Source organism: Hypomesus transpacificus, chromosome 2 (genome assembly GCF_021917145.1).
Source record: "Hypomesus transpacificus isolate Combined female chromosome 2, fHypTra1, whole genome shotgun sequence".
NCBI classification, from domain to species: domain Eukaryota; kingdom Metazoa; phylum Chordata; class Actinopteri; order Osmeriformes; family Osmeridae; genus Hypomesus; species Hypomesus transpacificus.
The window spans coordinates 852311-922482 of record NC_061061.1 but is presented as its reverse complement, the minus strand read 5'-3'; the positions used below and the strand labels follow the sequence as shown (position 1 = coordinate 922482).

Genomic DNA, 70172 nt, shown 5'->3' with positions numbered 1-70172 from the left:
CAGCTTGATGTGTCTGTCCTGATGAGGGGCCAGCTTGATGTGTCTGTCCCTGATGAGGGGCCAGCTTGATGTCTCTGTCCCTGATGAGGGGCCAGCTTGATGTCTCTGTCCTGATGAGGGGCCAGCTTGATGTGTCTGTCCCTGATGAGGGGCCAGCTTGATGTCTCTGTCCCTGATGAGGGGCCAGCTTGATGTCTCTGTCCCTGATGAGGGGCCAGCTTGATGTGTCTGTCCCTGATGAGGGGCCAGCTTGATGTGTCTGTCCTGATGAGGGGCCAGCTTGATGTGTCTGTCCTGATGAGGGGCCAGCTTGATGTCTCTGTCCTGATGAGGGGCCAGCTTGATGTCTCTGTCCCTGATGAGGGGCCAGCTTGATGTCTCTGTCCCTGATGAGGGGCCAGCTTGATGTCTCTGTCCTGATGAGGGGCCAGCTTGATGTCTCTGTCCCTGATGAGGGGCCAGCTTGATGTCTCTGTCCCTGATGAGGGGCCAGCTTGATGTCTCTGTCCTGATGAGGGGCCAGCTTGATGTCTCTGTCCTGATGAGGGGCCAGCTTGATGTGTCTGTCCTGATGAGGGGCCAGCTTGATGTGTCTGTCCTGATGAGGGGCCAGCTTGATGTCTCTGTCCTGATGAGGGGCCAGCTTGATGTCTCTGTCCTGATGAGGGGCCAGCTTGATGTGTCTGTCCTGATGAGGGGCCAGCTTGATGTCTCTGTCCTGATGAGGGGCCAGCTTGATGTCTCTGTCCTGATGAGGGGCCAGCTTGATGTCTCTGTCCCTGATGAGGGGCCAGCTTGATGTCTCTGTCCCTGATGAGGGGCCAGCTTGATGTGTCTGTCCCTGATGAGGGGCCAGCTTGATGTCTCTGTCCTGATGAGGGGCCAGCTTGATGTCTCTGTCCCTGATGAGGGGCCAGCTTGATGTGTCTGTCCCTGATGAGGGGCCAGCTTGATGTCTCTGTCCCTGATGAGGGGCCAGCTTGATGTCTCTGTCCTGATGAGGGGCCAGCTTGATGTCTCTGTCCCTGATGAGGGGCCAGCTTGATGTCTCTGTCCTGATGAGGGGCCAGCTTGATGTCTCTGTCCCTGATGAGGGGCCAGCTTGATGTCTCTGTCCCTGATGAGGGGCCAGCTTGATGTCTCTGTCCCTGATGAGGGGCCAGCTTGATGTGTCTGTCCCTGATGAGGGGCCAGCTTGATGTCTCTGTCCTGATGAGGGGCCAGCTTGATGTCTCTGTCCCTGATGAGGGGCCAGCTTGATGTCTCTGTCCCTGATGAGGGGCCAGCTTGATGTCTCTGTCCCTGATGAGGGGCCAGCTTGTCTCACCAGAGATGACATCCTGGCCCTGGATATGTTCTCTGAGCTAATCACCTCAGAGTATTACGCAGTTGTTTTTCAGCTGCAGAACCAGGATATCTGTGTCCATCTGGAGTCAAATGACATGGAGGACTGCCTCCCAGATGTGTCTGTGTGTGTGTGTGTGTGTGTGTCTGTGTGTGTGTGTGTGTGTGTGAGTGTGAGGGAGGGATAAGCTGCCGATGTGCATGTGTGTTTTCCTGTCAATCTGCTCTTGGTACAGTGTGTGAACTACTGTGGGTGCAGTGTGTCTGTAAAGCTGACTGTGTGACCGGGTAGGAATGTCCTGGAATGGATGTTGTAGCAGAGTACCATTTCTGATAGGCCTGTGTGAGTCAGCATTTGTTACACAGTGTGATTGTATCCCTTGGATCTTGTGTAAATGGTTAATGGACTGCATTTAAATAGCGCTTTTCTACCTTACTGGCACTCAAAGTGCTTTCAAATTCGTTGCCTCTCATTCACCCACTCCCACTCAGACAGCGACGGTGGTAGAGCTGCCATGCCAGGCTCTAAGGTCTGGAGGACGCTTTCTCAAGGACACCAGGACACCTGGAGACCAGGACACCAGGACACCTGGAGACCAGGACACCAGGACAAGAGGAGACAGGGATGGAATCGCCAAGCTTGCGATTAACAGACCTCTTTACCCCCTGAGCCCAAGCCGCTGTGTGTGTTTGTGTGTGTTTGTGTGTGTGTGTGTGAGAGAGAGATGCTTCCTCTAGGAATCAACCAGAGGCAGGTCTCAATATCCTCCTGTCACCATTACATCCTAAAGATACACACACTCATGCTGAGTCCAGGGTGTGTGTGTCACATGCTTTGGGAGCCGCCTTCTGAAGATTGTCCCTGTTTGCCCTCTCAGTAGCCCCCTGAACGTCCAGACCCCCTCCCCACCCAGGGGGGACGCCCCTCCCCTTCTCCCCTCCTCCCCATCTCTCCTCCCCTCCTCCCCTCCTCCCCTCCACCCCTCATCCCCATCTCTCCTCCCCTCCTCCCCTCCTCCCCTCCTCCCCTCCCCTCCTCCCCTCCTGCCCTCCTCCCCTCCTCCACTCCACCCCTCATCCCCATCTCCCCTCCCCTCCTCCCCTCCTCCCCTCCCCTCCTCCCCTCCACCCCTCCACCCCTCATCCCCATCTCCCCTCCCCTCCTCCCCTCCTCCCCTCCTCCCCTCATCCCCATCTCCCCTCCCCTCCTCCCCCCCTCCCCTCCTCCCCTCCTCCCCTCCTCCCCCCCTCCCCTCCTCCCCTCCTCCCCATCTCCCCTCCCCTCCTCCCCTCCTCCCCTCCCCTCCTCCCCTCCTCCCATCCACCCCTCCATCCCTCATCCCCATCTCCCCTCCCCTCCTCCCCTCCTCCCCTCCTCCACTCCACCCCTCATCCCCATCTCCCCTCCCCTCCTCCCCTCCTCCCCTCCCCTCCTCCCCTCCTCCCCTCCACCCCTCCACCCCTCATCCCCATCTCTCCTCCCCTCCTCCCCTCCCCTCCTCCCCTCCTCCTCCCCTCCCCTCCTCCCCTCCCTCCTCCCCTCCTCCCCTCCTCCCCTCCTTCCCTCATCCCCATCTCTCCTCCCCTCCTCCCCCCCTCCCCCCCTCCCCTCCTCCCCCCCCCCCCCCCCCCCCCCCTCCCCTCCTCCCCTCCCCTCATCCCCATCTCCCCTCCCCTCCTCCCCTCCTCCCCCCCTCCCCTCCTCCCCTCCTCCCCTCCTCCCCCCCTCCCCTCCTCCCCTCCTCCCCATCTCCCCTCCCCTCCTCCCCTCCTCCCCTCCACCCCTCCATCCCTCATCCCCATCTCCCCTCCCCTCCTCCCCTCCTCCCCTCCTCCCCTCCTCCACTCCACCCCTCATCCCCATCTCTCCTCCCCTCCTCCCCTCCCCTCCTCCCCTCCTCCCCTCCTCCCCTCCTCCCCTCCACCCCTCCACCCCTCATCCCCATCTCTCCTCCCCTCCCCTCCTCCCCTCCTCCTCCCCTCCCCTCCTCCCCTCCTCCTCCCCTCCCTCCTCCCCTCCTCCCCTCCTCCCCTCCTCCCCTCATCCCCATCTCTCCTCCCCTCCTCCCCCCCTCCCCCCCTCCCCCCCTCCCCTCATCCCCTCCCCTCCTCCCCTGGAGCTCTGGCCTGTATCTTATAAAAGGGGACACATAAAAGGAAAGATCCAAGTGAAGGATTTAATCCAGTAAAGACCTTGTTTACCACCAGACTAGATTCCTCAGAACGACTGAGTCACCCTGTCTCCGTCTATCTCTGCTCCCCTCCGGCGAGGAGAGCCGGAATCGGCCTCTGACCACCACATCTGGAGCATCCTGGTGGGGCGGACCGAGTCTGGGGAAGACACTGGTGGGGTGGGTGTTGTGTGGATGGGGGGTGGGTGGATGGGGGGTGGGGGGGTGTAGTTCAGAGCATCTGACTGCAGATCAAGAGTGTCACGGCCACAGCCGTGCCCCCCTATTGTTTTTGGTTTTGCCCTGCCCTAGTGTTTCCCTGTCATTGTCTTCACCTGTCTCGTTCAGTTGTCGTTAGTTTCATTGTGTTAACCTGTGTCTTGTTTGTTTCTGTGTATTTAGGTTCCTGCTTTGTGTCCAGTCTTTGTCTTAGCATTACCCTTTGTCCCTGCGTGTACCCTGTCGGTTTCCCGTTTTTTGAGAATTAAACCTGTGTTCCTCGCTATGCCTCGGTACTCTCCTGCGTTTGGGTCCAACCCCACCTCACGACGTTGTGACAGAATGCTAAGACCAAGATGGGACCCAGCAGAGAGTTCACCCAACCCTTTCCTAGGGACCCGCCTGGCCTTTGGTGGAGCCCGAAGCCTGCAGCTCAAGGCCCACCCCAAGTCCTGGTTCCAGCCCCAGCCGGAACCCCGACTCCAGCCTCGGTCCTGCCCTGGGCCCCTGCCTCGATCCTGCCCTGTGCCCCTGCCTCATCCTGAGGTTGTGCAGCCCTGCGCCCGGACGAAGAAGGTTGCGCCGCCCAGCACCCAGACCACCAAGGCTGTTCCTGCCAGGGAGAGTCGGCCGCCTGCCGCCAGAACCCAGCCCTGTTCCTGCCCAGTACCCCAGCCTCGTTCCTGCCCGGTGCCCCAGCCTCGTTCCTGCCCTGTACCCCCAGCCTCGTTCCTGCCCAGTGCCCCAGCCTCGTTCCTGCCCGGTGCCCCAGCCTCGTTCCTGTCCTATACCCCAGCCTCGTTCCTGCCCTGTGCCCCAGCCTCGTTCCTGCCCTGTACCCCAGCCTCGTTCCTGCCCGGTGCCCCAGCCTCGTTCCTGCCCTGTACCCCGGCCTCGTTCCTGCCCTGTGCCCCAGCCTCGTTCCTGCCCTGTGCCCCAGCCTCGTTCCTGCCCTGTGCCCCAGCCTCGTTCCTGCCCTGAGCCCCTGCCTCGCCCCGAGGTTGTGCCGCCCAGTGCCAGGCCATCCGAGGACTCCTGGCCGCCTCCTCCTCCGCCCGAGGACTCCTGGCCGCCTCCTCCTCCGCCCGAGGACTCCTGGCCGCCTCCTCCTCCGCCCGAGGACTCCTGGCCGCCTCCTCCTCCGCCCGAGGACTCCTGGTCGCCGCCTTCTCCGCCCGAGGACTTCTGGCCTCCTCCTCCGCCCGAGGACTTCTGGCTGCTGCCTGCCCCGGTGCCCGCGCTCCCATGCGCCCCGGTGCCCGCGCTCCCATGCGCCCCGGTGCCCGCGCTACCATGCGCCCCGGTGCCCGCGCTCCCATGCGCTTCCTCGTCCGCGCTCCCAGGCGCCCCCTCGTCCGCGCCCCCTCGTCCGCGCCCCCCTCGTCCGCGCTCCCAGGCGCCTCCTCGTCCGCGCTCCCAGGTGCCCCCGTGCCCGCGCTCCCAGGTGCCCCCGTGCTCCGGCGTCCGGGCCGCCCCCCGGACCTGCCTCTACCCTCTGCCCTGCCTCCGGGTCGCCCCCCGGACCTGCCCCGACCCTCTGCCCTGCCTCCGGGCCGCCCCCCGGACCTGCCCCGACCCCCTGCCCTGCCTTGTGGGTCGTCGGGTGACGTCCCTTGAGAGGGGGGTACTGTCACGGCCACAGCCGTGCCCCCCTATTGTTTTTGGTTTTGCCCTGCCCTAGTGTTTCCCTGTCATTGTCGTCTCGTTCAGTTGTCGTTAGTTTCATTGTGTTCACCTGTGTCTTGTTTGTTTCTGTGTATTTAGGTTCCTGCTTTGTGTCCAGTCTTTGTCTTAGCATTACCCTTTGTCACTGCGTGTACCCTTTCTGTTTCCCGTTTTGAGAATTAAACCTGTGTTCCTCGCTATGCCTCGGTACTCTCCTGCGTTTGGGTCCAACCCCACCTCACAACGTGACAAAGAGGGGACTCCTACAAACGCCCCCCCCCCCCTCCTCCCCCTGTGCGACACTTTGGGTGACAGCTTGATGAACACTATCATGATCAGCCTGGGAGGGGGATCTGATCCCATTGAGGAAAGAGGGCCGCTCTGTGATTCATCCTGAACTTCCTACAAGGATAGAAGTTTGCATATGATCAGTATGCTTTCGGCGGTCCATTTGTGGTTCTGGAGCAAGACGAGCCTTTGGTTCCCTGCTTAGTGGAGGACAGGGTTTGGGAGTTCAGTCGTCCGTCTCCTTCAGAGAAGTGATTCTCGTGAGACAAGTGGTTCGTACAACAGCACTGTTCACTGGTCTTATACTGGGAGTATTTGCTATATTCTAACCTAAGTTCTTGTTTTATCCAAAGCAACATGTCATTAGGGGGAAGATTTGAACCTACAACCTCATGATCTGCAGTCAAAATGCTCTGACCCCCCCTACAAAATCCCTTACTGTATAGACAGCATGATTCTCTTAAACATTCCTGTGATGAGGCTAGGCTGTTGGCCTATGTCCTGTAAGAAGGCTGCAACATCCTCATCAGTCAAGGACTGTTCCCATGACCCAAGATTACTAACAGCTGTTCCATCTCTCCATCTCACTCTCTCTCCAGACCCTCTTTCTCTTAATCCCTCTCTTTCTCTCTCTTCTTCATCTCTCCCCCTCCTCCTATGGCCTCGTCTGTGGCCCTCAACCCCTCTGTAATACCTCCCCCTCTCCTCCTCCTTCTCTCCCTCTCTCCCTCTCTCCCCCCCCCCCCCCCCCCTCTCTCCCCCTCCCTCTTTCTCTCCCCCTCTCCCTCTCTCTCCCTCATTCCAGCACATGCTCTACATGTCTGACATACTCCAGGACCGTCAGGACTGCCTTGACGTGTCTCTCCCATGCCTGGTATCTCCTCCGTTGGGAGTCAGAGCTGGGTTCTGAGTAACTCTCTGGTCTGGGGAGGGTTATTGCCCTGGTGGAGCTAATACGGTACCCAGAACAGAGTGAAGCTAGTACAGTACCCATAACAGAGGGAAGCTAGTACAGTACTCATAACAGAGTGAAGCTGGTACAGTAGACATGTGTGGTTATCAGTGAAGCTAGGACAGTAAACAGGTGAGGTTATATATAACAGAGTGAAACTAGTACAGTAGACAAGAAATCTCACAGGTTAGAGTTGAGCACTGTTCAGTTTCTCTGTCTGTCTGTTTGTCTGTCTGTCTGTCTGTCTTCTCTTACAGTGAACCAGGGTGTTCAGGATCTCTGGAATAGCACTGGAGTGGTTCTGTCATTCTCCATCCTCAATTCCAAACATCTGGAGGGGTGTGTGAAGGGGGTGGAGGTCAATAGGACCCCTTGTTTGGACTGTCAACGCCGGGGGCACCAGCACACCACAAGGTGAATAAGGAGGTGTGTGTGTGAGTGTGACATGTTTGCTGCAGCCTCTACTGGCTCGTTCGACCACAGGAATGTCCAACGCTGCCCCGTGCAGACGGACAGGGCCACGGCCAGAGGCTCCGGAACACTCCGTGAGGGCCAGAGGCTCCGGAACACTCCGTGAGGGCCAGAGGCTCCGGAACACTCCGTGAGGGCCAGGGGCTCTGGAACACTCCGTGAGGGCCAGAGGTTCTGGAACACTCTGTGAGGGCCAGGGGCTCTGGAACACTCCGTGATGGCCAGAGGTTCTGGAACACTCCGTGAGGGCCAGACGCTCTGGAACACTCCGTGAGGGCCAGGTGCTCTGGAACACTCCGTGAGGGCCAGAGGTTCTGGAACACTCCGTGAGGGCCAGAGGCTCTGGAACATTTCCTCATGGTAGAACCTCAGATGGCCAATCACAACCCCCGCTGGGTGAAGTCAAACTGAGGAGAGTGAAGTAATGGACTTCAAACAGCCTTCCAGGGAAATGACTTGTATTTGATGGATTTTCTTTTGCACTACATTTAAACGAGACACCCAAGCATTAAAAGAAAAACAGAATTCACAGAACTAAACGTGGAATGAGGAGATGTGGAGGCGGTGGGCTGTTAGAGTTATCCAAACACTGTAGCTGCTCAAATATGATTTATCAGATCTCAGCTTTCCTTCAGTGTGAAAAGGAAAACATTTTTGAGTCATTTAGACTGAAATCGTTCTTACTCAACATTCTTTAGCTGGCTCTCAGGATGGCAGCTCCGAGTGCTTTTGGCTCTCACAGACATACACACACACATGCTCTCACGAACACACACACGCTCTCACGGACACACACAGTCGCACACACACTAAAGCATACACATAAACTCTTGTATGCACGCATACACAAACAGTAACTGTGTCACAACTCTGGTACATAGAGATTTGTCATGAACATCTTTTTAATCATTGACATGGAAGAAATGTAACACAGCCATACAATAAATCAAAACAATGTAACATAGCTTCGCAGGAAGAAGACCCCTGCCTCGCCAGCAGTGCGCACGGGCCAAGCATGCGCCCTTAAAATAGCATCTGAATAACATGCCATTGACTTTAGACAACGTCTTCCTGGTTTGTGGCGGAATTGTTTTTCTGAAACAGCAAAATAGCACCAGGGAACATTTGCGCCGGAACACGCCTCCTTTTTTCGCTGAACCGCCCACGGGAGCGCAAAGTCATTCCCTCATTTACCGACGTGCGTCTGTGGAGGGAAAAGTCCGCTTGCGTCGAGTGCAAACTGGGAATGATACTTGCGCTGGGTGCAAGATAGGGCCCACTGTGCCTGAGACAGGACTCACTGCTAAGCCTCACTTACTAGCATTTCTTTACAGAAAACGAAAATACAGTTTGTCTGCGGAATAGATTTCAAGTTTTCAAAGCCCCGCACCCACAGTGTAACTGTGGAACCCAGCATGGCTGTACGAAACAACAGAGAATGGATGAGATTTACTGGACTGCTGCGTCTCAGTCCCAGGGCTTGGATCACTATCAGGCTGAGTCACACTCATGAAAGCTGAGTTACGTAAAAGCGGAGTAGCTGCCCTGGCGGATGTGGACGAAGGAGAAACTCCACCCAGGAGAGCTCGGGCTTCACCGGGAATATCCTCGCCCTATTATCCATCCTCCTCTCTTTTCATCCTCCTCCATCCCTCCTCCCCCCCTCTTTATCTAGTGATGGGAAACAGGCCCTGGATTTCCTGTCTCTCTCCTCCCTTCAGAAGCAGTCTTTGGTGTGGGCGAGAGGGCACCAGGCAGAAGCAGCTGACTTTGCTCTTCAGCCAGCTAATAAGCTGTAATCAAACACACTTCACAGACTGATCTCCAGAGCTAGTCTCTACAGCTTTCATCTAAGATCAGGATGGGCTTGACGAGATGGCAGGCTGTGTTTGTGTGTGTGTCTGTGTGTGTGGCCAGCAGAGAAACTTTAAGTGCGTGTGTGCGTTCTGTGTGTACGTTCAAATGGTGCTTTGAGTACTTCACATACTTCTGCTGTTAAATTTATTGTATAAGACATACAATATACACTGTGGACACACCCTCCCAAGCCAGCAGTCCTGTTCCTGGCCTGGTCCACTATTTCTGGACCGGGGAACTGAGAGGAGGAGAACTGACTAGAGAGGAGGAAACAGCAGTCGCCCACTTCACTTAGTGGCAGGAGATACTATTTTTATTCTCTCGCTGGTTTCTTTACTGCAGCTCTGCCTGGTGGTTTTCAGGGTTAGGGTGATGAACCACCACTGTTCTGGTGGGTTTCTACTGGGTAGAGTACTGTAACTTCCTGCCAGACCCAACACTGTCCAGCCAAACCCAACACTGTCCTGCCAGACCCAACACTGTCCAGCCAGACCCAACACTGTCCTGCTAGACCCAACACTGTCCTGCCAGCCCCAACACTGTCCTGCCAGCCAGACCCAACACTGTCCTGCTAGACCCAACACTGTCCTGCTAGCCAGACCCAACACTGTCATGCCAGACCCAACACTGTCCTGCCAGACCCAACACTATCCTGCCAGACCCAACACTGTCCTGCCACACCCAACACTGTCCTGTCAGACCCAACACTGTCCTGCTACACCCAACACTGTCCTGTCAGACCCAACACTGTCCTGCTAGACCCAACACTGTCCTGCTAGACCCAACACTGTCCTGCCAGACCCAACACTGTCCTGTCAGACCCAACACTATCCTGCCAGACCCAACACTGTCCTGCCAGACCCAACACTGTCCTGTCAGACCCAACACTATCCTGCCAGACCCAACACTGTCCTGACAGACCCAACACTGTCCTGTCAGACCCAACACTATCCTGCCAGACCCAACACTGTCCTGCTAGACCCAACACTGTCCTGTCAGTCTCTACCTCTCCCTCTCTCTTTCTTACTCTTTCTACCTCCCTCTCTCTCCTCCCTCTCTCTCTCTCTCTCTCTCTCTCTCTCTCTCTCTCTCTCTCTCTCTCTCTCACTCACTCCCTCTCCCTGCCACACAAAACAAGACAGTTTGATCTGTGGTGGGTGGCGAGGTCACACCCATATTTGGACGCCCATCTGAGGGGTCACCTGTGGTTCAGCTCTCTCAGCTCATGTCTGCAGTTGCTTTTGGCCATTTTGATGACTTGGTTGTGTTGGAAGAGCACTGTCTGGTCTTCATCATAACAGAAGTTTAAGGATGGGTCACATGATTCACATCCATACAAGCGAGTTCTGCCGTCCGCTCTGGAGTCATGGAAACAAACAAGTTTAAATACCTAAACTTATGGTCAAACTGAAAAGAAACACATGTATTTATATATATACTTTTTTGCCAGCAGTTTATCACACAACCCAGGCAGTGTCCCAATGGTCTTGGTCACATTGTGAAAAGAAAGACCTTGGATTTTGACAGAAACAGATTTAGACAAAGAGACTAAGTAGTTGTGATGTTTTTGAGAGAAGCAGCTTTGCTTACTGCAAAGCTTTCTTAAGGAGGTGGTGGTTGAACTTCCGTCAAGTCTATCCTTTTCCTAAGATAATGTACGTATTTGAAAAATATGGTGGAGGTCTGTTTTCTCTGGAAGTGACGCAGACTTCTCCGAGTCAAGAACACTGAAATAACAAGGACAAAGGCACCGTTTCAGAAGCCCAGAATATGACCTCGATACCATCTCTTCCTGTGTTAATTGAATTCAGCTCCCCAAGAGTTGTTTGAGCTTTGGGTACATTTGAAACCCCACAATGACCCTTCTCCCCCTGTGTTTGATTTGGACACGACTTAACTTAATTTGAACTATAATCAGATGTATGGCGAGGCAAGGAACGGAACACAGCCAGCCATGAAATGGAGGCAAACAATTTGTCAACACGTTCCAACGAAAGAAATCAGAGAGCTACAGCACCCTGTACCTGAGGAAAGAATGGGCATTTGAGACACGTTACCTTGCACAGTAATAAAAGCAAGCTGGCTCCCAGCATTGGCTAGGACTGGAGAACTCCGTTCTTTCATGTGTGGAAATGCTTTTGGAGACCTGGAGCCAGCTACAGGATTGTGTTTTTGCTGTGGTGTTAGTGTTGAAAATTGAGACTCCCGGTAAAATGGGCTTTTAAGGCAGTGGATGGTACTTGTGTTTTTTATTAGGCCCCAACCAGTTTCCACTTCATCTCCACATGCTGCCGGCTCCTACATCTGCAGCAGGCATACAGACAGACAGACAGACAGACAGACAGACAGACAGACAGCAGACAGACAGCAGACAGGCAGACATACAGGCAGGCAGGCAGGCAGGCAGACAGACAGACAGCAGACAGGCAGAGAGGCAGACAGGCAGACAGCAGACAGCAGACAGCTGACAGCAGACAGACAGACAGCAGACAGACAGACAGACAGACAGACAGACAGACAGACAGACAGACAGACAGACAGACAGACAGACAGACAGACAGACAGATAGACAGACAGACAGACAGCCAGACAGACAGACAGACAGACAGACAGACAGACAGACAGACAGACAGATAGACAGCAGACAGACAGAGATCTGAAGCCATTCTGGTCTAACACAGCAAAAAAAGGCCTCAGGTTTTCCATTGGTTGGCATTCCTGCTTTAGATTTTGTTCTGGTCTGTGTCCTAGAGTGAATCACACATGTTTACTGGATCACAGGTCATGCTTTACTGACCCATCAGCTAAACAGGAAACAGCCTTGATCAAGCTGCAGTGAGTCAAACTGACGACATCCTTCTGTTCTCAGCAGATAATCTCCATCGACTGAGGAACTCTGGTTGAAGTACATTGTCATGAAAAACACAAGTGTTGTTCTGGCACCCGAGCACAGGAAAATTGCAGCTGGATTCAGCTGATCTTTCTTTCTCTTTTTCTCCCTCTCTCGCTTTCTCTCTCTGGCCATGCTGTGCCTTTATGCTGATATTTCCAAGCGATTCCATGAAATTCAGTGGATTTGCACTACCCTTTCATGAGGTCATTTGAAACTATACAAGCTATACAAAACTATACACCGATCCTTAATTTAATTTGGGGAGATATTTGGCCAGTTGGTGAGCTGGAGTTTGAAACGGAGGTATGAGATAGTGCATCTCAGGGTTCTGTGTGGCTTCTGTCCAGGAGTGAGGCGATCCACTCCTCCCCAACCAGCGCTGCAAAGGACAGAGAGCAGATTTATGTCTGAAGTCTGTAAGTCAGGGCCCTTTATCAGAGCTGCTCTGCTTTAGTGTAAACACCCTGACACTGCACAAGCTGATTAGCAGTGAGCCAGATGGTTTCGACTTCTAGGGAGTTGTGTTTTTGCATTCCTGTGTCATGGGAGAGATGACAAATCCTAAGCAATACACCCCCCTCTCCCCTCCCCCTCATCCCCACATCATCGCCCCCCTCCTAGCACCCCCCCCCACACACACACACACACATCCTCACCCCGCTACACACATCACTCCCTACACAGACACACACACTCACAAAGACACACTTGAGAAGTCGGGCTGTCACGCACAGCTCCAAGGCTACTGTTGGCTGCTGAAGGGTTGTAGTCAGGCTATGCAGAATGATGGCATGAGGATGAGTGATAAACACACCAGATACACAACACTAAAATACACATGGATATAGTGCAAGGATAACCGAGAGATAGCTAAAGATACACTGTTGATGGATATACTGAAATAGAAACTACAAGAATAGATAGAAATGATAGGGAGATATATGTACAATGCTACTGTAGTTACACTATAGAGATGTACTGTTCTGGACATCACAAGGAACTATGGTGTCCTTTTACTGTAGATAACCAATTTAAAGTTAAGTCTGGATAGACTGTAGATATAACAGGGACATATTTAAACCCTGCTAGAGATAAAGAGTATATAACTGCTAGGTGCCTAGACACATGTGTATAACAGAGAGATGCTGTAGGAATACACTTCATCCTTCTTCAGAGAGCTTCTTTTAAAGTGTGTTTGACAGTCAGAATCCTCCTAGTAAACAGACCGCAGTCTTATCTCAGGGGTATAGATCACAAACGTTCTCTCTCTCTCCATCTCTCTCTCCCTCTCTCTCTCTCTCCCTCCATCTCTCTCTCTCTCTCTCTCTCTCTCTCTCTCTCTCTCTCTCTCTCTCTCTCTCTCTCTCTCTCTCTCTCTCTCCTCTCTCTCTCTCTCTCTCTCTCTCACTCACTCCCTCTCCCTGCCACACAAAACGAGACAGTTTGATCTGTGGTGGGTGGCGAGGTCACACCCATTTTTGGAAGCCCATCTGAGGGGTCACCTGTGGTTCAGCTCTCTCTCTCTCTCTCTCTCTCTCTCTCTCTCTCTCTCTCCCTCCATCTCTCTCACACTCTCACTCTCTTTCTCTCTCCCTCCATCTCTCTCTCTCGATATTTCTCCCCCCTCCGTCTTTCTCTCTCTCTCTCCCTTTCTCCCTATATACCTCCCTCTCCCCTTCTCTCTGCCTCCCTCCCTCTCTCTATCTTATCAGCAGATTTTGATTGTACAGTTGTTGAAGTTCAAAAGCCCCCACCCCCTTTGAGAACTGGTCTTTGAGGAACAGTGACTAGGCAGGGTCGATTGCCTGAGGGCAGACCTAGCTTCCTGAGAGATCGGAGGGAGAGAGAGAAAGAGACAGAGAGAGAGATACAGAAAGAGAGAGAGAGAGAGAGAGAGAGAGAGAGGGGAGAGATGAGAGAGAGAGAGAGAGAGAGAGAGAGAGAGAGAGAGAGAGAGAGAGAGAGAGAGAGAGAGAGAGAGAGAGAGAGAGAGATGAGAGATAGAGATGAAAGGAAGAGAGGGGGATCACACTGTGATCCGGCGTACCACAGGTCAAAGGTCAGGATGAGGTTACAAGGTCACATCTGGGCTCACAGGAGGAATGGTGTGAAACAGGAAATAGATCCAAGGGTTACAGGAAGAAAGTGGGGGAGGGGGTGAACACCCAGGATCCAAGAAGGATGAGACACACTGGGCCCTATTTTAATGATCTGAAACGCAAGTATCAAAACGCCAAGTGCAAGTAACTTTGTGGCGGGACTCCGGCGCGGTTACTATTTTGCTGGCGGGATGAATGACTTTGCGCAAATCTAAAATGGGTTGGTCCGAAGTAGCTACATTGTTATTATAACGGCAGTCCTACTTTTAAATATATTTTATTTTTTAAATTGTTATTCTTTTAAATTGTTTAGTTCTTAGAATTAGTTTAACTAATGAACTTTCTTACTTAATTTAAGACCCGTTTATGTTTATTGTTTGCACCTTCCTGCCACAGTAAATTCCATGTTTGTGTAACATAGGCTACATGTCGAATTAATCGAATTCTGATTCTGATGGGAGAAGAAACCTAACCAAATTAGCTTCGGTTAAACATTCATGGGAGGAAATTGCCACAATTGTTTCAAATCAAGTTCACATAAATACAGATTTCTCATGCAAATCTTTTTATAATTATTGAAGAAATGTAACACGCCATAAATCAAAACAATGTAACGTAGCTTTGCAGAAAGAAGACCCTGACCTCGCCAGCAGTGCGCATGGACCAAGCATACGCCCTTAAAATAGCATCTGATAAACGCGCCATTGACTTTAGACTACGTTTTTCCTGGTCAGTGGCGGAATTGTTTTTCTAAAACTGCAAAATAGCACCAGGGAACGTTGCGCCGGAACACGACCCCGGGAGCGCAAGGTAATTTCGACGTGCGTCTGTGGAGGGAAAAGTCCGCTTTGCGTCAAGTGCAAACTAGGAATGACACTTGCGTCGTTGACAAATTCAATTGTGCTGGGTGCAAGATAGGGTCCACTGGCTGATTACCCAGGAGCCTTTGCGTGTTGACACTGAGCTATCTCTGGCTGACTGTAAGCATTACGGTTGACGGCAGATTAGGTACATTTGGGCTGTAAGTGGATGTATTTTATAATATGTAATAATAATAATAATAATATTTATATTATTCTATCACAAATTGTGTGATAATGTAGTTTTACGTTGGTGTGTATATAGCTGGATAGCATTTCCTGACACATTTCCTGACACATTTTGTCCAAACTTTTGACTGGTACTGTATATGTATATACAAAAGTTTGGACAAAATGTGTCAGGAAATGCTTAAAAGTCCAACATGAAGTGGATGGAGGGGGGACCGGGCCACAGGGAACTTGCTCTGCAGAAAAAGAAAAAAGTTTCAGTTAGCAGACTTACAGAGGGGGATTTGAACCTTCCATCTCCTGAAGCCACGAGTCAGTACAATCCTGCAGGGAAGAGGAGGGGTGGGGGCCACGTGTGTGTGTGTGTGTGTGTGTGTGTGTGTGTGTGTGTGATGCGCTCAAGCTTGGAGATATACAGAGATAGTGAGCGTGTGTGTGTGTGATGCGCTCAAGCTTGGAGATATACAGAGATAGTGAGCGTGTGTGTGTCCCAGGCAAGCGTGTTGGGTCCTGTTAACAGAATGTGCTGTGATCCTTGTTCTCACCTGCAGTAGACCTGCCCTTCCTCCCTCCCTTCCTCCTCCTCTCCTCCATCCTCCTCCCCCTTCCTCCTTTCCTCCTCCCTTCCTCCCTTCCTCCTCCCCCTTCCTCCTTTCCTCCTCCCTTCCTCCTCCTCCTCTCCTCCTCCACCTCTCCCCCCTGCCCCTGGCAGCTGCTGTGCTGGACCCTGTTATTAGTCTGATTACACCTCCTGGCTTTCTGCTACAGACTCCACCTTGATGACAGGGAGAGGGCAGGGGCTGGGGGATCTGTACAACACACCCATGCCTACACACACACACACACACACACGCATGCCTATACACACACACACAAACATACACACACCCATACCTGTACTCACACACACACCCATGCCTATACACACACACACATACCTGTACTCACACACACACACATGTACACACACACACACATGCACACATACCTGTACTCACACACACGCATACACACACATAATGCACAAGCCAAGCCGTGATAAACAGCAGAGATCCAAATGGTTCGTTCTCTCCCAGTAGTCCACCTCTGCTGCTCCACATTTGACCCCTTGGTCTCCTTCTCACGGTCGACAGATATACACGCAGTAAACATCCACATGGCTGTCATTCCAGTCCTCATCTGTGGGATAGTTTACCAGCCTGTCCAGTCCTCCTCTCAGTTTCCAAGTCTGTCTGTCTGTGTGTGTGTGTTTCTGTGTGTGTGTGTACAGTAAAATTGTGCCGTGTGTTCACGGAGACAGAGAAGGGGAGGTGGGCCGCTTGCGTTCCAGGAAGTTTGTTCCTGAAGCTGGAGCACTGGGGATTGACCCCGTGGAGTTACCAGACATCTGATTGGCAGGTCCAGACCCCACGGGGGTGATCATTGGTCGGAGGTTGAGATTGGTAGAGAGGAACCAGGAACAGGGGAAAGTTAGAGAGTGAGGGAGAGGGGGAGAGAGGTGGAGACACATAGAGGGAGAGAGAGAGAAGTTGAGAAAGAGAGGTTGGGGTAGAGAGAGATAGATAGATGGGGAGAGAAAGATGTAGGGAGAGCCGTTGAAGGAGAGAAAGAAGTAGAGTGAGAGAGAGATAGATGGAGAGAGAGAGAAAGGTAGAACGAGAGACAGATGTATGTGGCTTGTCTCTCCTCCCATGCTGCCTAGCGTTCAGGCCTTCCTCCCCAACCACCCCTCCAGCTCTGTGTTCAGCCTCCAACACACCACTCAGCAGTCCTCCACGACACACCACTCAGCAGTCCTCCAGGACATGCATTTGAGGGAACAGCTGTGTGTTTGTGCTGTCAGCTGGTCACAAGGCCAGCACAGGCCAGGGGAACTTGGTCACAGGGAATCAGTGACACTCTCTCCCGGAGGCCCAGTCACAGTCAACAGGCAGTTTAAAAGGTTGCTTCTTTAATCGTCTCTGGTAAGAGAGGGGCTCTCGTTCCTCAGGCGTCCAGCTGGGTCCTCGTGAACTGGGATGCCCTCCAGGGGAGGAGCTGGAGAGGGAGAGACCCTGTGGGATGCCCTCCAGGGGAGGAGCTGGAGAGGGAGAGACCCTGTGGGATGCCCTCCAGGGGAGGAGCTGGAGAGGGAGAGACCCTGTGGGATGCCCTCCAGGGGAGGAGCTGGAGAGGGAGAGACCCTGTCCCCGGCTGGTCACTCCTCTGGTCTCTCCTCTGAAACATTGTGTTCCTGGTCTCTCCTCTAAAACATTGTGTTCCTGGTCTCTCCTCTGAAACATTGTGTTCCTGGTCTCTCCTCTGAAACCTTGTTCCTGGCTGGGCCTGTTTCATGAGGTCTCTGCAGGGCCCATCATGCTTTGGGCTCACTGGCTCAGTCAGACTCAGGGTGAGTGTGTGTGTGGGGGATTGTTTGTTTGTGTGTGTGAGTGATTGTGAGTGTGGGGTTGTGTATGTGCGTGGGTGTGTGAGTGAGTGAAAGTGAATTGGCGTGTGTGTGATTGCTTGTGTGGCAACAGCTAGAACTGGTCAAGCAGAAACTAAAAGACATCCAGCCAGTTAATACTGATCTGACTGTGTGACCCCCCTGTGACCCTGGCCTCTGTGCCGTGTCACGTCAGCTGAGAAGCTGGGTCAAAGGTCACAGGTCAGGGGGTCGCAGCAGGAGAGCGAGTCACTGACCGCTCTGGTCAGTTCTTGTTTTTGCCGGCTGGATGGATAACAGCATGCCGCAGACAGCCATGTTTTGCTGAAGAGGAAAGATCTCACAAGGGGCGTGTTCAGGGAGGGGCCTGGAATCTGATTGGCCACCCCAGGTGCCACCCCGCTATCTTTACCTATTATCATTATCTGGCAGGAATTTTTTTCTTAATTCAGTTAAGACACTCACGTATTAGATTTGAGCGTTTATTAACAACCATAGACAGGGAAATAGATTGGACTTTGGCGGAGTGGATGTATCGAGGGGAAGCACTCCGTCCACTAGCATTAGGGAGCAACATGCACAGAATGAGGCGGGATGAGGGCTGGTGGAGGGGGGCAGCAGCACTATATAATACTGGGAGTGGTCTGCTAATGCCACCTTATAGGACGTGGGCCAATGGGCTTGAAGCAGGCTAACACAGGTGTAGCTGATGAGTAAACAGCAGGAGCCTGCAGCTGTACCAGTTCACATGGGGGTGTAAGATCCTGGTACATTCACATTCATCTTCAGAGAGTAGCTACTTTACATAATTAACATCAATGACATAATGGTTCCTTGCCAGACACTGAAACTAAAGTTGAAACAATTATATATGTAAAAGTGCAATACTTGTTGTCTTGTTTTAGTTGGGTCACATCCCACTTAGCATAGAAGAAGAAGGAGGGGAGGCGCGGCACAAGTTATTGCAAGTGAAACTTGGTATGGAGGAGGTCGGGGCATTCAGGGTGAGTGGATGTTAATACTGATCTTGTTTTGGTAACACAATCTTCATCTGCTCCTCATCACCCTCCTCTCAGGACACCCTCCATACAGCCCTCACAGTCCTCACAGTCCTCCTCACAGTCCTCCTCACAGTCCTCACAGTCCTCACAGCCCTCACAGTCCTCACAGAACTCACAGCCCTCACAGTCCTCACAGCCCTCACAGTCCTCACAGTCCTCCTCACAGTCCTCACAGTCCTCCTCACAGTCCTCCTCACGGTCCTCACAGTCCTCACAGTCCTCACAGTCCTCACAGTCCTCCTCACAGTCCTCACAGTCCTCCTCACAGTCCTCACAGTCCTCACAGTCCTCACAGTCCTCACAGTCCTCACAGTCCTCCTCACAGTCCTCACAGTCCTCACAGTCCTCACAGCCCTCACAGTCCTCCTCACAGTCCTCACAGTCCTCCTCACAGTCCTCACAGTCCTCACAGCCCTCACAGTCCTCACAGAACTCACAGCCCTCAGAGCCCTCACAGCCCTCAGAGTCCTCACAGTCCTCACAGTCCTCCTCACAGTCCTCACAGCTCTCACAGTCCTCACAGAAGTGTTTAGTGAGAGGAAATCAGCTTGTGTAAATTATGTCAAGATGAGTTTGGGAAACAGTCAGGAAGGTGTTCTTGGCACCATGTTTTCAGCATCTTTTATTGTTGCTCATTAAAACAACAAGAAGTCCTCATTAAACAGCATGTGTCATGGGGGGGGGGGGGGCACACACACACATATGCATCCACACTCACAGATATACACCTATGCGAACACACACAAACACACACACATGTACACACATTCATTTATGTATACAAACACACGCACACTCTTACACAAATATTCCCGACACACACTCGCACACAAAATCACATGAAGTACTCGTCCAGACACAGTGAACTATTCTTTCATGCAAAGTATCTCAGAAGCATCTCAGCTGATCTAAAACGATGTTCCAACACAATCAGAAGCATCTCAGCTGATCTAAAACGATGTTCCAACACAATCAGAAGCATCTCAGCTGATCTAAAACGATGTTCCAACACAATCAGAAGCATCTCAGCTGATCTAAAACGATGTTCCAACACAATCAGAAGCATCTCAGCTGATCTAAAACGTTGTTCCAACACAATCAGAAGCATCTCAGCTGATCTAAAACGTTGTTCCAACACAATCAGAAGCATCTCAGCTGATCTAAAACTTTGTTCCAACACAATCAGAAGCATCTCAGCTGATCTAAAACGTTGTTCCAACACAATCAGAAGCATCTCAGCTGATCTAAAACGTTGTTCCAACACAATCAGAAGCTTCACAGCTGATCTAAAACGTTCCAACACAATCAGAAGCATCTTAACTGATCTAAAACGTTGTTCCAACACAAGCCCTGTGTGTGTTTGTGTTGTGAGAGTAATTCTGCACAGACGGTCTAATTGTGTCCTCTGAAGGCCTCTGTTGTCTGTCAGGGGGGGTGAGGAGATGAGCCGTGTGTTTCATCTGAGACACCAGACAGCCCTGTGTGCTTGCTGTCTGCTGTGGGAGCCTGTTTCCACCCAGAGCAGTCCGATCCAGTCAGACCAGCCTGCGGTAGACCCTGTCGCCCTGCAGAGCTCCTGAGAGCAGGGGGCCAATACCTCCTGTCTGCACACAACACACAGCCATGCCCCCCTCCTGTCACTCCAGACGTACGTTTCAGGACATTTGATGTTTCAGTCTCTCCTGATACGCTTTTATCCAGGATAATGTAGAAATAAAGGGAGGAGTAGGAGAGAGGGGAGGGGAGAGAGTGGGGTGTGGAGGCAGGCGAGAAGGCAGGGAGTAAGAGGAGGGGAGGGAGTGGAGAAAGATGACTGCCTGCCAGGGTGTTGAACTGTTTATGTAATCTCATCTCCCCCAACTCCCCTCTCCTCCTACTGCCTCCTCCACCCTAGGTTACGTGCCAGAGACAGACCAGGTTCAACTCTTTCCTCCGAGAGGAGGAGGGAGAGGGGGAGGGGGAGAGGGAGAGGGGGGAATTTACAGAACACTGAGGCCTTTGCTGCTGTGCCTCCCCTCTCTCTCCTCCCCTCCCCTTGGGTCGTTGCAGCCAGTCAAAATCCCCCCCTCAGCTCCAGTCCATGAGCCATTTCCTGTCCCAAACTTCCTGCCTCAACCCAGTCACAGCTCAACCCAGACACAACACACAGCCCTCCTGCCAGCTCTCTTTACAGAGGAGAGGAGGAGAGGCGGAGAGGAGGAGAATAAGAGAGTAGGGGGGAGGAGAGGAGGAGAGGATGAAAGGGGAGGAGGAAGCAGTCTACCTTGAGGGGTGGTCCTTGGCCCTGTCAGGGCAGCAGCTTAATGAGGGGGTGAGAGATGCCAAGACGCTTAGAACCTGGCATGGGCGGATGGATGGCAGAACATGAACATGTGAAGGGAACAAGGTTTTTCCATTCCCTCTCGCTCCTCACCTCACCTCAACCCTCCTTCTCTGTTCTCAGTCCCCCTCCTCTTCTCTTCACCACTCCTCCACTCTCATCTTCTCCACTCCTCATTCACCCTTTTCTCCTTTCCCCTCTTCTCCTTACCTCTGCTCTCCTGTCTTCTCCTTTATTCTACCCACCCTTTTTCTCCTCTCTTCCCTCCCTCTCTCCTCTCATCCTTGTCTCTCCTCTCCTTTCTCCTCTCTCCTCTCTCTCCTCCTCTCTGAAGGGTAGGGTCTAGGGGTTATGTCAGGTTAGGGGATCTGTAAGATATCTGAATTTCAGAGTGCATTGAGGTAATCAGCAACAGGAAGCTGTGTGCGTGTTGTGTTGGTGTGTGTTTGTGTTGTGTTGGTGTGTGTATGTTGGTGTGTGTGTTGGTGTGTGTGTGCTGGTGTGTGTATGTTGGTGTGTGTGTTGGTGTGTGTGTTGTGTTGGTGTGTGAGTTGTGTTGGTGTGTGTGTGTGTTGTGTTGGTGTGTGTGTGTGTGTGTGTTAGTGTGTGTGTGTTGGTGTGTGTGTGTTGGTGTGTGTGTCACGCTCTGGCATGTACATGTGTTCCAGATGAAGACTTCAGCGTCCGGGTTCTATGGGGTTCATTCCAGAACATTCTGGAGTGATGACTAACTCAGAGGGGGGAGGGGGGGGCGATGGGGGAGGCTGATACTGGGGTTGAATCTCTTGCCTCGGTCGGTATTTTAGTAGGAGTTGAGACTGGTATAATTCCATAATCCAGGTAAATTAAGAGATTAGTGACTGAAAGTCAGGCCATTTTTACCCTGAAGAAATCTGTGTTGTAACCCAAATCTAGCTTTGTGTGCAGTATGTCCACATTATAGTCATGTGTTTGTAGTGGCCATGGATTCAGTGTTGGCACACCCTTGGGAGCGTGTTAGTGTGTCTGTACATAAGTGCATGCGTGTGTGTGCAAGTGTGTGTGTGCACTTGTGTGTGCGTGATGCATGTGTGTGCGCATGTGTCTGTGTGTGCATGTGTGTGTGCATGATGCGTGTGTGTGCATGATGCGTGCCTGTGTGTATGTGCATGTGTGCATGATGCGTGCCTGTGTGTATGTGTGTGTGTGATGCGTGCATGTGTGTGTGATCAGTGTGTGTGTGATGCGTGCCTGTGTGTATGCGTGTGTGTATGTGCATGTGTGCATGATGCGTGCCTGTGTGTATGTGCATGTGTGCATGATGCGTGCCTGTGTGCGTGTGTGTGTGTTTGTGTGTATGTGCATGTGTGTGTTTCCAGCCCAACCCAGTCTTTCATCACCAGTCTCTAACCCTAACCCATCAGCAGTCTTTTCCAGTCCCATCCACCCACTCTTTTCTAGTCCCATCCACCCACTCAATCCAGCCGTCAACAAAGGAATAGTGTGCTAGTGTTTCCATTGGAGGGTGAAGCTGCTGCTTCCACCAACATAGGAGAGCTGTGAGGGGGCGGCAGACCAGAGGCTCGGGGACTTTGTTCCTCCCAAACCTGTTAAGTATTTATCACCTCAGTCAACCCCAGCAGCAAGGTGCTCTGGGGACGAGTGCTGTCTTGTCGCGCCTCCCTCCCCCTCCTCCCCCTCCCTCCTCCCCCTCCTCCCCCTCCTCCCCCTCCCTCCTCCCCCTCCTCCCCCTCCTCCTGCAGTCCTCCTGTGAGAGCCCCTGTCCTGGTGGCCCCTGTCCTGCTGGACTCTGACAGGAGCCCCATGTTAGTCCTCCCATGTGTCCTCTCCTCCTGCTCCCCTCCCTCTCCCCTCCCCTCCTCTCCTCCTCCCTCCCTCTCCTCTCCTCCTCCCTCCCTCCCTCCCCTCCTCCCTCCCTCCTCTCCTCTCCTCTCCTCTCCTCTCCTCTCCTCCTCCCTCCCTCCCTCCCTCCCTCCCTCCCTCCTCTCCTCTCCTCTCCTCTCCTCTCCTCCTCCTCCTTCCCTCTCTCCGGCCCTGGTGTTGGGGTATAAATCATCCAGGGGTCTGGTGGGCATCTGCCAGATCCGTGGGGCTCCAGGCAAGAATGTGACCAGGGACAGAGTGCCCTTACGACCCCAGCTGAACGCCTCCGTTCCTGGGTTCTCAGCATGCTCACAGCCCCCTACTTCCTCCACCTCCCTCCTTCTCTCAGCATGAACTCACGCCTGAGAGTAACAAGCTGGAGATATATTCCCTCACTGCTCTCTCTCTCTGCCTCTCTCTATCTCTTTCTCTCTTTCTCTTTCTTCTCCAACGTTTACTGTGAGAAGAGGCTGAGGGGGAGAGCTGCAGGGCTGGGAGGAGAGAGGATGTTTGGCTTGGAGAGACGGTGTCTGAAGCCTGATCCAGGAGAAGTGAGGAGTCCAGATGGAGACGTCCTCCATCACCCTGTCAGCCTCTCATCACCCTGTCAGCCTCCATCACCCTGTCAGCCTCCCATCACCCTGTCAGCCTCCATCACCCTGTCAGCCTCCATCACCCTGTCAGCCTCTCATCACCCTGTCAGCCTCCATCACCCTGTCAGCCTCCATCACCCTGTCAGCCTCTCATCACCCTGTCAGCCTCTCATCACCCTGTCAGCCTCCATCACCCTGTCAGCCTCTCATCACCCTGTCAGCCTCTCATCACCCTGTCAGCCTCTCATCACCCTGTCAGCCTCCATCACCCTGTCAGCCTCTCATCACCCTGTCAGCCTCTCATCACCCTGTCAGCCTCTCATCACCCTGTCAGCCTCCATCACCCTGTCAGCCTCCATCACCCTGTCAGCCTCTCATCACCCTGTCAGCCTCCATCACCCTGTCAGCCTCCATCACCCTGTCAGCCTCTCATCACCCTGTCAGCCTCTCATCACCCTGTCAGCCTCCATCACCCTGTCAGCCTCCATCACCCTGTCAGCCTCTCATCACCCTGTCAGCCTCCATCACCCTGTCAGCCTCTCATCACCCTGTCAGCCTCCATCACCCTGTCAGCCTCTCATCACCCTGTCAGCCTCTCATCACCCTGTCAGCCTCCATCACCCTGTCAGCCTCCATCACCCTGTCAGCCTCTCATCACCCTGTCAGCCTCCATCACCCTGTCAGCCTCTCATCACCCTGTCAGGATCATCCTTCAGTGAGCAGCCTGATGAAGGAGACATGCAGCTGGGAACCAAACATGCTCTCTTTCTCCCTATCTCTCTCTCTCTCTTTCTCTCTGTGTCTCTCTCTCTCTCCTGGGCGGGTCGCTTCAACTGTTCTTCTCCTTGAGAGAACTGGGGGGGGGACTCAAGGATTTTTCTCCATTGATTTCATGACATTCTGTTCCCCACGATCTCTGTGAAATGAAAGAGTTGATCTCCATGGCAGGGAGCTCTCCAGTGAGTTAGAGGACGACAAGGCTCACTCTGGGAGGGGGGAGAGAGAGGGAGAGAAAGAGGGGAAACAGAGAGGGGGGAGTGAGGGGGGAGAGAGAGGAAGGAGAAAGGGGAGAGAGGGGGGTGAGAGGGGGGAGAGAGGGGGGAGAGAGGGGGGGAGAGAGGGGGGAGAGAGGGAGGAGACAGGACAGGCTTGCTGCTATCATGACTGGCGTGGAGGCAGATAAGCTGGCAGAAGTCTCCCCACCCAGAGCTCAGTACATGACGGCCTTGTGTGTATCACTGGAAAGATACACAGTCCTACACATGTTCAGTTTTAGGAATCCCTTCCACTGGGCAATGATCATGTTTTGCTCCCGACAACTGTTAACGATTAACACGTTTCTTCAAAAAGGGAGTTGTCCATTGTATACAAAGGACATAATATATTTTTGTACTTCACACAATGTTAGAATTTCCACCAAACGCTCTAAACAGTGGTTGTTTGGTTTCCTACCTGTGGCTCTCATATGATGCTCTGACTGTAAACAAGCCCTACTCTGTGCCAGTGTCTGTCCTGTGCTGTTTGCTGTCGCTCTGTTGTCACAGTGGAAAATCTATGTTGGCTAATTTGCCTAGGGTTGGCTTTTCCTGCTTGTTTCCTTAACAACGGTGGGAAAGACCCCATCCCCTCCCCCCTCCCCTCCCTCCTCCCCTCCCCCCTCCCCTCCCTCCTCCCCTCCCTCCTCCCCTCCCCCTCCCCTCCCTCCTCCCCTCCCTCCTCCCCTCCCTTCTGCCCTCCCTCTCTCCAAACAGAGCCTGCCCCTTTTTGGTTGTTCCTACTTTTTTCCCCCTTTCCTTCTCTCTCTCACACAGTCTCTGACTAGCTCTCTTTATGTCTCTCTCTCTCACCCTCTCCCTCTCTCTCTCCTCTCTCTCTCTCTCTCTCTCTCTCTCTCTCTCTCTCTCTCTCTCTCTCTCTCCCCCCCTCTCTCTCTCTCTCTCTGTAAGCCAGTCAACAGTAAGACAGCCTTGCGTGTTGTAGTGGAGTCGGGAGGAGAGAGATCTGCTCACGCTGTTAGAGAGGACAACCCCTCCTTCTCCTCCCTTTCCTCCTCGACCCTGAACCCCCGAATCGTCTCCCTGGAGCGACCCTGACAACAGCCCCAGCACCCCCAGAGAGGAAGACAGAGGAAGACCCACAACGTTACTTTTCAAACCTAGAGGCAACACATGGATCAGTCTGACCGGGCTTTCGAGTCTAACTTTCTCTGACAGGAATGATTCGTTCTGGAGAGACTTCTACTTGAGTGCTGGTGAGTTAAGCCTCTCGTTCACCCCGTGTGCAATGCAGGTGTGTGTTCTCTGTGAGCTGGTTGGGTCTTGTGTTTTGGTGTGTCTCAAGTGGCTTTTTATTGTCGATACATAAAACAGCACAGAGCTACAGAAGACTACTCAGAACTAAAGAAGATTGACACCTAAAGCAAGTAGTGTAAAGATACACTGTGAAACATAACGTACTGTGCCATGACATCAGCAGATGAGCTGCACAGCACATTAGCCAACTAGAAGGGACAGAATAGTTAGTCCTTGTGGAGAGGGAGAGTGTGGAGCTAGAGGGGTCTACGCGTGGTTTGGGTTTGCACGCGTGCAGTAGGGCTGGTCTGATACACATGCTGGTATGTACAACACAGGCTAGTAGATAGAACACATGCTAGCACATGGAACACAGAACAAAGGCTAGTACACACACTCAGACTGTACACCCACACACACACACTCAAACTGTACAAACACACACCCCACTGATGTGAGTCCCTTTCGCAGACACACACACACACACACAAGACTGACCACTTGACAGTCCCGTGCAGTCCGAGTTGACCCGAACCCTCAGCGTCAGGACTGGTGGAGGTCAGAGTTCAGTTCCTCTTATCACTGTGAGATGTTTACGCTCTGGGGTCACCACTGTGACTGTATCTCTGTGGGCGGGAAGTCTAACGGCAGATAAACAAAGGAGTGAATAACCCACCTCACACACACACACACACACACACACACCCCCCACCCCCCCACACACACACACCCCACACCCCCACACTCCCACACAGACATCCCACACACACACACCCCACACAGACATCCCACACACACACCAAAGGTGGATTTGTTTACGATTGACTCCTCTGTGATCCCCCTGCTGTTTATCCCAACATCCCCTTGTTCTGTAGGCCCCTCCTGCTGTGTTATCACTGAGCCTTATCTGCTCCTGGGGTGGACGTGGCCTGGGGGCTCAGGGGTCAGTCCCAGGCTGGTCTAACCCCCCAGGTGCCAGGAGGAGAGGGAAGGAGGGAGGCCTGAGGGGAGGAGAACTAGTATACTTCAGTAGGAGGACTAACATGGTGGAGGTGACTTCAGGAGACCAGGAAAAGGTCTGTGTCTGAAAGTGGGTTTATCCACAATCCTCCAGAACTGACCTCTGCCTAGGCTGTTTGATCTCTGACCTTTCCCAAGGCCAAACCCTACTCTCTTTTAGGCTGTGTTTGACCTCTGACCTCGGGGACTACGCCAGACTCTGCTCTATTCCCAGGGCGTGTTTGACTTGTTAGATCCTGCCAGGTTTACCCAAGGCTGTCCTTTCTCTCTTCTGTTTACTCTTGAGCATTTGGGTAAAGAACATTAGCCAGGGCGGTTGGAGTCTGGAAATCATGTTAGGTAGAGATAGGGCGAGGATCCAGCACCAGTCCACACTGGTTACTAATCAACTAAGGACCACAACCATCACCAAACCTCTGCTCTGTCACCATCACCAAACCTCTGCTCTGTCACCATCACCTTACCTCTGCTCTGTCACCATCACCAAACCTCTGCTCTGTCACCATCACCAAACCTCTGCTCTGTCACCATCACCAAACCTCTGCTCTGTCACCATCACCAAACCTCTGCTCTGTCACCATCACCAAACCTCTGCTCTGTCACCATCACCAAACCTCTGCTCTGTCACCATCACCAAACCTCTGCTCTGTCACCATCACCAAACCTCTGCTCTGTCAGCATCACCAAACCTCTGCTCTGTCAGCATCACCAAACCTCTGCTTTATCAGCATCACCACACCTCTGCTCTGATGAACTTATTGTTTACTGAAAGATGTAAAATTCTTTGTGAGTTCAGCCTGACAAAGGCTTTTGTTTAGCACATCCGTGTCCAACATCCAGGCTCATTCACCTGTAGCTAAACAGGGCACAACTTAGTGGTCATAAAAACACTGGAGTTCTTTAATTCACAGGTAAAAGAAAAAGAAAAAATATGGTCTTTGAAAAGCCTCAAAAGAAAGGAAATCCACATGATCACCACAACCCAACGCTGACCCGCTCTTCTTGAGATGTGTGATTGTACAGCACAGCCCACCAGCATAGCTCCAGTGCTGGAACAGGTGTCACAGCTGTGTCCTGGAATGCACCTGGTTAGTGCATGGGCAGCCCCCCCCCCCCCCGCCCCTCCCCCCCCCCCGCCCCCTCAAGTTTACCCCACAGGGCAGCAGGGCTGTGGGCAGGATGGGGTCAACACCACCCACATGCCCACAACGACCACAAACAGTCACGGAGGGCTGAGCGATGAGGTTGTGTGGTTCTGGTCAGGGCTGGACCAATCAGATGGCAGGGATCCCTGCTCTGCTATTGGAGCTTGAGACTGGGATCACCTGAGGGGTCTGGGGGGAGCTGGAGAGGAGGGTGAGACTACACACACTCAAAGATACACACACACACGTTCACTCAAAGATGCACACACACACACACACAAAGATGCACACACACACACACACAAAGATGCACACACACACACATTCAAAGATACACACACACACAATTCACTCAAAGATGCACACACACACACACACTCAAAGATGCACACACACACACACTCAAAGATACACACACATTCACTCAAAGATGCACACACACACACACACACACACACACACTCAAAGATACACACATACACTCACTCAAACAGATGTATTCTCTCACATTGAAACACACACATATTTAAACACAATTGTGTACACACATCAAATTAGGTAGGAATATACACACACACACACAAAGGAATGGACGCACACACCTAATTCACACATTGACAGGCACACACACAAACACACACACTCAAAGATACACATACACACTCAGAGATACACACACACACACTCTCCTGCTTGAGTCCTTAGCGAATGATGTAACTGGGTGAGGGATGCAGTGCTGTGTGTATGCTGAGGTGATTGACTACAGTGAAGATGTCATCCATATGAACTAGAGAAGCATGAGAGATCTCCTGTGGATTTACATAGAAAAGCTCTCTGTCTCCCATCAGACCAACATCTGGTATCTATTAACCCCCAACCCACACATGCACACTTGTAACCCCCGCCCCCCCGCCCCACCCCCTGCCCCGCCCCGCCCCCACACCCTGCCCCCCACCCCTGCCCCCAGACCCTCAACTCCACCCACCCCTGCCTCCTACCCCCACTCCTGCCCCCCACCCCCCCACCCCTGCCCCCAGTCGCTCATCTCCATCCGCCCCTGCACCCCTTGCAGCCCTCTGGGACTAAAGATCTCTCTCTCTGGTTCATGTCTCTTGTAGAAAGCATCCGTGTCCTTCCAGGGGTTTAGTGAAGTGTGCAGTGAGAGGTGTGGAAGCTCTGACAAGCTGGCACAGCCTGCGTAGGGGACTACTTAACTCTCTCTCTCTCTCTCTCTCTCTCTCTCTCTCTCTCTCTCTCTCTCTCTCTCTCTCTCTCTCTGTCTCTCTCTCTCTCTCTCTGTCTCTCTCTCTGTCTCTCTCTCTCTCTCTCTCTGTCTCTCTCTCTGTCTCTCTCTCTCTGTCTCTCTCTCTCTCTCTCTCTCTCTCTCTCTCTCTCTCTCTCTCTCTCTCTCTCTCTCTCTCTCTCTCTGTTTCTCCCACTGCTTCTCTCTTTCACTCTCTCTACCATACACACTCTCTATCTCTCTATGTCTGTTTCTCCGACTGCTCCTCTCTTTCACTCTTCCTCTTTTTCTTTCTTTCTTCTTTTTCTTCCTGTGTTTCTCTTACTGCCTCTCTCTCTCTCTCTTTTTCTCCCCCATCCGTCAAGCAACTCAAAACTTTGCTATTTCAAGCAGGATCTTAGTTAGTCGAGGGGTTTCTATGGTTGTCTGTCATGTTTCCTATCTAAAAATATTCCTGTATTCTTAATTTGTAGTGTTCTATTGCATTTTGTTGTGAAGCACTTTGTGATTTTTATCTGCAAGAGGTGCTATACAAACAAACTTTACTTACTTACCAACTTACATCCAAGGGGCTGCATAGAGAATACCTGACTGAGTTTGATTAGAAGGTTCAGTGAGCAGAATGCACTGAGGCGTTCCAGCCTTGACAGGGTCTGTGAGTCATCAGGAGCCCTGATCTTCTGCTTCCACTGCATGGAGCTGGGGGCCCAGTGTTCCTCCTGGGGGCCCAGTGTTCCTCCTGGGGGCCCAGTGTTCCTCCTGGAGGAGCAGTGTTCCTCCTGGGGGAGCAGTGTTCCTCTTGGGGGAGCAGTGCTTGTGTTCCCCCTGGGGGCCTAGTGTTCCTCCTGGGGGCCCAGTGTTCCTCCTGGGGGAGCAGTGTTCCTCCTGGGGGAGCAGTGCTTGTGTTCCTCCTGGGGGCCCAGTGTTCCTCCTGGGGGAGCAGTGTTCCTCTTGGGGGAGCAGTGCTTGTGTTCCTCCTGGGGGCCCAGTGTTCCTCCTGGGGGCCCAGTGTTCCTCCTGGGGGAGCAGTGTTCCTCCTGGGGGCCCAGTGTTCCTCCTGGGGGAGCAGTGTTCCTCCTGGGGGCCCAGTGTTCCTCTTGGGGGAGCAGTGTTCCTCCTGGGGGCCCAGTGTTCCTCCTGGGGGAGCAGTGTTCCTCCTGGGGGAGCAGTGTTCCTCTTGGGGGCCCAGTGTTCCTCCTGGGGGCCCAGTGTTCCTCCTGGGGGAGCAGTGTTCCTCCTGGGGGAGCAGTGTTCCTCTTGGGGGAGCAGTGTTCCTCCTGGGGGCCCAGTGTTCCTCTTGGGGGAGCAGTGTTCCTCCTGGGGGAGCAGTGTTCCTCCTGGGGGCCCAGTGTTCCTCCTGGGGGAGCAGTGCTTGTGTTCCTCCTGGGTAGCTGGGAGTTCCTGACCTAGTGCAGTGGTCTCCAGGTGAGCCCATGCTGACTGCACCATGTCACCCAGCTGATGATCACCACGTGTAGCTCCTGCATCTTCCTCGGCCTCCTCTCCCTTTCCTCCCCCTTCCTTACCCCACCACCTCCCCTCCTCCCCTCCTCCCCCTTCCTTACCCCACCACCTCCCACCTCCCCGACTGTTCCAAGGTTTCTTCCGAGGTTCTGAGAAAGCTCTCAAAGGCCTTCAAGACAGAATGCCTTCCCCACATACCAGCTCACTTGAAAAGAACTTTGCAAACAAAAGAGACAGAACACAGGGAACATAGAACACAAAGAACACAGGGAACATAGAACACCCAGAACATAGAACACTGGCCCCACTCACAGAAGTGTCATTGTTCATCGAGTGGAAATTTACTGCCTGCACCTTTGTGGTTTTGGGTAGAGAGCTTCAACTTCCAGCATAGGTCTCGTTTTTCCTTCCTTGGACGCTCTCTGCTCTCCTGGCCAGAACACGGTCAGGAGATCTCGGCTGGCACGATTCACGGTTGGGGAGAATCCTCAGAGGTCTGGCTGAGACATCCTGGAAAAGCACTCTCAGAGAGCAGTTCGAGTCAAGGAATGAAAAGTCCAGGAGATGCTTCTGTGATACACATTCAGGTTGTTTGGGGTACTGAGCAGCAGGGGGATCGCTATTAACCTTCGTTTCTGCTACTTGTGGAACTGTTGAGCTTTTGTGAGGAAAAATGCAGACCGGCTTTATTTTAGGGCTGTATTAGCGTAGCATTGTGCAGCATAGTGCAGCATAGCGTAGCATAGCATGGCGTAGCATAGTGCTGCATAGAACATTCTAGTAGGAAGTGGAAAAGAAAAAACTGCGTGAGATGAGAACAGTGGATAAATCACTTCTCTAAATAAATTATTCTGAGACCTTAATTAGCTACCATGGATCATTTAGTCCAGACAGATTTTCTCTCGGTAGCAGAACCAAAAGTAAAGACTGAAAACAGGGATGATTTTTTTATGTAGGCCTAGGCTACATATCCAGGGTAGACTTGATGCATGGTATAAATTATTCTCAGCATTCCTTCACAACATCAGTCTCTCTGATCTAACCCGACACGGATGAGGAGGTTTCTGTGTAAGAAAAACAATGAGATGTGATTTAATTTAAATCTAGACTCGTTCAGTCCCTGAAGCCCTGCGCCAGACACAACCTCATGAGACTATATATTGTGCCAGTAAATTCTTGTGGCTGTAAGGAAATTCTAGGTGTCAAACTTAGTCTCTTCTCTCTGTGGTCCTGAGTGTGTCATTACGTCGGAGTAAAGTCGGCCACACTCGCTTGCCTGCACAATCTGTCTTTCAACATCCTCATTTCCAGACTCAATTATGGCTCAACTCCCTGAGTAGATGGAACTCTGAGGCTGTGAGGAGTTCTCTGTCGTGGCTGGACACTTCTGAGGCTGTGAGGAGTTCTCTGTCGTGGCTGGACACTTCTGAGGCTGTGAGGAGTTCTCTGTCGTGGCTGGACACTTCTGAGCTTCACTGTTTTGTTTTTGATGGTTTATAACTTCCCCCTGAGTGTCTGGGGAACACAGCTTCTGTTTGGCGCCGAAGAGGACAACCCTAACCCTAACCCTAACCCTAACCCGAAGAGGACAACCTCTTGTCCTTAACCCTAACCCTAACCCTAAGAGGACAACCTCTTGCTGGCTTCCATGGGCCTGTCCCTGTCAGAGAGCGGTCCATTCATCATCCCTGCTCAGACAGGCAGCCTGGTCAGATCCCATCATGGAGTCGACCCTTTTGGGACGGTGTAGGCCGTGCTGTTGTGTGACAGGGCGTAGCTCTGGTCCAGACGGAAGGATCCAGACCCTGAAGGAAGGAAAGGCCATTGCCGTCACGTAGACGACAGAAATATCACGCCATGTGACAGTACTGGCCTGTCGTCGCTGCGGAAACAACAGCGCTCTGTCAGGAACAGAAGCGGAAGTCTCTCCAGGACTCTCACCGCACGCTGTTTATCTTGGCCTCGATCACAACAACAGCTCCTTTGGCCTCACATAAATAACTCATCCTTTTGACCAACGTCTTGATTCTTGGATGAACTTCTCTGTATTTTCTTTCACATCCAGTTATCCCGACCCTTCTCATCGACGGATGGCGGGTCCTGTTTTCGGGCCACGTACAGAGGGAATAAGACGTGTTCTTTTCCCATGCGCTCTTTGATGAAGGTCCGAACTGTTTACATTACGATAGATGACGCCATTCTGTAGGATGTTAAATGGCTGCATGTCTGCCAAGTCCTTTGGTTTCACTGATCTCTCTGTCCGAGTGTTTTGGCTCACCACCTTTACTATCACAGAATGATAACTGTTTATTTATTTGTGTTTTCCTGGGTAACCCTTTTTGAAAGAGCAACAAGTCCCAGTATTTCCAGCTCTCAAGGTCCCTTGAACGTCTTAAAGGTTCATGGTCTGTATGTCTTCAATCCCTGGGGTTTACATCAACATCTTCTATGGAAACCGATACCATGGAAGTGAAGTCATATGGAGAGAATGACTGAAGGTTGAGTCATGGGAGGGGGGGTGTGGAAGGAGTGGGTCTGCTAATAATCCCCTCTTGGGGGGAAGATAAACACAACAAAACAACAGGAAAGGTTGGTAAGTGTTTAGTTCAGCTTTAAACAGGGTCTCCGGTTGCCATTAAAAGCAGCTCTCACAGATGACCTGATGAGGTTTTGATGCATTCCAGCGTGAGACAATTACCTTTACAACCTTTATGACCTTTGACCTCAGGGACAACATATTATTGTGATTTGTACTATTTTATATATTATACCCTTCAGGGAAAAACTGAAGAAATATAAAAAAAAAAGAGACATTTATTGAGTTATAATGTATGGAGATGATTGTCTTTAGCTGACTGGCTGGCTGACTAGTTGGCTGGTTGTCTGGCTAGTTGACTGACTGACTGACTGACTGGCTGGCTGACTGGCTAACTGACTGGCTGGTCTGAATAGTTTCCAGTATCTGAGCTGGAATTAGACAGAGAGGAGATGACCTTTTTCTGTCCAAACAGGAAGGAAGTTCAACAGGAAGTGTGGTGATCTCCACAGTCGGGAGACTGTAGAAACAAAGCCAGATTATCGTGTCTGGACGGCTGGGGGAGGGCGGGGGGGGGGGTCACCATGGGAACCGACAGTGACCACTTGTGTGTTTGCCATTGTGAACCCAGAGCTTCAGTGTAAACAGAGTGGGACATGAGACATGGGGAATACGCTCACATTTGACATTCAGTTAGCAGACGCTTTCCACCAAAGCAACGCACCGTGGACTCTGAACATCCAGATGGTGTGCCTAGCGTCTGAACCCAGAGCTGGTGTGCCTAGCGTCTGAACCCAGAGCCAGTGTGCCTAGTGTCTGAACCCAGAGCTGGTGTGCCTAGCGTCTGAACCCAGAGCTGGTGTGCCTAGCGTCTGAACCCAGAGCCAGTGTGCCTAGTGTCTGAACCCAGAGCCAGTGTGCCTAGCGTCTGAACCCAGAGCTGGTGTGCGTAGCGTCTGAACCCAGAGCCAGTGTGCCTAGCGTCTGAACCCAGAGCCAGTGTGCCTAGCGTCTGAACCCAGAGCTGGTGTGCCTAGCGTCTGAACCCAGAGCCAGTGTGCCTAGTGTCTGAACCCAGAGCTGGTGTGCCTAGCGTCTGAACCCAGAGCTGGTGTGCCTAGCGTCTGAACCCAGAGCCAGTGTGCCTAGTGTCTGAACCCAGAGCTGGTGTGAGTATGATCTCAGCTGGCACACAAGGTCCATCTGCAGCCAGACAGGTCCAGATCTACAGAAGCACAGAGGCTCAGTTAAACCAACTCAGAGGCCTGGCAGGGAGAGATCACAGCACATCTCACCACTCCTCCCCCACCTGGCTGAACGAGAGGTCAAGTGTCTGGTCTGGTTAAACCCCCTGCTCTCTCTTTCTCTCTCCTCCAGTTTCACAGAAAAATACATAAATCTGCGTGTACATACATCTCTGTGTCCCAGCCCCTCTCTGTGTCCCAGCCCCTCTCTGTGTCCCAGCCCCTCTCTGTGTCCCAGCCCATCTCTGTGTCCCAGCCCCTCTCTGTGTCCCAGCCCCTCTGTGTGTCCCAGCCCCTCTCTGTGTCCCAGCCCCTCTCTGTGTCCCAGCCCCTCTCTGTGTCCCAGGCTGTCTCTGCAGGAGAGGATCCCTCACTGACTATCTCCTCCAGAGGTTTCAAAAAACCTCCTCTCTGAGCTTTCTTGGGAGTTTGTCCTCATCTTCTTCTCGTCAAGCCCTCCGTGACAAGGCTCGTTCGAAACGGCTGGACAAATAAAGTTTGATTCGATTTGAATGAATCGACCCCAGCTTGAGGGGCATCCACGTGTGAAGTAGCAGGAGCTCTCTCGTGGAGCGTGGAGGGACGCGTGCTTGTTGTGACGTGCGTGTGTAAACATGCTGGGACGTGTGTAAACACGCTTGCAGGACCCGTCTGCTGTAGTGTGACGGAGAGACTGTGCTCCCTGTCTGTAGCACGGCCCAGTATCCCGCGGCAACAGCAAAAGGCCCGTCATTGTTTGTGTTGCGAACGCCTCAGTGAGTTAGGACCTGATGTGGTCTGACGTCTGTGCGTGTGTGTGTGTTTGCTCTTGTATCAGGGCAGCCAAATGAACTGTTTGACCAGAGAAGCCGAGGACTCGGCCTTCAATAGACAGAGAGAGACTCCATCATTCAGTATGATATTCCACTTCTCATAACCCCCTTAACCAGGACAGGCCAAGCCAGCCGTAAGAGCTAAACAGTTTGTGAGATTTACACTTCATCCGTCTACAGTCTGCAGTGCTCGGCTCCTCACGTCTGACTGCTCAAACACTTTCTACTCTCTCAAGGCTTGTGCAGCGGACGACCCAGTCTGCCCGCATGTGGTTAACACGTGTGTCCTCTGGAATCTGCCTGCCCTTTCCATACTCCTACATCAACAAATAAGCACAAATAAATAGTTCATAAATCAGAGCGATTTGCAGCGTGCAAACCATAGCCTTGGAGGTTATCAACGTGCGCAATTAGGGTGAGGAATTAAAACCCAAACATGCGGTTAGGTTCACTTTTTGTGGATTGTTATGATCTCTGAAAAACCACATGGAAATACTTAAGTGTGTGATAGTGTGTGAGCTGTTCCCCCAGGTTGTGTGTCTGGGGTGCAGTCGGCCATCTCTTCATATCTGAACTGCATGTTTGTCCCCCTGGGAGCCTTAACACGAAACACATGTGTAGCATGTTAGCCATCGCAGGCTAATGCTAACATGCTAGCATGTTGGAGGGTTCAAGGCCTCTCTGGTTATGCTGTCGTCCTCCTCTACCCCTCCTCCCCCCTCCCCCTCCTCCCCTGTTCTTTGTCAAAGCTCCACTGTGCCATGTTGCCATGGCATGATGTCATCACAGCAGAGGAAAGTTGAACAATAGTGAGCCGGATGAGAAAGGGCAGAGTCAGCAGGAAATGCTGTATGACAAGAGGGGGGGGGGGGGGGGGGGGGGGGAGAGAGGGGAGGGGGGGGGGGGGTACACAGGAAATACACACAGACCCAACCTGACCACATGACCTGAAGGTAGAGTGTTCCATGCAGTCAAACCCCAGCCTGGCCCGAGATTGGAAACAGGCTGAGAGAGAGGAGGGAGAGGAGGTCGGGGGGAGGGGAGAGAGAGAGAGAGACAGAGAGAGAGAGAGGGGAGAGAGAGAGAGAGAGAGAGAGAGAGAGAGAGAGAGAGAGAGAGGGAGAGAGAGGGAGAGAGAGGGAGAGAGAGGGAGAGAGACAGAGAGAGACAGAGAGAGGAGGGAGAGAGAGACAGAGAGAGACAGAGAGGGAGAGACAGAGACAGAGAGAGACAGAGAGACAGGGAGAGAGAGAGAGAGAGAGAGAGAGAGACAGAGAGGGAGAGAGAGAGACAGAGAGAGACAGAGAGAGGAGGGAGAGAGACAGAGAGAGACAGAGAGGGAGAGACAGAGACAGAGAGAGACAGAGAGAGAGGGAGAGAGAGAGAGAGAGAGAGACAGAGAGGGAGAGAGAGAGACAGAGAGAGACAGAGAGAGACAGAGAGAGGAGGGAGAGAGAGACAGAGAGAGACAGAGACAGAGAGAGACAGAGAGAGAGGGAGAGAGAGAGAGAGAGAGAGAGAGAGAGACAGAGAGGGAGAGAGAGAGACAGAGAGAGACAGAGAGAGGAGGGAGAGAGAGACAGAGAGAGACAGAAAGAGAGGGAGAGAGAGACAAAAAGGGAGGGAAGAGAGAGAGAGACAGAGAGGGAGAGACAGAGAGAGAGACAGAGAGAGATAGACAGGGAGAGAGGGAGAGAGACAGAGAGAGAGAGAGAGAGAGAGAGAGAGAGAGAGAGAGAGAGAGAGAGAGGCTTGATTATTCAGCGGGGTGGGATAGGGGTAGCTTAGAGAGCCTGGAGATGATTGGCTGAAAACAAAAAGATGGAAGGGCGGATGGTGGGTGTGTCACGAGGGGCGTGACAGCGTGAGGTTGGTCTGGGGGAAACCTGACACTTCCTGGAGGCTCCTGGAAGAGGAAGTCACCGACGCGACACTGGGGGGACTGGGAGGACTAGAGGACAGGGAGGACAGGCCAGTCTCACGGAGGGACAGGAAACAGGAATAAGAGGAGGGGAGAACTCCGGGGACGTAGTATGAACAGGAAGGAGGTTCCTGGGTGAGCGGGAGGAGAAAGTCCAAACAAACATTCGGGTAAACGGACTTCAGGTCCTTGACTCAAACTGGGAGGCTCCCAGAGAGAGAGCTTTTCATTGGCAACTGGGAGGACTTGACCCTTGACCCCTCCAAAGGGGCCTATCGCAGCCCACGAAGGGACAGAGCCATGTGGCGCGAGCATCGCCCCCCCCCGGTCAGAGCCGGTATTTAGGACACAGAAGAGCTTTTGTTTGGCAGTTGGAGCCCTCCATCCCACCCACCCAGAGACACATGGAGAAGTGCTGTGGTCAGTGGGTTTCCTTCAGCTCACAACAGCCAGGGTGGCATTGAGGGGGGGGGGGGGGTTGTAAAGCACTCAGGCTGGGGGAGGGGCGGGAAGGGGCGGGGAGGGGGCGGGGGAGGGGCGGGAGGGGTTGTGTGCCCCGGAGCGTCTCTGACTGTGCTGTTGTGTTTAGGTGTGAGGAGGAAGACAGGGAGACGACATGGATGTGAAGAGGAAGGAGATGGACCTGCTGAGCAACAGCATGGCGGCCTACGCACACATCAAAGGTTAGCGACCACGCCCTCTCACCATGACCCGTCTGTTTAGCGGGTGTTTGACCACGCCCTCTCACCATGACCTGTCTGTTTAGCGGGTGTTTGACCACGCCCTCTCACCATGACCCGTCTGTTTAGCGGGTGTTTGACCACGCCCTCTCACCATGACCCGTCTGTTTAGCGGGTGTTTGACCACGCCCTCTCACGATGACCCGTCTGTTTAGCGGGTGTTTGTGTGTGAGGCAACATGCAGGAAGGGGAATCAAACCAGCCAACTGTTGAGCTGCAGTCGTATGCTGTGCCACTGAGCCATGCCGGTTATCACAACCTCGGTTATAAGGTTTATACCATCGCATACTGTAGCCTATATTTTGTAATATTCAACGCATTTTGTTCTAAACATTTCGTTCTCTACATTTCAAAACATATAGGATAGGATCCACATACAGCCCCTTTGCACCATAAAATACATTTACAGTTTTTAAACAGACATTGAATGCATATTTAGTGGTTGAAACCCTTTTAACGGTTGCAGTAAGATGATTGATGAATGTCTACTTGAAGGACTAGAACACGATATGCTTCTTATTCACCTCATCTCAGCAGGGCTTCATTCTTAAACATTTGTGCAACCAACAAACACATGCAGCGAATAACATCAGTCACGATTTAGTGTTTGAACAACCAACGCATGGATGTTTGTTTCTCTGACTGTCTTTCTCATCCCTGGTCCTCGGGCCCCCCTGCCCTGAATGTTCTACGTTTCCCTCTTCCAACACATCTGGTTCAAATGAATGGGTCATTAACAAGCTCAGCAGAAGCCTGATAACGACCGCTTCATTTGAATCAGGTGTGTTGGAGCAGGGAAACGTCTCTAGAACATGCAGGGCAGGGGAGCACAAGGACCAGGGTTGGGAAACCCTGCTCTATGACTATCTGACGGCCCTGTTTCCTCCCCACAGCTAACCCGGAGAGCTTTGGCCTGTACTTTGTGATCGGTGTGTGTTTCGGCCTGGTGCTCACCCTGTGCCTGCTCGTCATACGCATCTCCTGCAAGCCCCGTCTGGCCGCCAAGCCGCCCGCGCCCGAGAAGAAGTGCCTGAAGGACTTCAGCGAGGACGAGGATGAGGACGAGAGTGAGGACGAGGAGGAGGACGAGGAGGAAGGGGACGTGGAAGCGCCGGCGACGCTGCCCAGCACGGAGATCGCCGTCGGCAACCACCACAGCCAATCGGACGGGACTTTGAGCGTGAACGTGTTCACGTCTGCCGAGGAGCTGGAGCGGGCGCAGCGATTGGAGGAGAGGGAGCGAATCATACGCGAGATCTGGAGGAACGGGCAGCCAGATATTTTGGGTTCAGGAACGGGGACCATCGGAAGGGTTCACTACTACTAACACTGCCCCCGCCGCCTCACATCCTGCCAGGGCGAGTCACTTCCTGTGGGTCTTAACACTCCCCCTCCCCCCGCCGCCTCACATCCTGCCAGGGCGAGTCACTTCCTGTGGTGAACTTTGGGTCTTCCCCAGAGGGGCTTTAGGACCCAGCAGGAGTGATGATGGAGAACACTGGGACAGGAGGAAGCTAGGAGCGGGCCTACGGGTCAGCGTTGCCATGGTAATCATGGTCGGGCGTGGCTCATAGTAGTTCACGTTGCACTTCAACCAGACCTTATCTCCCCCCTCTACTCCCCTTCCCCATCACATCCTCATTCCCCTGTCTCCCCTCGGCACCCCTCTCCTCTATTCCACCCTGTCTCCCCCCGTCTCCCCCTGTCTCCCCCCTCTCCTCTCCCCTCCCATCACCCCCCTCCATCCCCCAACCCCCCTACCCCATTTAGGAGTAACCCCCCTGTCATGTGAGTGGTGCCCCAGCAAGGGGGGCTGGGGGCCAGTGGTGCCCCCATCTGGCCTCAGGAAGCAGGCCTGATGGTGACCGTGACTGAGGGGGGCCGAGGGGGGCCGAGGGGGGCCGATGGGGGGCGAGGGGGGGCGAGGGGGGCCGATGGGGGGCGAGGGGGGCATGCAGAACTTGTGTCCTAAGACTGAAACACCAAGAAAAGGAATGTTGATGTACGGTGACCAGGCCACTGCTGTTGAATGATTTACGACAAGAAAATAGGACCATGTTTTACAACGGCAGGTCTTTTATTTGTTGTCCTTTTGGAACGAGGATGTTTCCTCTTGTACGTTTACAGAGGGATGTTTCTGCGAACAAAGACCCCAGTGGCTTAAAGAGGTCCCAGATCTTTCAGAGGAAATAGCAGAGCTTAAGCAAACAAATGCAAACTGATTTAAGGGATGGTTTTTCACCCAAGGATATAAGGTTGTGTTATTTCAGTTTTAGGAAACAATTACACTAAATTGGGAAATTAAAGAATTACATTTAAATAATTAAATAGATGTTTTGTGGTTGTTTAATTTTGCATTCTGTCCTACGGTCTGTTTTGAAAACAGAGCTGCAGCTTAACATGTCCTTGGACCCCGGATATATCTGCAGAACAAAGTCTGTCTGGATCTGGTGGTTTGAGACAAATAAAAACAGCAGAATGAACAGCGAAGACAGGGCTCCAATACTCCCTTGAATGCGTTGAAATGTCACAGATGTGTTTTTGATATTAAAAGTTTTAGAAGACTCACAATGACTGACTGTTTCTTCCCACAGGTGAGGAACAGAGAACCTTCAGCATTCATCTCAGATAAACGTTCTTACAGAACAAACATGTCTTTTTTTTATCACAGAAAGGAAACATGTATATTCAGTAAAGGGTTTGTATCCGCATCTCGTCATGTTTGGAGACTTGAGACGCACCGTGCTCTGCAGAGTTCAGGACAGAACCTGCGATGAGACGCTCTCAGGAGGTGGGGACGATACGTGTCCTACTCGGCTGTCTCGTTAAAGGTGTAAATATGTTTACGCCTGAGCATGTCTGGTCAGAGAGTTCAGCTTCTCTGCTCTACGCCAAATCCCAGGATCTACCAGAGAAAGAAAATAATAACACCATACCTTCTATTTCTTCTTTGTTGAACTTCTATTTTGTGTTCAAAGATTGATAACAATCTTTGTACATTGTGATCGTGACAGTTCATTTCGTTCCTGCCAGCACCATATGCTAATGCATGAACATAATTAAGACTGAACACATGAATGAGACCAGAGAAGGCTAACAGGCTGGAACTCCAATTAGGAGGCCTGAACAAACAGACGGCGTCACCACACAGGGAACCTCAACTCAGCGTGGGAAAAGAACCCGACACGCCACCAAGAGCATCTGAACACGGCCGACGACGGTACGACTGCAGGACTGTCATTTGCGGCTTTCCGACGGATTTGGAAAAACACCAGTTTGTAAATAATCACCGCGACAGAACACTCACTCCTTTCTCTCAGCGAGCTGGGGATTTTTTCCTTCACATTTGTCTGTGAAACATAACACTCTCTGTCGACGTCAGACAGGCAAGTTCCCCAGTCAAAGTATTAGAGATGCAAATCATCCAGACCCAGGTCTTGAGGACAGTATCTGAGATGAGAGAGTCTGCCGAGTAAGACAAGGCCGTTTCTTTTCTCTCTGTGATGTTGCTAGGATACATGTTGGTCTGAGGCTGAGGGTTCCATCTCAGCTGTGGTGAGACTTTACGCAGGAGCGTCGTCACACAGGCGGTGGTGCTGGAAACCATCTGATGAACCTCACGCTCCCTCTTCCTGTCTTCTGGACAGAGGCCTCCTGTTCTCGGTCGCTGTAGCTTCTAGTCCTTTCTAATTTTAACCGATCTGTTTGTTTCCTACAGAGGATTTGACCTTTGGCCTTCAGCTTCCTCTGCCTGTGGCTCCCTGCATGCTCAGCGGGTTTGGTCGACATCCCTCCTGTTACAGCCAGTTTCACCCTCACTAAAACACATGCTCCTTTCCTGTTCCATTTCTGTTGTATTTGTATTTTTGGTACTATTTAGCTGTTTGATAAACCTTGCAGATAATTTTTCATATTTTTTTTGTCATGTCTTCTCATTATGATAGACGACCATCTAACATGGAATAACTTGTTTAAAAATAAACTGCCCAGTTGTCTTTTCCAGGCCATAAGAATAAAGAATTGTATTTTAATATACCTTGTAAAAATATAAACAGTACAGTATCAACAGACCGTATTTATTTATTTTTGCTTCTTTCACCTTACACTCGCGATTCAGCCTTCCAGGAAATATGAACTCAATAATGCGTATTCAATGTGTTTTTTTAAAAATAGTTTGTTCCCATGGCAGTTTGAGAACCCCACTCTCCTTAACGAGCCACAGATGTTCTCCAGATGTGCTCAGCCTTCGCCTCTCAGTGGCTGTTCCTGAACCAAGTCACCAACCTCAGGACCAGGAAGTACATCCACAGAGCTTCATGGACCTGTGTCTCATGCGGTCTGTCTCTCATGAGGTCTGTCTTTCATGAGGTTTGTGTCTCTCATGAGGTCTGTCTCTTATGAGGTCTGTCTCTCTCATGAGGTCTGTCTCTCATGAGGTCTGTGTCTCTCATGAGGTCTGTCTCTCATGAGGTCTGTCTCTCATGAGGTCTGTGTGTTGCTCCACGGTCCTGGAGGAACGTTGTTTTGTTTCTCTGTGTTTTGTGCGAGCTGGATATGATTGAAATGACAATAAAAGCCACTGGAACTGAACTCAAAACAACAAACACCGCTCAATTCTGATGAGTCATCTTGTTCTAAGTTTGGGAGTTTAGATATCCAGTGTGAACTCTGATGTGTTCTTTATACAGCTGCTGGACACAACGCCTGCAAGCTTTTTGGTGGAAAAATCAAGATTGTTTATTGTGTTCTTGGTGTTTATTATTTTCCATTCAGTTTGACTACGCAGCCATTTTTTAACAATGTTGAAACAATAAATTGATGTAACACACTCCGACCCAACTTGATTACGTAACAGATTGATAGAGGATTCTTGAGAAGGAACAAACTAACTACTGTTGCTTTCCTGTAGTAAATAAAGTGTAAAGAAATGGCAAAGGTTTGTGTTACATCAGACAATAGCAGAGCAAAGGCTCCCCCTTGTGGATGAAGGAAACACTACAACTGAGAAGAACATTTCCACAACCGTGTAATTCCGAAACAATGACAATGTCCACAGACGCAAGCTGCTTCATAAAAACTAAAACTAAAACTAAAACACAGTAGCTTTTATGTACAATTGCAGTTTACAATATGTACAAGAATAAAGAAATTTATAATTGTCAAAAGTAATAATTAAGTAATACTTTCTTTTCCATTATCAAAATAGTTTCACTTATGTAAGTGCAAAATAGAAACATAAAAAGCCCAAATTGGAAAGAAAGAAAACATGTCACCCTCCATTCTTCCACAGGGGGCAGCGGACTGACCACCACAAGAACTGCACATCCCCACTACACGATCACATGTGCTTTTCAGGCAAAGTCAAACGTTTAAATATCTGCTCACAGCATCAAGGTCCAGCATTCTCTATCACTAAGCAACCAGACGGCTGCTATTCCTACGGTATCCTTAGCTACAATTACCAGGGAGACACAGTTAATGAATCGGTCTGCATCCCCTCCCTCTCTCCGCCTCACTTCCTGTTAGCTTCGGTCCCGTTCACCATTCCAGGGCCGGGCCCTGCAGAGCGTGAGGGCTGTGCACTGAGCGGTACCGGAGGGGGTTAACGTTTGGGCAGTAGACGTTGGACTTCCTCCTGCACAGGGTGGGGTTAGGGTTAGGGGTCATTAGATCACTCAGTTCCTAACATGGTTGTATGGGTGTAGGTCTAGGGGGTGGTCAAGGTTGAGCTGGTCTAGGTTGTGGTGGTCTATGTAGTGAATATCTAGGTTGTGGTCTAGCACAGGTCTTGTGGAGTGTATGTTGAGTTGGTGTCGGTTGTGGTGTATGTTGTGGAGGTGTAGAACACCTCACTAACCTGCAGAGCTGTGCGTTTTGTCCTCTCCTCTTTCAGTTCTTCTTTCAGTTCCTGAATGTCTCGCCTGGTGGGTAAGGAGACAAACAAGAGCTTAAAAAAGAAATGGACCACGTTACCAAGTTACTAAGCTGTTTTAAGCTATACCTTGATATAATGCCAATACTTGTATCTGCTAAATGACTAAATGTAATGTTATTAAAGAAAATATGCCTATTCCACAAGTGGCCAGTAGAGGGCAGTACTCACACATGAAGTGCCTGTAGCAGTTCCAGGGCCATCCTGAGCTCTTTGACCTCAGCCTGCAAGCCATCCTGGGAGGCCCCCTCTCCCACAGCCCCCCTCCCCTCCACCGCAGCCTTGGGCGGGGCCGGCCGGGCTGGGGGAGGGGTCCTGGGCTGGGACTCAGCTTTGGAGCAGGTCGGTGCCAGGTTTTCTGCAACCTGCAACCACAACAACCAGCAGGTGACCAGCAGCAGAATCAGTCTAGTCCACTAGACTGGGTCAGCTGACCCATCTCCATTAGACTGGGTCAGCTGACCCATCTCCACTAGACTGGGTCAGCTGACACATCTCCATTAGACTGGGTCAGCTGACACATCTCCACTAGACTGGGTCAGCTGACACATCTCCATTAGACTGGGTCAGCTGACCCATCTCCACTAGACTGGGTCAGCTGACCCATCTCCACTAGACTGGGTCAGCTGACACATCTCCATTAGACTGGGTCAGCTGACCCATCTCCATTAGACTGGGTCAGCTGACACATCTCCATTAGACTGCACTAGACTGGTCAGCTGACACATCTCCATTAGACTGGGTCAGCTGACACATCTCCATTAGACTGCACTAGACTGGTCAGCTGACACATCTCCATTAGACTGGGTCAGCTGACACATCTCCACTAGACTGGGTCAGCTGACACATCTCCATTAGACTGGGTCAGCTGACACATCTCCACTAGACTGGGTCAGCTGACCCATCTCCATTAGACTGGGTCAGCTGACACATCTCCATTAGACTGGGTCAGCAGACACATCTCCATTAGACTGCACTAGACTGGTCAGCTGACACATCTCCATTAGACTGGGTCAGCTGACACATCTCCACTAGACTGGGTCAGCTGACCCATCTCCATTAGACTGGGTCAGCTGACACATCTCCACTAGACTGGGTCAGCTGACACATCTCCACTAGACCGGGTCAGCTGACCCATCTCCACTAGACTGGGTCAGCTGACACATCTCCATTAGACTGGGTCAGCTGACACATCTCCATTAGACTGGGTCAGCTGACACATCTCCATTAGACTGCACTAGACTGGTCAGCTGACACATCTCCATTAGACTGGGTCAGCTGACACATCTCCACTAGACTGGGTCAGCTGACACATCTCCATTAGACTGGGTCAGCTGACACATCTCCACTAGACTGGGTCAGCTGACCCATCTCCATTAGACTGGGTCAGCTGACACATCTCCATTAGACTGGGTCAGCTGACACATCTCCATTAGACTGCACTAGACTGGTCAGCTGACACATCTCCATTAGACTGGGTCAGCTGACACATCTCCATTAGACTGGGCCAGCTGACCCATCTCCACTAGACTGGGTCAGCTGACACATCTCCACTAGACTGGGTCAGCTGACACATCTCCATTAGACTGGGTCAGCTGACACATCTCCACTAGACTGGGTCAGCTGACATGTTGGATCCATTTACACAAAGATTAAACCAGCTGTTGTACTTTAGTCTGGATCTTCTCTGTCTGGATGTTGTTGGGCGACACTGCAGCTTCTGTCAGGTCTGGGGCCCCAGGAACCTGGGGAACAACAGCAACCAATCAAACACCTCCAGGACTGCCAGCACTCAAAGCACACAAATACCAAAGTACAAGAATGTGTTTCATCACTAATGTTGCTACCAGTCAATGTTTCTGGGAGGAACATCCCTTCCTGCTAGTAAAACATCCTACCGGGAACTCTGAAACTAGCCACGCCCCCTAGATAACGCACACCAATCCAAACTCTGTCCACAGGGAAACTTTGACTCACTGGAGAAAACCTGATGAGTCATTGGTGACATAGTGCTACACTATTACTGACCTCACCTCTGGGGTTAGCGGTGACTGAACAAGTTTATTTCCTTTCAATATTAACATTTGATTAAATTCCACCCTTGTTAGACTGTTATTGTACATAAATAGTGTTAGTTGAGCAGATTCCCTTTCTTTCTGAAAATACCCCCCCCCCCCCCCCCCCCACTTCATAATAAGGAAATGATAGTGATGGTTCTCATCCTGAGTTATCCAGCTGTCCCTAACCTGTTAGGGACCGCTGGCAGGGACAGCCCCCCACATTAGAAAACAAACCTCCCCCCCTGCTCCCCCCCTGCTCCCCCCCTGCTCCCCCCCTGCTCTGACGCCCCTCGACTGCCCCTCTGATCCCAACATCAGAGGGCGCAGCTTCCTGGAGGAACTTCCTGTGCTGGCACCCCCTGGTGGTGAGGTTGGGCACCTACGTGTGCGAGGGGGCCCGAGGGGGGTCTCCTCTGGGGGGGCTTGGCCCGGGTGGCCGTGGGGTGGCTCAGCTTCTCTGTAGACACGTCCACGCCATCAAACTGGTCCAGGTTGCCCTCATCCACGGGGTTAGGGGAGGAGGGGAGAGGGAGGGCACCGTTGGGCCTGGTGCAGCAGGAGAGGGGGGAGGAGGGGGAGGTGGGCGGAGGAGGGGGGAGGAGGGGGGAGGAGAGGGGAGGGGGGGGGGGGAGAGGGGAGGGGAGGAGGGGGGAGGAGAGGAAGAGGGTGAAACACAAGCGTCATAAATGAGCTGAAGCTTAAAAATGACTGGAGGCTGCTGTCGTGTTGTTGTTTTTCACGTGTGCACTTGTTGCTGGTCACAGTCATTTCTCTGAGTGGTGTGTGTGGCGAGGGCCCAAGCAGAAGTACGCACAAAGGCCTTCCGTCAAAACCGCAGTGTGTCGAATAAAGACACTGTGAAACCAACGGTGATAAAGTGCTGTGATTTCTGTATACAGGCACCTCAGCCCAGCAGCAGGGGGGGCGGAGCCTCGTCTCGTACCTGGCGGGGTCTCCGCCTCAGGTGACTCAGTCTCCGGTCCCGGGTGAAAATCACACCCTTCCATGTAAACATGGCCATGCGGTTTCCTCTGTCAGCAGTCCCTTTAACACAGGGGCGTTTTTGTTGTCTCAGTGTGTGTGTGTGCGTGCATGCGTGTGTGCGTGCATGCGTGTGTGTGTGGGTGTGCGTGCGTGCGTGAATGTGCGTGTTTGTGTGCTTGAGTGCATGGGTGCGTGTGTGGGTGTGTGTGTGCCGTACAGGAAACAGGAAATAGCTGGCTGCTCTAGTCTGTTCAGGCCCACTGTGACTCATCCTAGTTTCCACACGAGCTCGGGGATCCTGGCATTCAGAACGCCATAGCAACCAGGCCACTCAGAGAAGGCTTTATGCGACGGCTAGCGAAAACAAAAACAAACTGTTTCCGAAGTGTGATTTAACAGACGTTCTGCTTCTTTAAGCAGCAGTTTAGATCATCGAACATGCACCCCATTCATCTGTCCTGCTGGATGGGAGATCCTTCTGTCTGCTGAGAACATGCTAGGGCCCTCTCTGAGCGATCGTGTGTAGGGTAAGAGAGGGCCTCACACATGGACAGGGGTGGATGTTATGCCGCAGCAACAAGGAACGAAGCACCACCCCGCTCATGACGAGGGAGCCGTAACAAGCCGGGGGTCAGACACAACGTCAGGGTGAGGAGAGCTGAGGCTAGGGAGAGACGCTCCACTCACCTGGGCGTAGGCTTGGCAGGCTTGTCCTTGACGGGGGGAGGAGACGGCCTGTTGATGCTGGGCAGCTTCACCTTGGTGGGGGGGTTGGCTCTCAGGTCCTTACTCTCTGCTTTCTCATCTGGACAACATGGATGAGTTTTACAAAATCAACACAGTAACAACACAGTAATAGCTCAGTAACAGCACAGTAACAGTAACAACACAGTTACAGCACAGTAACAGCACAGTAATAGCACAGTAACAGCACAGTAACAGTGCAGTAACAGTTACAGCACAGTAACAGCACAGGAACAGCACAGTAATAGCACAGTAACAGCACAGTAACAGCACAGTAATAGCACAGTAACAGCACAGTAACAGTAACAACACAGTTACAGCACAGTAACAGCACAGTAATAGCACAGTAACAGCATAGTAACAGTAACAACACAGTTACAGCACAGTAATAGCACAGTAACAGCACAGTAACAGCACAGTAATAGCACAGTAACAGCACAGTAACAGTAACAACACAGTTACAGCACAGTAACAGCACAGTAATAGCACAGTAACAGTAACAACACAGTAACAGCACAGTAACAGTAACAACACAGTTACAGCACAGTAACAGCACAGTAATAGCACAGTAACAACACAGTAACAGTAACAACACAGTAGTCTTACCTTTAGGCTTTGCTGGGATGCCCTTCTCCATGGCTGAAGCCTCAACCTTGACTGAAACAAGACAACAAGTGAATAAGCCATTAGAAGGTTTAACAATGACGGAAACAATTTAATTTTAGATGCATATCAAGACAAATATAATTTCTCGTAAAAACAACCCCAAATAGACCAAAATGTACCCTTTCTCACGTTTAAATGTCCGAAAAACGTCCTTTAGTCTCTACCAGTAAACATTGGTAAACTTTATAGTGGCTCAAGTAAACAATGCTAATGTTCGTTGCTTTTATTGCGTCCCATCCTGAGTGCAGTAGCATGGGCTCCCACAGCCTTGCTGCTCCCTGGAGCCTTGCTGCTCCCTGGAGCCTTGCTGCTCCCTGGAGCCTTGCTGCTCCCACAGCCTTGCTGCTCCCACAGCCTTGCTGCTCCCACAGCCTTGCTGCTCCCACAGCCTTGCTGCTCCCACAGCCTTGCTGCTCCCACAGCCTTGCTGCTCCCACAGCCTTGCTGCTCCCACAGCCTTGCTGCTCCCTGGAGCCTTGCTGCTCCCACAGCCTTGCTGCTCCCTGGAGCCTTGCTGCTCCCACAGCCTTGCTGCTCCCACAGCCTTGCTGCTCCCACAGCCTTGCTGCTCCCACAGCCTTGCTGCTCCCACAGCCTTGCTGCTCCCACAGCCTTGCTGCTCCCACAGCCTTGCTGCTCCCTGGAGCCTTGCTGCTCCCACAGCCTTGCTGCTCCCACAGCCTTGCTGCTCCCACAGCCTTGCTGCTCCCACAGCCTTGCTGCTCCCACAGCCTTGCTGCTCCCACAGCCTTGCTGCTCCCACAGCCTTGCTGCTCCCACAGCCTTGCTGCTCCCACAGCCTTGCTGCTCCCACAGCCTTGCTGCTCCCTGGAGCCTTGCTGCTCCCACAGCCTTGCTGCTCCCTGGAGCCTTGCTGCTCCCACAGCCTTGCTGCTCCCACAGCCTTGCTGCTCCCACAGCCTTGCTGCTCCCACAGCCTTGCTGCTCCCTGGAGCCTTGCTGCTCCCACAGCCTTGCTGATCCCACAGCCTTGCTGCTCCCACAGCCTTGCTGCTCCCACAGCCTTGCTGCTCCCTGGAGCCTTGCTGCTCCCACAGCCTTGCTGCTCCCTGGAGCCTTGCTGCTCCCACAGCCTTGCTGCTCCCACAGCCTTGCTGCTCCCACAGCCTTGCTGCTCCCACAGCCTTGCTGCTCCCTGGAGCCTTGCTGCTCCCACAGCCTTGCTGCTCCCACAGCCTTGCTGCTCCCACAGCCTTGCTGCTCCCACAGCCTTGCTGCTCCCACAGCCTTGCTGCTCCCACAGCCTTGCTGCTCCCTGGGGCAGGCCAGGTCACAGCTGGAGCACTAGTACAAACACACACACACACACTCAAACAAACAAACAAACAAACACACACACACACACACACACACACACTCAAACAAACAAACACACACACACACACACAAAAACACACACACTCTCTCAAACAAACAAACACACACACACACAAAAACACACACACTCTCTCAAACAAACACACACACACACAAAAACACACACACTCTCTCAAACAAACAAACACACACACACACACACACACACAAACTCTCAAACAAACAAACAAACACACACACACAAAAACACACACACTCTCTCAAACCCACACATGCTCACACTGACCTCGTAATCTTTTTTAACCTTCTTGAAGGAAAACACTAAAAAAACATCTCTCAGAGTTTCCGCCTATCTCGCTGACAAGTTCTAGAACACCGTGTTTGTTTGAAGCCAGTCCACCATCCCCAGGGGTCAGCAGAGATGGATTGTGGACACCTACAGTAGCCACAAACCTACAAACAAATCTCTAAGTTGCTTCTGTAGCTCCATCTAATCATTCCAGTCAAACGCTCCTCTCTCCAGACAGACCCTGGGAAGCACAAGCACCCAAACACACAGCAGCCTTGTGAAGGAGGGAGTTTGACATCTTCCCAGCAGAGGAACACCTGAACAGTGATGCCTACCTGTGGCCATACCAAAACAAGCCTTTAAACCTTCAGTCCAACCATCCACAGACCAGAGAGAGAGCAGCTCCTTGGCCCGTCTGTGAACACAACCCAGACAAGACTTCACTTCGGGGCTCCGCCCTCCGCTTCCTCCAAGACGCCTGGTCACATGACCAGCCCCCCCCCCCACCCCCCCTCCCTTCCAACCACACATGGTCTACGACTTCCTGTGACATTTCCCTAGTGAGCGTGAAAATAGAGGGATGGGAATCCAGGGGAAATTATTTTGCAGTTACTGCAGTCTCCTGAAGAACTTTTCAGGGAACAAATCTACATATATGTGTCATGTAGAATATGGAACTGGGAGGCTGAAGTTATAGTAAGGCTTTCTGTCGTTAAACTGTAGATCTTTGGATGAATATCTGGTTTCTACGATACGCCAAGACTGATGAAGTTCACAAAACTGCTGGCAGCTAACCAAACATTAAGTTACCTAATAAGCACTTCAGCAATTCAAACATAAGCAGAAATGTGTGCATGTCTAAGTGTTTGTGTGTGTGTGTGTTCAGGCAGGATTTGGAGTGTTGTAGATCAAACCGTTCTGCCACCACATCCTCCTCAGTGCTGAAAGCCTCCTGATATGAGTTCCACATCCTCTTGCAGCAGCAGTCTCTGTCTCGCACATCCTCTATCTCTCTATTTCTGATGATCTAGAGGGACCCGTGCCCTTTCACCAAACAACGCTGCACCCATCCTTCACAAAAGGTCACATTCAGAAAAACACTTTAGGAGATAGCCTTCGTATTGGACTATTTTCTGCCCGGCCAGCCTCTGACATCTCTGAAGAGCGTCAGCTAAGCTAACCGAGAGCCTAGCACGCTAGCTGATTTAAACGTGACGAGTTCCCCCTGACAGATCTGACCTTGTGACGGAACAAAACTAGTGCATCCTCGACACGACATGACACATCTTTGCCTCACACTACCATTCTCTACTGGGGTTACATAAGCTCACAAGACATCTGAATTGCGCAAGGTCAAAAAGACAATGAGTGGCAGTTTTGGTCATAAAACCTCAATGTGGTTTTGTCTGATGGCCAGCCAACCCGCTAGCAGTGCAAGCTGTTACTAGACCGCATGGCAGATCCACGTATAGAAGCATGACGTTCTTCTAGGGGTTTGTATTCTCGAGCTTCTACTTAAATCAGGGAGCCACGAAAGCCAAAACATCACACACTAACAGAGCAATGCAGATATGGAGACTGACAGCCTACCACACTGATAGTGCTGATTGTGCAGCACCCTCCAACCATGTTCAGTCACACGCTACACGTTACAAGCTACATGCTACACGCTACACGCTACAGGCCCATTCACTCAGCTCAAACCTTGTCCGACAAACAACAACAAGCACTAAACATTCTCTTGTTGGCTGTTGGGTTTAGAAGGGTTTGGAAAGACAAGTGTCATTTCACACTCCCCCAACAAACACCACGAGGCAAATCACACCAAACCGACACAACACACAAACACACCAAGCCAACACAACATACCAACACAACACATCACACCAAAACAACACAACACATCACAACAACACATCACACCAAACCAAACCAAACCAACACAACATAACAACTGTTGGCTGTTGGTGTTTGTTTAGGCAGTGTGAACCAGCCTTCGAACAACAACGCCATGCCAGACTGAGGAAACTAGTGCTCGGTCCCAGCAGTCATCCTCTCCTGGTGGGAGTGATCCAGATGCCAGCTCTCTCAGAACAGCGTATCTACACGCAGACTCGCTCTGTTCTAACCCTAACCCTTCGGCTCATTAGGACCTTTATTAGGGCTGCTACTTTCTGTTCAACATTCATAACATTACAATTGTATTCATTTATCAGATGCTTTTATCCAAAGTGAAAATCAAGGATCATAAGTGCAGAGTTCTGACAGTCTTTTGGTGGTTAAAGGAATGGTTGTTCTTTACTAGCCACAGTGATATCAACCCCTCAGCGTCCAACCAGGGTGAACAGCTAGAACAATTATAACACTGTGCAACAGCCAGGGTGAACAGTTAAAACAATTATATTACAGTGCAACAATGCATTGGCTGTCACTGCCAATTTCTGTCGTAGTGGTTGTTTTGATTTTACAGGAAGTAGGTCTCACCTGATCGTCTCTCTGTGCCTTTCCGAACCGGTGGGAGGCTGGTAGACCCGGACTGCAAGAGAAGAAATAACACACATACACACACTACAGGTTAGAAACTCAGATTCTGTTCTCGGAGACATCTCCCAGACTTCAGCAACTGCCGATGAAAAGGTTTACAAACTGATCTGTCGAGTAAATAACCGATAATAATTTAAAATAATTACAGGAAGATGTGTCCTTGGCTTCATAACCTTTGGCAAAAAAGAAATAAAAAGAAAAAAATCCCTTTGGAATGCGGGAAGTTCTCTGTGAATTCTGATGAAAACAACTTCCCAGATCCACTCACTTGAAGCGTGTCAGTTGGTATCACCATGACGAAGTTGTCAGGGAAGAAGCCGCGGTGTCCGTTCAGCTCTCCCTCCCACCAGCCCTCATCCTCCGTGTCCTGCCGGGGGGACACATCACAGGGAATAATGAGCGCCTGGGAGAACCAGGCCATGGCAAGCCCACATCTCCGCATGACGGGTCATCACAAGGCCACGGGAAACACAGGCGATCGCAGCTGTAGATATCATTACATCTTCAAAAGCTCTCTACGGAATCTTTTTTTTTTTGTCCCACTGTTAACATCAATTGTTTCTGATTTCAACAGTTGCTCTATTCCATGTAATTGGACTTTGCTGCGTCATACAGTAGATTGTATCTGTCATCCTCTCGTCAAAGTTTCCTCTGAGATAAGAGAGCTTCGGTACTGGCAGAGACCCTGTGAGGTCATGGTGGCCTCGTTAGTTAGTCCCTGTGTGAGCATGTTGTAATGAAATGACTTGACAAAGCCGTGTCAGGAGAAGAGATGGAGGGACACGGGCAGGAGGACGCAAAGTCAGAACGTCTCAAACCTTGGAGATGATCGTAACCATGTCGCCCTTCTGGAGCGACAGCTCATCGTCCGTCAGCGCAGAGTAGTCGAACATGACCTGGCAACATTCCTTCACTGCAGGGAGGCAGAGAGGGGAGAGCAGAGAGACAGTAGAGGGCGTGAATGGAATGGGTTTTTCAGCTGAACCAGGTTATTACTGAAATGCTCTTCTAATGATTTGTCTAAAAGTGATGGAATGATTCTTTTGTCATGAGTCGTTTGGAACAATTGTCCTGGCAGGCTTAAACCCTCATCTGTATAACTGGTGTAAGTGTTTGTGTCTGCACTGAGATTCCACTGGAAAGACTTGACCTCTGACTTGACCTGTGACATAATCCCTGTTGTGGAGTCAAGGTTAGAGTTAGTGTTTCTGTGTGTCCACGCCCAGAAAACCCTCGGGTTCAGAACGATGTCAGTCTTTGTCACATCAACAATGAGCTGTCTGTCTAGACCTTGAAGGAGGTTTGTTCTAGAAATAGCCTTCCAGACCCAGGTGAGCGGAGGGTGTGTAGGGTGCTGTTCTGTGTGTGGGGCAGTGACAGCAGTGTGGAGGGTGGCTGATGGGGGCCTTCTCACAGCAACATGAGACGCGTGGACTCACCGTTCTTCGCCTTGTTCCTCACGCTGGTCCTCTGAGACAGCTTGTTCTGCTCACAAACACAGAACACGAGTTCCATAACTCTCCATGCTTTCAAACTGTCATGGATGGCGTACGGTAAACAAGCTTTGACAACACACGTTGTGATACGTTGTGGTTACCTTAACTACCGTGTAACTACATGGCAATACCGTGGTAACGACATTGTAGTTACATAGGAACTGCTATGTTATTACTACTGTACACTGACAGTTAGTTACACAGGAACTGCTGTGTTATTACTACTGTACACTGACAGTTAAGCGGTGTGCGTTATACTTATAACATATTGGTATGGGAGAGCCTGGGCTTCCCAGAAATAAGTGGATGTCAATACTGATCTTGTTTTGGTGACACAAGCTTCAACTGCCACTTTCAAAATCCATACCATTAACACTTCACACCGTTAAATGACATTTAGCAATTCTTATGAACCTCCAATGTTCACACTACAGGTACTGATAGTCGCACAAAGTTAATGCAACCTGAATGGAACGTTTTGCCCAAGCTTCCAGTGGCAGCGATCTGAACTGTACCTCTTTACTGAAGACTGCGTCGGAGAGCTTCGGCCTGGGCCGGCCCTCGTTCTGCTTCAAATCTGCAACACATCCACCAGAGTCAGTCCTGTCCATCTGGACCAGCAGTGAAGGTACAGTACTCTGCTATGACGATAACACGGATCACTGAGGCGCTCTGTGAAGCTGTCAGTCCTCACAACAACAGCTCTCAGCCGTACGCTATGTGAGCAGGTGTGAGCAGGTGGAGCTGAGGTGAACTGGTTTAACTCACTCCTCAGTATGAATACCGCCTCCACCTGCGCCATTGAAGAGCGAGCTGTTTGATGGCGTGGCTGATTAAAGCGCCATTTATACAGGTGGTGGACGTGTTGGTGAGTCAGAGGTACCGAGTTCAAACCTCAGTATGGGGAGGATCGGGAGGAAAGTGACTGCAGAGCGACACGACTACACCGGTTATGCAGGGACCGAGGTTTCATCACTCACCGTTAAAAACTGCAAATCTGTCCATCCCACTTTATCTGAATCAAATGACCGGTGGCACCCTGAGTTCTTAGAACAGCTGTTCCACATCTGAACCACAAGCCCACGGCCCTGGTGTGGCGGCCGTGAGGACACGGGGACGTGACGCACCTTTCGGAGACACGAAGATCTCTTTGACGAAATTGGAGGGAAACGCTCCGATTTGGCCATCCTTCATCCCCATCCACCAGCCATCCTCGATCTGCAGAGCGCAGGACAGGAAGCAGCCCAGGCACAGGAACACACACCAGGGACAGGCATAGAGAGGAGAGAGAGGAGGGGGAGGAGGGGGAGGAAGAGGAGGAGGGGGGAGGAGGGGGAGAGAGGAGGAGGAGGAGGAGGGGGAGAGAGGAGGTGGAGGGAAGAGGGAGAAATGTGAGGATCATTTTAAAGCTCAACATTTGATGTTTTTCTGTTCATCTCCTGAAAGGAAGCAGTCTGCAGCAGATTAGGACTGTAAACATCCCCATTGGAGCTTTTACTCAGAAATGATGAGGACTCTCGATGAGATTACTGGACAGGCGCAAACGTGTTGAGAACTGGTCCAACCAGTTCCCTGTCACACGTCACAAGGTGTCTAAGGAACATTCCGGAATGGATCATTTACCCTGACAAAGAATATGAAGTGGGAGAACCCGGTTTGGTTCTATTTATAGCAAACGTATGCCTGTCAATCTGATACTTATATAACCCAAGCACATTCAGTCCATGCGTTCATTGTCAGCATTGGTACCGCAGTACTCTATTTGTGTTAGACTGTATGTTTAGTCTAAACCTAAGTTAGTGTGTGTCTCAGGTAGAGAGAGGACAGGTTGTAGCTAGTTAGCGTGTGTCTCAGGTAGAGAAAGGACAGGTTGTAGCTAGTTAGCATGTGTCACAGGTAGAGAGAGGACAGGCTGTAGCTATTTAGCATGTGTCTCAGGTAGAGAGATGATGGGCTGTAGCTAGTTAGCATGTGTCTCAGGTAAAGAGATGATGGGCTGTAGCTAGTTAGCATGTGTCTCAGGTAGAGAGAGGACAGGCTGTAGCTAGTTAGCATGTGTCTCGGGTAGATAGATGACAGGCTGTAGCTAGTTAGCATGTGTCTCAGGTAGAGAGAGGACAGGCTGTAGCTAGTTAGCATGTGTCTCAGGTAGAGAGATGACAGGCTGTAGCTAGTTAGCATGTGTCTCAGGTAGAGAGATGACAGGCTGTAGCTAGTTAGCATGTGTCTCAGGTAGAGAGAGGACAGGTTGTAGCTAGTTAGCATGTGTCTCAGGTAGAGAGAGGACAGGCTGTAGCTAGATAGCATGTGTCTCAGGTAGAGAGAGGACAGGCTGTAGCAAGTTAGCATGTGTCTCAGGTACAGAGGAAATGACAGATTGTAGCTAGTTAGCATGTGTCTCAGGTACAGAGGAAATGACCGATTGTAGCTAGTTAGCATGTGTCTCAGGTAGAGGAATTAACTGCAGCACTTCACCTCTCTCAAGATCTCCACGGTCTCCCCGACAACCAGTTCCAACTCATCCTTGTTCAGCGGACTGTAAGGGAAGGCCACTTCACATTTCCTGGACTGCTTTGCCACCTTGGCTGCAGAAACACAGACATTGATACTTGTAATGTAATGTATGTTTTAAATGTTAGATATTGGTATAATATTGTATGTTTCAATTGTTTGTTGTTAGTATGTAAGTCTTGTATGTGGACCCCACTAAAAGTAGCTCTGTCTTAGGGTAGAGCTAATGGGGATCCTTCTAAATAAACAAATAAACAACATTTCTCAAACAAGGTTGTTAGACCCAAACAGCTCCAGTGTTGGCGGGAATGGACTAAAACAATGAAATGTGGTATTATCTTGATGAAACGCCTCTGAATGTCTGTTGTAACTAATGACTCATTCAGAAACACTTTGCGGTCTAACTGAGTGCTCTGAGATGATATAGATTGCAACACCTCCTTGTTTAGCTGCGGACGCATTGACTTCTCCAAAGCTACTCTTCTGTTTAGTAACAGTGGCACGCTGTACTCTTTACATGTCGCTCTTTCAGATGTTGTAAATAAACTCGGTAACGCTTTAGGTCCAGGGCGTTCTGTGACCATTAATTAATAGGCCTTAGTAAGTCTTATTAACACATTTCAATGTTAGTAAACATCTTATAAGGGCCTTATTACTTATTATTAACTAACACTTATCTTACAATAACACTAAAACTAACCCTTGACTTAACCCTTATTAATATTATTAACACATATATTCTCTTAATAACACATATGAATGTTAATAAGCATCTTATAACGGCCTTATTACCTAGTAACTAATGCTTATTACAAACACCTGGATTTAACGTGTTACCAGAAACTCTAGCTCTAGACAACGGGCAGTCTGACCAAAAGAGCTCTAACTGATCGCCTTCTTTAACTTGTTGACAAAGAGGGTGTAACTTCAAAACCTCTTTGATGTTCATGTTTGTGATCAGTGGTATTGTGAGGCTGGGAAACACATCTAGGTTTACCTCTGGCAGAGAAAGACTGAAGAAGGACTTGAAGTACTAGTGAGTACTTGATGTATAATAATGAGTACTTTAGAGAGATTAGAAACACAAACATACATTTCCTTAAACTCCTTGGTTCTCTTTTGGTGTCTCCAATCAGATACACTGGGATCTCCTGATTGGACAAAAAAACATTGTGATAAGACACACACACACATGCAAACACACACACAGAAACTCCACGCACACGCACACATTCTGTAAAAAAATTCACCAGGTTAACACACACACACAAGTACATCTCTACACACACACACACACGAGTACATCTCCACACACACACACACACACACATGTGAGTACATCTCCACACACACACACAAGTACATCTCCACACACACACACACACACACACACACACACATGAGCACATCTCCACACACACACACAGGGCACAGACGCACAGGGAGCCGTGGCGACAGAGACCTTGACAAAGTTGGCGGGGAAGATCCCCTTCTTCCCCTTCAGCTCCCCCTCCAGCCAGCCCTCCTCGCCCGCCTTGGTCACCTTCTTCACCACCTCACCGGCACGCACCGTCATCTCATCCCCCATGGTGCCCTCGAAGTCAATCAGCACCAGCACCTCTGCAACACACCGTAACCATAGAGATACGTGACTGGACAGGCCACCCACGGAGACACATCTTTACTGGACACGTAACCGTGGAGACACAACAGTACTGGGCTGTGTGATGGGTGTTTGAGATGTTGCTCCGTAAACAAGCGTTGGGCTGTGACATTGTCTTCAGTCTGCTATGATCATTGTTGCTCTGATGTGACATCTCATGATGAAGACCACTGTCTCTTCTGATGTGATTAACTTGTCACAAAGAGAACCACAGTTAAACATCTGCTAACGTCCCAAGTCCAATGATGGTTCAAAAAGACTGAAGGAATCCCTGCTCCATTGAGAGACACCCAGAGCTGGGTGGGAAATGTTTTTGAACATAGACATTAAAGAAGTCCTCAAGTCATATTGTCATTTGAAGCCTTATCGTTCACCTTTTGAATCAGGTAGTAGAAATAGCATGCTGCGGTAATATTTCTGCAATTACCGGTAACCCATGACGATACAACAATGGAAAGGTAACCCATGTCGAAACAGCTAAGGGCAAAACATTTGATTAAAATAACCATAACATCATTGGTTGAGTAATTGCAGGCATCAATCTTCCGTAGACTCCAGATGTGTCCCAGCATCCAGTGAAGGGTCCTGTCTGAGCATGTCTTGGAGCGCTGCAGGTATGCACAGCTGGAGGGAACGACCTGACACTACAGACAGAACACTCAGGTCTTCTGTCTCAAGGCTATTGTGTTGGGCTGGCAGGACACGCAGGTCCTAGAAGAGGAATGGTATTGTTGTGCGTCATATCTCAGTTTGACCCTGTCTAAACAAACCCACGTCTCTGACGAAGTCCTTTTGTGAATCCCAATACAGTGAGCTTCTGTGGCATATTTGTTTAGGCTTAGCATGGAAGGCACAGCACTGGACCGACTGAGATGACATGACAGTCCAAAGGTTGGGGGCCAACATTTGACCTACTTCTACAGTAAAACAGAATTGACCATTGTGAGGTGTTACACCTCACGAGACAGTAAGTACACGTCTACAAACACCATGTTTGAATAACGACAACAAACACATCGTTTCTACGGTTCTCTGCTGGCCTGCACTGAAACATGACACGACAGGCACACACAGTGACACCACATGCGGGTTTCATGTCAATACTCCACCCTCGCTTACAACTCACAGACCAGACATTCTTACCAAAGTCGTGTGTTCAATTAAAGGGTGTCTGAGCTAAAGCTAACAAAGACTCAGTTTAGACTTGAGCGAAAATAGTTTCTTGAGATTGCGTCAGCTTTTTTAAACAGTGCTATTTCAATCGCCGCTGACAGAAAAAGGCCAGACATTGTGGAAGTGTCTCAAACACAGCCCTGCCAGGGACCATTAGACTCACCCATGACTTGTTAGTCAGCTGTCCTGTCAGCAGAGCTTGGCTGGATAGTTCCTCCCTTCAGAGCAGACAGGCAGACCTCCACACAGACCAGTGAGCGAGAAACAATGTTGCCTGAGGATCTGACGCTGTGCTCGAGGAGAAGGGCACACCTCCTCTCCACAGAGTAACATTGGCAACTTCTCTCTGGCTGGTAATGACAAGTCAACAACAAATAGTTGGATGAGTCACTGAGACAGAGAGAGAGAAAGAGAAGTCAGAGAGAGAGAGAGAGAGAGAGAGAGAGAGAGAGAGAGAGAGAGAGAGAGAGAGAGAGAGAGAGAGAGAGAGAGAGAGAGAGAGAGAGCGAGAGAGAGAGAGAGAGAGAGAGAGAGAGAGAGAGAGAGAGAGAGAGAGAGAGAGAGAGAGAGAGAGGGGAAGACAGAGAAAGGAAAGAAGAGAGATAAGAAAGAGAGATAATGAGAGAGGGATGGGGTGAAGAAAGAGAGAGGGCAAACAGGTGGAACAGGTTTCTAATGGAAGTACACTGTCAAAACAGGAGTGACGAATCATTTCAAACAGAAACGAAAATGATTGTTATCAGGATTTTGAACTAAAGCATGTATGTGTTTGGGAATTGTTCAGCTGAGGAAACCCATTGCAGGCCACTGAAAGACTAAGTCTTACATGGCAGAGATGAATGTGCTTGACTGAACTTGAAAACCCCTGATGTGTAGGAACAGGAGAGTGCAGATGAAGGAACAGCATAACCCAGCAGGATGGGAGGAGGGGTATGGAGGCAGAGAGCCGGGGGAAGTGTAATACTGTCATGTGGAGTGACAGGTCAAAGGTCTTCATGACTCTACAGCTGCAATGTGATTGGACCTCCATCTAATTAAGTGCCAAACATACCATCATACCACTTCATCAGAACTTGTACTTATTACTTGTACTTAGTACTTACTTATAAACATTTATGAACATGTAGTATGTATGTATTGTATTTATACTGTATGTGTATATACTGTATACATACATTTTATGGGGCAAATATGTCTTATTTTGTAAAAAAACTGAACAGACTCAGATATGAATCATAATCCGCTTTTAATTTAAAATCTGAGAAAAAGGCTTTGCAAAAGGAAACATTCAAAAAAGTCTCTTCTAACATGAATTGGTAAATCACAATGTATACTGTACAATTTAAGCAGTGCAACCCCACAGAAAGACAAATAATTCCAGATAGTGCAACAATATATATATAAATCTACTTTAAAAACTATGCTTTTAGACACATCAAATATTCCATAATTCCATTTGAACCTTCGTCTCTATTTTCCATCAAAGACTGACTGAGTTGAACGGCCTTGCGATACAGCTGGATCAGCGAAATCAGGAATTGCACGAGAATCCATCCTGCCAACGTCCAACACATCCGTCTGACCCACAGTGGGACCCAGCGTCCTCTGAGGAGCTACTGGCAGCTACGGGGGAAGCTGAATTAGCCTGATAGACAGATGGTTCATCCAATCACCTGCCAAGGATTCTTTGAAAGTGCCCGCCCTTTTACAAAATAGTGTGCAGGCACAACTTCCCAGATGGTTCTGTGTAACAAGCCATCTTGCAAGTCAGGCTGGGAGTTTCAAGCCTACCACATAAAAATGTACCTTTCATTAAAGACAGCAAAGAGAAGAAGAAAACAGTAATTAAAGAAAATTACATCAAAATTCAGAATTTGCAATGAACTGATTTGATCACTGATTGTTTGTTATTCGCTTCACAAAAAGGTTGGCATTATTGACAAAAGTAAAATAATGCTTTTAAAATAAGTATATCAGGTAAAATATAGACCCTTGAATATAGACTACTGGGCAACACTTCATATCCAGATGCTTGTAATAAGCATCAGTAAAGAGGTGAGAAGGTAAGAAGGTCTTAGTACATTTACAAGTCTTATTAACACATACCAATGTTAATAAGCATCTTATAAGGATCTTATTATAGACTCATGCTTACTTCATCTTATGATAACACTAACCCTAACCACTACTATTATTATCAAAACCTATATACTCTTATCAACACATATGAATGTTAATAAGCATCTTATAAGGGCATTATAACCTATTAACTAACGCTTATTACGATCAGCTGGATCTGAAGTGTCACCGACTACTGTACATATCAAAGTACTGCGAGTCCTAAGTGTGGGATAATGCTAGGAAAGGAATAAGCTACAGTATTAAAATCTGGGTACAGTCTGATTTCAAAAGCCCTTTTTTTTCATATTTGATTCTGGGTAGACGATGCAGATATGTGGACTTCCAGTCAACAGTCTCTGTGAAAAAGGATGTTTTAGTTTTGGTGTCTACTGAGCTACCAGCCTGTGTGCAGGTCTGCAGAACACTATCCCTGACCCCTGACCCCTCCCCGTTTGGTCCCGTGCTCAGACTGTGTCTTCCTGTGGGACACTAAAGGACAGATAACGCTGATGTGACGAGGAGGCAAAAGAGAAAAACTGAGCTGTCATGTATGTTTTTGTTTTATTTGAGTTTTTTAATCTTAAAAAAGTCTGACAGAAGAATCCATCAGCTGACCCAGCCATCTGTGATGGTGCGCTACGCTTCACTCCAGATAAAACACCCGTCTCTCTCCTCTCTATTATACTCATCCGTTTTGGCCTCAACATCTTGTGTTAACTGTTACTGCGGGTCCGAAAGGTATTTACACTCGTCTAAGGCACACTTAATTTCCCAGTCCTCTACCACAGCTCTGGAAGAAGATGCAAGATGCGCTACATGTTCTAACCTGTATCACCAGACGCCACGCAACAACCCCAGCTGGGGGCCCGGGGGCAAGAGGAGAGTAACAGCCCTCCACCTCCTGCCCCCCCCCTCCTGCCCCTCCTCACTGCTCAGAGGTGTCCATAACCCCCTCCTGCCCCCCCTCTTTGTGGTCCTGTTCCCCCTCCTCCTGCCCCCCCTCCCTGGTCCCCAGGAACTTGTCGTGGCTCCAGCGGGGACTCCCGTTGCTGCAGGTGCCCGGCGGACCCTTCCGGACCAGGAAACGGCCTCTCGCGCGGGGGAAGTAACCCCGACCTCGCCCCCGGGTGTCAAGCCACCTCCTGTTCCCTTCCTCGTCCCTGTCGTCATGCTGAGGAGGAGAGAAGAGGAGAGCTCTGGTCTACAATAAGGGAATATGGACTTGGTCTATAATAAGGGAATATGGATGCTGAACAGACAGGGAGGAAAGAGGGTGATTAAAGCAGGGTACCAACCTACCAGGTAGTACTTCCTGCTCTTGGGGGTGTACTCGGGGTCCCAGTCCTCGTTGTTGGAGTGCGGGGGAACGTTGGAGGGGGCCCCTCCGTTTCCCTGGTAGTTCCCCTGGTAGTTCCCCTGGTAGTTCCCCTGGTAGTTCCCCTGGTAGTTCCCCTGGTAGTTCCCCTGGTAGTTCCCTCGGTTCCAGCCTCGCCCTCTTATTCTGAGCTGCTGAGAACACAACAACATCAGCGTGATGACAGGTCCTCCAAGCCCACTGGAGGTCAGTTTGTAAATGGATCAACGTTCCTCAACGTATTTTCCCAGAGGTCAGCCTGCATATTCAAAATTGGAATTCAAATACAATCCAACAGACAGACAGGCATTGCCGTGTCAACGGCGCCAAGGCCGTGTGCGGTAACCGTGACTACACTTACAAATCCTCCACGTGGCCGCCCCCTCTCCACGGGGCCCCCAGCGTCCCGGGGCCCCAGGCGAGCCCTGTTGAAGCCCTCCTCTCTAGCGGGGGCCTCCTCCTGGGGGAACCCCACTCTAGCCCCCCCCTCCGAGTCAGATGAAGAGGAGGAGGAGGAGCGAGAATGCTTCTTCTTACATTTCCTAGAGGGGGAGGGGTGGGGGTGGAGGGGTGGAGGGGTGGAGGGATGGGGGTGGAGGGGTGGAGGGATGGGGGAGGAGGGATGGAAGGGGAGCAGGAACAGATAACAAGGAGGCAGGAGGAGGGGGGGAAAAACAACTATTACTTTTAGACACTGTGTTCCGAGCGAGTGATTATGTACCATGTTGGACCTGCTGTACTAAAGCTACACACTTCCACTCAGAAGTCACTGTGAAGCTTGGACCTGCTGCAGGAACATACTTTGATTTCTTGCGGTGTTTGGACGACTTCTCAGCCAACTTCTCTCTCCCTGAGTCAGGAGAGTCGCCCTCCTCCCTCCGCCCCCCTCTTCCCCGTTTACAGTCCTGCTCCTGGGTGGGGGGCTCCTGGGTGGGGGGCTCCTGGGTGTGGGGCTCCTGGGTGGGGTACTTTTTACGGCGCTCAATATCCAGCCGGAGGTCATTGGAGTCGCTCCTGGTCGCTCTGCCGTGGTTCTGAGCAGGTAGAGTGGAAACAAAACACAGGGCCACAGAGAGGGGTGGGGTTAGCCCGTAGCTTCTTTCAGTCAAGTGTCACGCACCCCTCAGACACTGTATGGGAGTGGGCTGGGAGGCTAAACCAAGCACGTCCCAACACACTGGCACACTGACTGTGATATTGTGTCTGGCACTGGGGTGACCATCCTGGAAGGTTGTTTAGGTGCATCTCTTAATCTGGTTTTTCCATAATCCATGGACTTTTACGACAAACGTTGACAAAATATGATAAGCTACGAAAAACAATTTAATATGTAAGGACACATTCTCAATCATGCTCGTTTAACGGCCCCTCCTTAGGATTGCAGTCATGTATCCTGTGAAGGAGATACTATTTCCATGCGCTAAAGATAATGGGGGGGTGTGATGCTAATATGTACAGAGCCCTCAGAAGGTGTTCCAGTAAGAACGTCACTTACAGGAACCCTAACAACTTTTTTTTGTGTTTAGCTTTCCAAATCTGTCGAAGAAGAATACTTACTATGATATTTCCTTTGAACACAGGAGCAACAGGGAGGCTTTCCGTTTGTCAGGCCTTTCTCGGGGCCTCGGGCAGTCACAGAATAACCCAAAGCCCAAACGTGGAGGGGCGTTTACAACACACAAGAAACTGAATGGGCCTCGTTCTGCTCTGCTATTCCCCTCCATGCCCCTCCCTCGGAGAGAGAGAGAGGGGGAGAGAGAGAGGGGGGCCGTCTAACAGGCAGCTGGCTGCCTCGCTCGCTCTCTGTGGTGTTTGGTGTCTGTTCCAACATACTTGATTATTTCAAAACGTTCAGTCACCTTGTAACTGCCGTCCTCGGAGTTTCTCATCCGCTCAGAGAGGTGAGACTGTTTCTTAAAAGCACTCGGAGAAACATCAATTCTCCTGAAAGAGATGAAACACGGAGAAAATGAGCAAAAGGTTCCAGATGGGAGGTTCCCCTGGCAGCACGGTGAACATGAGGAAGTGACATGAAGGCAGGGTTTTCCATCAGCAGAGACTCAGGGACCGAGCGATTGTACCTCTGTAACAAGAACCACCAGAATGAACCATCAACAGCAAAGCATTCACAAAAGCACCCAGCAAGCTATTTTAATTATCAATAATACATTCATTTATTTCACAGATGCTTTAATTTAAAGCAATGTTCAGATGGGGGAATTTGAACCTGTGACCTCTTGATCTGCTGTCTAATGCCCTCCATTAGAGCTATACCCATCCCCATGTTCTACCACTGAGCTATACCCATCCCCATGTTCTACCACTGAGCTATACCCATCCCCATGCTCTACCACTGAGCTATACCCATCCCCATGTTCTACCACTGAGCTATACCCATCCCCATGTTCTACCACTGAGCTATACCCATCCCCATGTTCTACCACTGAGCTATACCCATCCCCATGTTCTACCACTGAGCTATACCCATCCCCATGCTCTACCACTGAGCTATACCCATCCCCATGTTCTACCACTGAGCTATACCCATCCCCATGTTCTACCACTGAGCTATACCCATCCCTATGTTCTACCACTGAGCAATACCCATCCCCATGTTCTACCACTGAGCTATACCCATCCCCATGTTCTACCACTGAGCTATACCCATCCCCATGTTCTACCACTGAGCTATACCCATCCCCATGTTCTACCACAGAGCTATACCCATCCTTCTTGTCAGCAGAAAGTCGCTCGTCCATCTCTACCTGTGTATCTCAGGACTCTTCCTTGGCTTCTCCATCTCCATCTCCTTCTCCTCTGCTCTCCTCTGGTACATGGCAAACCTCTCGTTGAGGGTCATTTCTGACGAGGAGAAGTGCTGTGCTGTGAAGAGAAACATCCAGCCCGTCAGGTGAGCAGCGCAGACCCAGCCCATTGGATGTTCACTCACAGGACTTTGCTGAGGCTGGTGTGTGTGTGCCAGGTGTGTGTGTGTTCTCAGGAGCAGGTGTGTGTGTGTTCTCAGGAGCAGGTGTGTGTGTGTTCTCTGGAGCAGGTGTGTGTGTGTTCTCAGGAGCAGGTGTGTGTGTGTTCTCTGGAGCAGGTGTGTATCGTCTTCAGAGAAGCAGGTGTGCTTGTGTGTGTGTAGTTTGCGGATAAGGACGGGCGTGTGGGCAGGGGCGTGTCCAGACATTTTTGATAGGGGTGGCACAAGGGGTGGCCCGCCTCTGACCGGGCATATAGCAAATCATATTTTAAGGTATTGGGGTGGCCAATCAGATTTCAGGGGTGGCCCGTGCCACCCTAGGCCACTCCCTGAACACGCCACTGCGTGTGGGGGACAGGCGTGTGTGTGTGTTTTGTGGAGAGAGAGAGCTCACCTCTGATGCGGTGGACGATGGTGACGATGTGCTGAGCGTAGAGCTCGGCAGGGCTCCTGTGAGCGTGACGGAGGGAGGTGCAGAAGCCCTCCTGCTCTGAGAGCAGCCCCAGGTCACGACACGCACGCCGCTCGCCCAACACCGCCTTGGACGAGCTGAGGACACAACCGCCAAGTCAGTAAGGCTGCAGCGCTCACCTCTCCCCAAACAAAGAGCAACGACAGGGTGTTCCTGCCTCATGCGCGAGCCTGCGTCGTCTGAACAACCTCTGACCCCCTGCTCACCTGGCCGTGCCGTCTCTGAGGCCGTCCATTCTCACACAGAACTCTCCTTTTTTCCCAGAAGCCCTTGGGGGGGAGTCCCCCACCCCCCTGATCAGGAACCTTTCCCTGTCAGACTTCCTCCTGGGGGGAGGCGAGGGCGAGGGCGAGGGGCTGGACACTGCCCTCTCCTTCCTCCGAGCCCTGCTCCCTTTCTCGGGGGAGGGGCAGCCAGCAAACATGGCCGTCTGTTTTCTCTGGGCCAGCGCGGCAGCCATGGCCGCCTCCTGTTTCCTGCCCATGTGACCCTCAGCCTCGAGGTCATCGTCTCTGGCGGCCGGCGCGTACGCCAGCTCCTCCCACTGGCCGAACCGCTCCTCGAACAGCTGGCGGGCTGAGCGCGTCGCCCTGCCCCTCGGCCCGGCGTCCTCGTTCGGCCTGGCGTCCTGACGGGGCTGTTTGGGGCGGGGTTTGGGTGCCCTCTCCTCCCTCTCCTCCCTCTCCTCTCTCTCCTCGTCCTCGAGGAAGGGAGAGTCTTTCAGGAAGCTGCTGAGAGACACTCCAGCCTCGCTGGCCTCGCTGGCCTGCCTCTCGTACCTGCGCTCTCTCTGCGCCTCGCCAGCGGCTCTGAGGGCCTGCGGGACAGACGCCTCAGGGGGCTTGCCGGTCCCCTTCCCCGGCTCCGCCTCCACGCCGTTCGGCCCTTTCTCCCGGCCGTTCTCCAGGATCGACTGGAGCTTTTTCTTATTATTGTGTTCTTCCAAAAACCTGGACAAAGACAAGGAGGGAACGTTTTCAAGGACACCCTGGAGATCCACTTTCATCCATAAGCAACAAGCACCTGGATCTAAGATGTTACCAAAACGACCTGTTTCTAAACCAGGAAGTCAACTTCCTGGATGGGATAGGCTTACTGCTTTGGGTATTTTCCATAATTTATGGGACAGGTTGTAAGTAAAGTGTGATAGGAAAGGCAGGGAGAAAAAAGGGAAGACATGCAGCAAAGGACCAAGGCTGGATTTGGAACCCAGGCTGCTGCGGTAAGGCTTCAGCCTACATGGCACGCACACTTCTCCTGTACGTTACCGGGGCTTCGGGGTCTTACTTTTTGAAGGCAGACGAGATGGCTTCCTTGTCTGCCAAGCTATCCTCTCTGGAGAAGAAGCCAAAGCCAGACAACAAGGGGCTCCTGGAGGAGGGGCCCCCCTTTCCAGCATCACCAAAGCTGTGGGAAGGGGGGCTGGCCTGGGTGGGGGCCGGGGGGGCCTGGCCCGGGGAGGCCTGGGCCGGGGGGGCCTGGCCAGGCGTGGCTGCTGGGAACAGAGAGCCCTCTCTCCTGGGGCTGGTGCTGTAGTCGGTCAGACCCTGCCACCTGCCCACGGCCTTGTTAGCCTTAGCGTTACCGTTAGCGCTAGCTCCCTCCTCGGCCTCCTCGGCCCCCCCAGCACCGCCTGTGAGCGGAGCGGCCTCCTCACCTCCTCCTCCCTTCTGACCCTCCTTGGAGGCCTCCCTCTCCTCCTCCCTCACATCCCTGGCATTCAGCCGTCCCGCCCCGCCCGTAGACTTCCGCCTGGGGGAGGAGGAGCGTGAGGAGGAGGAGGAGGAGGAGGAGGAGGAGGGGGAGCGGTGCCTGGACCGGGGCGAGGAGGAGCGGTCTGAGTGGCTGTGGGAGCGAGGGCTCCCCGAGCGCTTCTTGGGGCTGTGAGAGCGCCCTCTCCTGGGGCTGTGAGGGTAGTACTGCTGGTGCTGGTTCTGGTTCTGCTGGGGGTGCTGTCTGTAGTTCTGCCAGCCGTTGGGACGGTAGTTGTTGTTGTAGCCGCCGCCGCCCCCCCCGCCGCCACGCTGGTAGCGCCCGCGCGGGAAGAAGCCCCGCCCCCGGCCCCGGAAGTAGTACGGCCTGCGGAAACCGCGGTGGAACCCACGGAACCCCCGGTTGTTCTGGTACTCCCTGGGGGGGTTCCGGCCCTGGCCGTGAGGAGAGCGAGACCTGGAGCGAGACCTGGAGCTGGGGGGGAGGGGGGGGGGGACGACGACGACACATTAAAGAGACAGAAGAGAGAGAGGGAGTGACAAAGACAGAGAGTAAAGAGGGGGAGGGAGAGATGGAGAGAAAGAGAGACAGATAGAGGGGGGAGGGGAGAGAGAGAGGGGAGGGGAGAGGGAGAAGAGAGGCAGAACAAGGGACAGAGAAAAGGGGAGGTGTTTATCAAGAGTTTCCGGGAGTACAGCGGTATTTAAGAAAGATTTGTTGGATCAGATGTTAGTTTATTTCCTCCAGGAACACTATGACACTTATTGAGGGACTTGTTGCACTTGTTGATTAGTTGTAACTGATTGAACTACCTGTACTTGCTGTGATTTATATCATTGTTGCTTGCCTTCCTTCAGGTACACTCTAGCACTTTTTGAGGTTCATGTTGTTTAATTGTAACTTGTTGAACTACATGCTCTTATGGTTCTACCCATTGGCACTTATTTGCTTTTCACAATGTATTTATCTCGTTTATGATCATTGACTTTTGCATTTTGTGTAAAGCTCTTTCTTGTATGTTGCTTTGGATAAAAGCGTCTGCTAAATGAATAAAAGTAAATGTAAGAGTACAAATATCCAAATCTCCTTCAATTACGTCACAGAAAGTCTGTTCAGCTGTCAGATTGTGTTATGTCTGAAACAAGTATGTTATAGAACCATTTGTTAGCTCGTAACAAGCCTGTTATTTCGTTATGCCGTTATTTCAGGCAACACTTTCCAGATGTTCATTCATTCATTTAGAGGAAGTTTCTGTACAGACATCAAGTTCTTCCAACACGCATATGATAAATACATCAAGAGGAGGCTGACTGTGTTTAAGCACTGGGATTAAGGCTGCAAGGAGCGGAGTAAGAGAGCAGGCCTTGCGTAACACGGCTTGGCACCAGCACAAGGCTGCAAGGCTGTCTTTGTCCACACAGGGGCGCTGCAGCACAGCTCAAACTGGTTTCAGCTTCTATGGCTTCAGGACAGAATCTCCACATTCTAAACTATCTTTCCAACTGTTACGATACTTGGACCAACATTGCTGCTCTCGTCTTTTAAAGCATATTTACTGATAGTTCAGAGAGTCTCTTTGAAGGACAATGGAACCCACAGCTGACTGTTCTTAACATGGAAGAAACTGTGAATACTACACATTTAGAGCCATCAGGCTGTTTGTAAATCAGGACGACTAACTGCTCCCATTTCAAAGTCAAGATCTCCATAGCGACATAGATCTGCAACCACGCAGCAACACCGCGACCACCACGACAAGACTTCACAGAGCCACAACAACATCTGAATGTGAACCAGACGTCCACCAGACGCACTGCAACAACCCGACCAGGACAGAACGGCTCGCTAACGTGACTTCAATCCCCCCGAACCCTGAGACATGACGAGGCGCCTGGAGGTCCCGGGTACTCACCGGGTGTGTTTTCTCATCGGGATGTGGAGCGCGAGGTGGACACGGCGTGCTAGCAGCAACAGCGCACACACACTGAGCGCTGGAGAAGAGAGGGACTCTCCGCATCACAGAGCTGCTGCTGCTGCTGCTGCTGCTGCTGCTGCTGCTGCTGCTGGAAAGAGCTGGTCACATGGCCAGATGGGAAACATTTCTGCTCTAACCCCTTCAGAGCGGGGGAGGGGTGTAAGGGGGGGAGGGTGTGGGGGGTGAACGAGGAGCGGGGCGTTGGGTGGAGGGGGGGAGTTAGAGAGGGGGTTTTGGGGGGTGAGCTGGGATGGCAAGGGGGAGGGGGTGAAAGGGGGTGGGGGCAGAGGGAGGAGGGAGGTGGGCACTATACAATGATGACGGCTGGCCAGTTCTCTCTGTGGCCAGGCTAGAAGAGCAGACTCAGGCAGACGGGGATGAACACGGGCACAAGCACAGTTGGGATGGAATGGCTACTGTGTTTCGTTACATAATTTAACGGTCGATGTCATTCCAGCATGGCAT

The 70172-nt window shown here is 51.2% G+C and overlaps 3 protein-coding genes across 8 annotated transcripts in view; 1 reads left to right on the top strand and 2 right to left on the bottom strand.

Moving 5' to 3' along the window:
- The first annotated feature begins 25154 nt into the window (after nt 1-25154).
- On the top strand, nt 25155-40014 carry eva1ba (eva-1 homolog Ba (C. elegans)). The gene is made up of 3 exons (XM_047026683.1): nt 25155-25521; nt 37536-37629; nt 38580-40014. The coding sequence occupies exons 2-3, from the start codon at nt 37563-37565 to the stop codon at nt 39011-39013; spliced, it is 501 nt and encodes a 166-aa protein (XP_046882639.1). The 5' UTR covers nt 25155-25521; nt 37536-37562; the 3' UTR covers nt 39014-40014.
- A 2681-nt stretch (nt 40015-42695) lies between these two features.
- On the bottom strand, nt 42696-59527 carry sh3d21 (SH3 domain containing 21). 2 transcript variants are annotated; one of them, XM_047026614.1, is made up of 17 exons: nt 59250-59527; nt 57713-57870; nt 57344-57401; nt 56215-56324; nt 54867-54957; nt 54255-54316; nt 53683-53728; nt 53062-53156; nt 52512-52613; nt 52184-52235; nt 48013-48063; nt 47350-47467; nt 46062-46224; nt 45289-45363; nt 43790-43983; nt 43544-43607; nt 42696-43321 (listed from the first exon to the last, which is right to left on the bottom strand). In XM_047026614.1, exons 1-17 carry the CDS (start codon nt 59251-59253, stop codon nt 43289-43291), a joined length of 1476 nt encoding a protein of 491 aa, XP_046882570.1. In that variant the 5' UTR covers nt 59254-59527; the 3' UTR covers nt 42696-43288. The 2 variants fall into 2 exon arrangements, with proteins under 2 accessions (XP_046882570.1, XP_046882576.1); XM_047026620.1 differs by having other exon boundaries at nt 52512-52610; nt 59250-59526.
- Nucleotides 59528-60315: 788 nt separating this feature from the next.
- The window catches only part of thrap3a (thyroid hormone receptor associated protein 3a), a 16544-nt gene continuing 6687 nt past the window's right edge, over nt 60316-70172 (bottom strand). For 2 of the 5 annotated variants that reach the window (XM_047026557.1, XM_047026550.1), the window contains exons 3-11: nt 67307-68206; nt 66226-66969; nt 65942-66096; nt 65327-65444; nt 64421-64505; nt 63363-63595; nt 62923-63103; nt 62507-62716; nt 60316-62378 (exon numbers count right to left, since the gene is read on the bottom strand). In XM_047026557.1, coding sequence (XP_046882513.1) covers nt 62133-62378; nt 62507-62716; nt 62923-63103; nt 63363-63595; nt 64421-64505; nt 65327-65444; nt 65942-66096; nt 66226-66969; nt 67307-68206 — 2872 coding nt within the window. In that variant the 3' untranslated portion in view covers nt 60316-62132. Of the gene's footprint in view, nt 62379-62502; nt 62717-62922; nt 63104-63362; nt 63596-64420; nt 64506-65326; nt 65445-65941; nt 66097-66225; nt 66970-67306; nt 68207-69644; nt 69778-70172 lie in introns of those variants that run through there. The other 3 variants (XM_047026571.1, XM_047026564.1, XM_047026578.1) reach the window with 3 other exon arrangements.

Excerpts from the sequence above, each read along its gene's own strand:
- sh3d21 (XM_047026614.1), bottom strand. Across the intron at positions 48,064-52,183 it reads AGGCACAGAGAGACGATCAG|TCAAGGTTGAGGCTTCAGCC; the intron begins GTGAGACCTACT and ends GTCTTGTTTCAG. Across the intron at positions 43,984-45,288 it reads CAGAGAAGATCCAGACTAAA|GTTGCAGAAAACCTGGCACC; the intron begins GTACAACAGCTG and ends TTGTGGTTGCAG.
- eva1ba (XM_047026683.1), top strand. The coding sequence starts at position 37,563 with ATGGATGTGAAGAGGAAGGAGATGGACCTGCTGAGCAACAGCATGGCG. Across the intron at positions 37,630-38,579 it reads GGCCTACGCACACATCAAAG|CTAACCCGGAGAGCTTTGGC; the intron begins GTTAGCGACCAC and ends TCCTCCCCACAG.